The sequence below is a fragment of the Limanda limanda genome, chromosome 16 (genome assembly GCF_963576545.1).
Source record: "Limanda limanda chromosome 16, fLimLim1.1, whole genome shotgun sequence".
Taxonomy (NCBI): Eukaryota; Metazoa; Chordata; class Actinopteri; order Pleuronectiformes; family Pleuronectidae; genus Limanda; species Limanda limanda.
In genome coordinates this window covers 23,072,134-23,144,222 of record NC_083651.1, presented here as the reverse complement: position 1 = coordinate 23,144,222, position 72,089 = coordinate 23,072,134, and the positions used below count along the sequence as shown (strand labels likewise).

Here is a 72,089-nt window from a genome sequence, read left to right as displayed (position 1 = left end):
ATCGTATCCCAATGTTATTACAATCATTTACAGAAATTGCTAAGAACCAAAAAACATAATTTCTTATTTTCACTTTCCCTTGATGCCATAGTACCGAAGAGATATCTCAATTTAAAAGCTGCCCTTTTGGCTCACTTACTTGTATTTCATTTATTTTCTAAAGTAGCTGAGATAAAGTGGACTCTACCTACATCTCAAACCTCTAGCTGCTTCTCTGCAGCAACATTTTCATCTATTCAAACTGAATTTAGCTTAATGGCCATTATCAAGCAGACCTATATAAAGGAGCATGTGTCTGTCGTCCATCCCACCTGCAGTTTCAGTTTAAGGGTGGAATTCCCCCTCAGGTGAGTCCCATCAGTCATATGCCGGTCAGGTATCCCCCCCATCCCCCCCACCCCCCCCACTTGATCCTGTGTTGTGGTTCCTCTGGGTGAGATGAAGGCTATCGCTGTGACTCCGGGAGGCAGGCGCACTCTTAAATGTGCCCCCCCTTTGTGTCTGATCCACCTGATCTCTTTGTTCCCTACTGTGGCACACGCATACAGTACATGAATGGAAACACGCAAACACCAATGAGGGAACACAGGTACCTGTGAGCGCATATGCTGACCCACAAATACACACACACACACATAGTTTCTTAATGCCTGTTAGAGTATACGCTTTATGTCATAGCTCCAATTAAAGCGCAGCCATCCAGATGTCTGATGTGTGTGTGTCATTGTGTTGGGGCAGATCACGTAAGATGAATGCTAACTGGCTACATCAGAGGGTGATTCTGAATTCCCTCTCACACGTCATCCAACCAGAAGGTGTGATCCTGTCAGCGGTGGAGCGGGGGGGTGAGACACCAGCAGGAATGCTGTTCAAAAGACATCTGGCGCAGTTAGGGATGCAGCCTGGTCAAATATGATGTCATCGTGTTCAGGTGCTGGCGATGACAAGTGGGGGGGGGGAGTGTTTCATGCACCTCGTTCTACACTCGGCACAACACTGACATAAAGGGCCTCCCCCGCTTTGACACGTTGCACATGCACACGATAAAGCACATGTGTAATTTTACTCACAACATGATTTCAGAAACATATTTTCATAAAAATAACAGTTAATTTATTATGGTGACTGCAAGAACATAGTAAAAATAACAATTCCTGCGATTACACATCTTGAGCTTGATGTTGGAAGTTAGTGATGATAAAATGTTGTTTATTGTCATGATTTAAAAACATTTTGTTTACAGGCAAAGATGTGCAAAGGGTAAAGGTTATTACTACACTGTAAAATAACTACTTAGTGTACTGTATATACGTGTTAGTGTCACCTAAAACTTGATTGTATTGTTATTTTATTTTGTCATCTCAAACTTCATGCTTTACAACAGCAACAGTGATGAAAGACCTGAAATATCACTGGAACGTACCAAGTAACATCTATAATGTCTCAGAACACACTTTCACATGTCTACAACACTCGTAGCATCCTCGTGGCTCTGCACTCAACACGCTAGGACACCAACTTTCAATGGTCCTGTGCTGCTCTGCTGCACATGTGCACCACTGACCTCTCATTTACTGCAGGAATAAAAGGCAAGTGTACCCAAGTGAATGTAGCTATATACTCAAATTACCCAAGTTGAATCAATTGAATTCAGTAGCATCATTTTCATCTCTCTTGAATATGATTTCTGTAGCTGTAATGACATTTAAGGTGACTAATCACAACTGAAGGCCACAGAAAGCAGGTTTCTTAGAAGCAGATAAAAAGCATTGCCACATTAGCCCCCTTTTATGTTGACATTAATGACCATCATTAATCAGCTTCATTATTAACATAAGAGCTTAATAGAAAAATTGTATGAGGGTGTACATGCACATATATACAGTATATTTACATATATATGTGTGCAACCACACTCACAGGCACATACACACACACGCCCTTAGCATGGGCAGGTCTGAACACTGTGGCAGCAGTGAAGCCTTGGCACTCCCCTCCTGACATGTTCCAATCTGTCCTCATCACTGATTCTCCTCTTAATCTGCACCGGATCACGTCTGTCACATCACGAGGTGAAGGGAGGGTGGCAGCAGAACAAATGGTGCATTCTGGGTGTTCCTCTGTAATTTATGTAGTTTTTTACTAATATGTGGTCAAAAATAAAGCACCTCTGGGTTTAAGTGGAAGAGCCGAGAGCAGCATCTTCATCCAGAAGTGGTGATGGGGCAGTTGGGTGGCAGAATGGGGGGGGGATGGGCTGTGACATGAAACAGGAGCTATGAGCTCCAGTCACACCTGTATGAAGCAGAAGGTGAAAGTGTTGGGCTGCATTCCTCACACTCTTCCCTTTACTTAAAGTTATGGTAAGAAGACCAGTGAAAAAGTGAGTTTATTTGAACCTCAATCACTTGTGACGGACACAGATAATCAGACATCAGTGATTTACTGTATTTCTCTGTCATACAGGTTTGGAAATAAGTCAAGCTGCTGTGTGTGGGTGTGTAAGCGTGACAGAAATACATAATGAGTATGAGTACACAACAAGTGAAATAAGGCCAGGTGATCCAGCCTGTTCCGGGCATATCTGCCCACGTTGTGCCACATTCTGCAGACAGCATTGCCCTGCGGGATCATGGGAGAGAGAAAGGAGGGATGGACAGGACGGAAGAATGCCAGGAATGAAGGGTGAGCTCAGCCCGACAGGTCTGTGCAGCGACAGCATACGCAGTGAACTCTAAGAAAGGTATTAGAAATGGCCCGGGGACACATCTTTCCCTTTGCCTCCACACAAAGAACTTGCTACTGATAAAACTACATCTAATCAACTCACACGCCCCTTCCTCCGCACTGTCTCCACACCCACCGCCCTGGTGTTAACTGAGAGTAGGACAAGTACAACTCAGTACAACTGGATCAAGTAGTTAGTTAGACTTACTAGTGTTTTTCCTCCTACACTACATGTTGCTGACCTTCATTCAAATGTATCAGATGGTGCAGGTTTGCGGTTGTTTCTCACAAAATCAAAATCCCTCCTGTACAATTTATCATTATTCTGTCAAACTTTTGTTGTGAAATAGAATTATTTCAGTTTTGCGTTTCATCAAACACCCTCACATTGAAGCGGACTTACTATCATTGTATTCTTTGGAACCACAAACACAGACCAAATGATTGGGATTAGGAGTCAAGAAAACCTTGTGACTACGTCTGATTTCTCAAAGACTTTAGTGCTGGTTTTAGAGGAGACCAAAAACTTTTAGTTCAGACTCACATGCCTATTTATTCTTTCCCCTGGATTTTTACCGTCAGGACATGGAAGGAAATTCATTAGTTTCTTCCAAGTTCTCATCAAGGCGACAGCTGAGAACAGTTTTGATAATGACCATGATTGAGATCAAGGCCATGAAGTCGGTCAAGATTTGAACCGTCATTGCGACGGGAAACTGGAATTCCTCTACACTGTTGAATCTGAAGCAAACCTCCATGACAGTATACAGACTATATGTTTTTAAATGGTCATTTGATTTGTCAGTGACCAGTGAAGTAAGTTAATAAAACTTTATGATTTTAGAATGTTATAATCACCAAGCCAAAACCCCAACATGCAGCCTATTTTCTATTTGCATTGTCATTAATGAAGTAATGAAGGTTCTTAGTCTTAATTTTATTCTTTTGATTTGTAACAGAGAATACCAACAAGACTAAAAATAAGAATTTACTCACAAATAAGGTATTGTGGCTCACCACTGGTTTTCAGATGTGTCTGTAGAACCATACACACCCTCTCTCTGATGCTAGTCTGGTTCAAGGCCGTGGGTTGCAATCTATCATGGGTCACTTCAAGAAAAGAAGAAGGTAGGAGGTGGAGAGGAGAAGAGACATAAAACAACCCTCTGAAAAGCCGAAGATTAAAGGGAACACTGCTTGTCCCTCGTTGTGCTATTAATGCCCAAATTACTAATTATGCTGTCTCAGATGTTTTTAAGTCTTGGTTGATGTTGTAGCAATTTAACTTGTTTGGGGCAGATAACTGATCAAAGCAGAACACCCGCCTAGGTCGTAAAAGGGGGAAGGTTGAAGTCCATGCAACTATGAGCGGAGAAAAACCAAGAGAGAGAGAGAGAGAGAAATGCTTTAACATGGAACCTATGACGAGTGTGAGACAGTGTCACGCAAAGAAAAGTTCAGTTTCAGTCAAGTCCCATTGATTCTAAAAGTGTTATACATGAAGCAATTTCGATTTTTACAAGTAACCCCAAATTCAGATCACGCACTGTGCACAGTGGTGGGTTTAATGGGAATTATCCATCATGTTCAAACCTGGAAAACAATTGGAGCCATTCGGATTAATGTCGAACGTGGTAATTAGTGAAAATATGTGAAATGCATCCATACCAAAACAGCCTCAGGGCCTTTCTAGTACTTTCCAAATAAACGTATTACACAACTAATTGCAAAAATTAGAAGGTCAACTTTGGTCGCTAACTACAAAGGAAGGAATACTAAGCTAGCTAACTATTCAAAGGCGGATTCTTTCATACTATGACTCTGTCTCAAGATGTCAACTTTACAAGAATGTCCTATAAAATCTCCCAGGTTTGGTATAAATTGGCCTCTATCTTTGGAGCAAGGATTTCCGTGACGTGAGAACAGGAACATCATCAGATTCCTGAGGTACGTCGTATTGGCACATTTCTACGTCTGCCTTTCTGCCTTTGCCTCCATTTGTTATCTTTCACGTCCATTTGGTTCAACAGTTAGTATTAAATGGATGAACGATGATTAGGCCTTTAATCAATACTGTATTTCCTGCACTGTACGTGAAGGCTGGTGCTTTGGATGAGAAAGAGTTTCCAGCAAACCCGGAGAATGCGTGACAGACGAGGAAAGAAAAGAATGCAAAGATAAACCCGACATAAATGGCGCATTAAGTACATTCCTTTGATTGGGGGCAATAATCAAGATATCACGCATTATCAGTCTTTGCCCAAGTCATTTCCTACGAAGTTCACCTTTAGCCAAGTGCTGTACAAACAGCTTCAAACACTTCGCTGTCTTCCAGTTTCCACTCTTTGAATCAGTGGAGCCTCTTCGTGAGGAAAACTGCTGGTCCGGTGGGGGTAAGACCTCTTCCATATATAGCTGTTCTTATGAGGACATGTTTGACCCTTGCTGATCAATATTTTAGGAAATTGCTCCTTGTGTCAGTCCCCATCTCCCAAGATGACAAGGACGCAAACATGCTATGCGTGTGTGTGTGGGTGTGTAAGGCTTGAGTTAAAGTGAATCCGTCAGCGGGCCCATAGCATTTCTCTCCAGCATCTCCTTCCCTGTCAGGCCTCAAGAAAGTGGAACTCAAATCCAGTGAAGCAAGTGTCAACTTAGGTCGAGTGGAACATGTTGCAAATGGTGTTAAAAGCATGTACTTGTTGGCCTCCGCTCTCAATAATTTATGTGTGGAGGCCCACAAAAAAATGATCCCTGTTTCCTCTTTGATCCTTCCCTGGTGGAGGAGAGCATGAATTAGTAACACAGATCAAACTGCTGTGTTAGCGCAGATCAAGTATTTGTAAAGAAGCTGAAAGGACTTTATACAAGAGAGGCCCTATGAGATAATGTGGATTTGCCTCGCATGTTCCCTGTTCCTGTCACATTAAATTTTCATTTGGAATAGAGCAGCTCTACAAGGTATATGAATGATGAATTAGTTATCTAAAGGCGAGACCTATCTTTAGGTCAGAAATGTTAGAGTTTTAAAAAGCTGTCCTTTTAAAGTTTTAGGTGACATATCTGCAACTACATAAAAATACAGAGCACGTACTGTAATCCTCAATCTTCTGCAGAATGTTCTTCAACTTAATTTGAGAGCAGTGAACGAATCAGTCAACAATGAATCATTTCAAACAGATTTAACCTTAGAGGGTTGGTATGCTTCAGCTAATTGGATTAAAGTATCCACTTGTGTGGTCGTCTCTGATCTACACTCAACCAGGGCATCTATGCTGATGTAGAACATCTAAAACTGCACTTCTAGTTGGAGCGGCTGGTCATGAGATATCTCGTATGAGTATGAGTGAGTCACGCAATAGATAAAAATCTGCTAGCTAACGCCCTCATAACTTGGCTAGTTATCGAGTCATGTTAACATTACTGCTCCTGGAAAGTGAAGCCTAAGCCTGTTGATCGCCACCTGGTGGCTGGCTGAAGTTTGAGTCATAAACCCCTCCTTCTCCGTGTTAGTGGACGGGACATTGGTCCAACTGAAAATTCCAAGTTCAAATTGTTCCATGAGGATAATTTCTCTCATTTCAGGTAGTTCTTTTCACACTGACATTTGTTTAAGTGTGTTTCCGGTAGGTTTGGTTTTAATAAGTTATTCAATGCTATAAAAGTCTGGTGGTCGATTACATGTATCAGCTGGACCTCCCTACTGCAGCTCCATCACTTCTGCACAGACTCTGACACCAAATGTGGCTGATGGGAGAGATCGTATCCGGGATATTTTGGTTAATTTCTGGAGAGTGGCAGGGGAGGTGTTTCGGTTCAGTAGTTTTTGAGAAATGCTGCTGATAGACAGATAGACAGACAGATGAAAGAAGATATTGATATGAACAAATTACAAATCACCCATTTGAAAAGGAATCCTGATGCTCTTTCTCTTGTTGATTGCCAACGAGACTGATTTTGTTTCTTCTATGTCCCTCACGGTTTGGTTTTGTCAGCCTGTACCTCTTCTCTCTCTGTGTATTACAACCATGTGCAATGTAGGCCATACTCCTGACAATACTTCTCAGCCTAGTTCAATCCCACCAAAACCTGTTGAAAGAAATTCCCCCCTATATACTGATTGTTTGTTTCCTTTTCTCTTTCTGCAACATTTCGAAAGTTAGGCTCAAATGCACATGTGGCATGCACACTCAGCAAATGTGGATTACTGTGATGATAAACTGTTTAATATTATCCTCTTGAGTTTACTTGTAGGGACTGGTCCACACAAATGTTCTTTTCAACCCACCCTTGAGGGAAGAGGCAAGGAGAACATTTATTTCTCATCAAGCTTGTAGCAGCTGGCAGCCGGTCTGTCTCATTATCTTTCCTTCCATCCGTGATATTGCACTGTTTTTCTCACTCATCTGTAAACTTTTCTTGGCCGTGTTTTCTGTCTCTGCACCTTATTCCTTTACAAGAAAGAGCGAGCGTTTGTTTAATCCCCTGCAGCGATGCACCTAGTTAGTCTTTTTGTTTGGTTCCTTGTGTTGTGTTTAAACAAACTTACCTCAGGTAACTGCTGACACAGCTCAGGGCCGACAAGTACATGGTATACTCAAAGTTTAGAGATATACTCTGTACTGCTTTTACAAATACACATTCACAGAAAGTTAAAATGGCCGGAAACATCAATTCTCACAATGCTAAAGGAAGTGAAAAGATATAAAAATAAAGTCTTGATCTTCTGGACCAATATTTTTTGTGTTTTCCAAAACCAAGTCTTTCCACCAAGTTTCAAAGTAAGATGTCCAGTAGTTTTTGTGTTATGCTGCTAATTAACAGACAAACAAACCTCCTTAGAGGTAATAATTGTATCCCACATTGGGTTTCTGCTATAACTATATACGCATGTAGCTTCCACTTTTTCTGCAATAAGAACTTTTTATAAATGAATACATTTTTGCACATAACCGACCTGGATCATTGTATCAGTCCAACCCTGTTCTGAGCAGGGATTCAATGTTGCTTGCCTCTAGGAATATGCAACAGTGATGCCTCTAATTGTTTTTTAATTGGAGCTATTAAATTGTTCGTTATCAGACATCTCACAGTGGCTCAGGTTGAGATTAATGTATTGTTGACAATTTGGTATGCAGCGTCAAAAACCAAACTTGTCAGGGTCCCAACTATATTTCAGCAGACAGTCGATTTGCGTGGTACTGCGGTGGTTCTACAAGTCAGAACACTTGTGAACGAGCGTTATTCGCGTGCACAGCGAGGGTCCACGGAGGCGTCACTGCTAAACAGCCTGACCTCCATGAAATCATTACAGAATGTTTAACAAGACCAGCTAGTTCCTGCAAAAAGGACAACACAATATATCTCAAACAGCAGCACAGTGTTGCTTCAGGTCATATCTGGAGTCACTGCGAACCTGCTCTCCATCAGAATAACAGCCACTGTTAAACCAAACACACAAGTCCAGGCCTGACCTTCTCTTAGGCAGGAGCTCCTCACGGGAAGATTAATGCTTTTTTTGTTTTCTTTTGAGTAATATAATATTTTACGAGTATTTATCAAGGATCACAATATCTGTTGAGGGGCTGAGGAGTTATGTGATAACTTCGCATTTCCTTTTTTTCCATGTGAGGAGAAATCATTAAAGAAGGAGAGAGAGAGAGAGAGAGAGAGAGAGAGAGAGAGAGGGACAGCAGAGCGTTCTCATTAATTTATGTCCGTACTTCTTTACTTCTCAGCCAAACTTTGATTTGGCTGCCGACGAGGAGCCCAGCAGGGACCTCGGAGCAGAAGTTGCTCGACCCCGACTTGGGTCCATTGTCAATACATAATGTGAGAATACATAAGCTCACCCTGTCACTTAAATGTGTGCTCGCCCACAAGGAGAAACACACATGCTCTCATAAACAAACGCACACATGTCGTTTCACACATGGTGTGTTGCTGCCGTAAGTACGCGTCCGCACATTAAGTATTTATACCTGTAGAGAGGGAGATGAAGAGAGTGTGTTCACTTACATCAGCGCACTGAAAGATGCACGGTGCATGCTGAACTCAACGTACAGATGGTTCCAGTAGAGAGAGGCGGGGTCGGGGGGGGAGAAACCTCTTTTTTTTTGTACCCACACCCCCCCCTGAATGTTCGCAGTATGTTCGGATAAGAATAGAACAGCATAACTCTGAAATAGCAGCTTCTTTTTTTTCTTTTTTTTTTACTGCACATCTGTTTACTTTGAAAGTGTATCTCTTGCATTCTTACACTTGACTTGGTGACTTCATAACTTCCCCCCGGGCACAGAATATATGAGTGAGTCAGGACACTCAGCCGGGTTTCTCTCTGCACGCAAGCAGCAACTGGTGACAGAGGGATGTGAGGGCCGCTGGTCTGTGCTCAGCTCGCTCACAGAAAGTTAATACTATAATAACTTCAAGTATTTCAACGATGGTTCTATTTTCGAAGGGTTTTTCAATCACATACAATCTTGAATACATCCTTCACAGGATATATATATATATATTCTTTTCATTTATTAGCTGAGGTTTTAAAGACATTTATACATTTTAAGTGTTTGCAGCAATTGACATGTGTGACACAGTATTTACCTGTATCATATTATATATTACTTTTACATAGTTTAGATAACCACATACAAATGGAAAAACAAGTTCATTTCAAATTTGCAAAGCATTGGAGTTTTGGAGTTCATGCACATATACAGCAGCCTATGAAATGTTTATAATATACTATACACGCTTTATGTGTATAAAGTAACGTAAGTAATGTCATTTATCTCTTGGTCTGGGCTTGGAGGAAACTAATTTGGAACAGAAAACATCCATAAATCAGAGTTTATTAGTCAGCGAAGGCCGAAATGAACTGTGGTGTTTCATCGTCTCAGAGATTTTCAAACTGTGAGGTGTGCCATCCCAGTGGGTTATTGGGAAGGCAAGGAGGGAGACTGGTGAGGCACAGATGAGGTGTGAGGCCATTTGCGCAACTTGCTTTGGACTCACCGACTTTGTCTCAGTCACAACTTACTCATGACACAAGCATTTTTATAGACACTGGATTTAATTTTCTCTGGAAACTATCACGAATCAACGTGTAAAAACTCGATTTAAAAGTCAAAGACATAACGGCATCGTTCTGACTAAACAAATTACCCGAGAATCAGCACATTGTTAAGTCATTGTTCCTCAGTATCATATTAATCCGGTGATATTTGTCACTGTGAGTAAACGCCAAAGCTGAACTGTACAAAGTTAATTCAGGATAATTTTAGTCATCCAGTCGCCCCAGAGCAATATGGAGAAATCAGTTCAGGTTCATAAATCCATCATCATCCCTCTGCTGATGGAAGCCGATTAAACACAAAACAAACACAAAGCGGTTCTCTTACCAAATCCACTGGTTTCATGTCTTTTATTATTCATCACATTAAAGCCCCTTTTTCAATATTGTGGTCTTTCTTTAATTGTCTTACAAATATTAAGTTATCCACAAAAATAAAATAACTTAGATAATAACCATATTAAAACATAAAAAAATACGAACATACATTACATTTGAGACGTGAAAAAAGAAAAATGCATATAATAGATATTTTTCCCAGAGTTTTTCCTGGACACAGTTCTGTATGTGCAAAACTACTTATCAGAATCAAAATAATCTGTTGCACTGGAAGCATCATCATCCCTCCCCCCCTTTCCTTTTAACACTTAAAACACATCTGCTTGAAATAAATTACACCGTCTGATAAGGAGCCTCTCTCCACAATAAAAATATGATCTTCAACATGTGCACAGGCAGAAATCCTTATCAACCTAATCTTAATTATACACCTTTTAAAGTTGATGACAGAACATCTGCGTCGTGCACGTTGAAAAGAAATGTGAAGGATGTGAGTGTGGATATAACACAGGGAGCTTTCAGTGTCGCACACACACACACACAACACAATGCATCACAACACGTCGGATGTTAACAGTGCGAGTCACGTGCACTCAGTGGCCCGAGGCACTTTCAATGTATTGATCATATTTTTGTGCAGCATCAATATGTTTTTTTTATTTACAGTGTCGTTCAGATCGTGCTCAACATGAAAGTTGTATGTGTTGAATTGAATTGTGTTCTGTGCACTCGGTGTACTCTGACAGGCGTCTTACATTAGATAACACACACAGACACACACAGACACACACACTACACATTGTGCGTTTTGGATACATGTCAATGCAGGACTATGTATTTCAAGGAGGTCTGGAAAACAAATGTTTGTGCTTAGGTCACAACAAGTTGATTGTCTCATAGTGTAGATGAATATAGTGCTTGATTTTTACTCTATTGAAAGTGAATTGATCCAAACATCAGTTTTTCATCATTGCTCTAATGCTCTTCTTTCCACAGTGGCCATCAATTATTTTTAAAGTCCTGCTCTTTTAATGCAAACTTCTAATGTATGAAAGCTGACATTCCCACTAAACACTCCGGTTTGCCCTGGGACTTTAATTTCTCATTTCTGCCTTTTTTTTCCTACCAAACTGCATGGATGTATTTATTGTGTGATGCCATTACACTTAGCAGGGTGAGATTTATGACTGATACACCTGAGCCATACAAACCCCCTGATGTCATCTATATAACATGATATCTGCTATAAAACACTGAACAAGTAACTGCCCCTTGAACAAGGCACTAAATCCTTAAGTGCTCCAAGTGTGTTGTGCTGTGTCTAATCCCGTGCATTGTGACTCCTTGTGTGTGTGTGAAGCTCTATGTTTTTACCTGTGTGTTGTAGATGGAGACAGCAAATGCTAAATGTTAATGCTGTGAGTTATTATATAGAGAATGGAGGGACTACTGTTTGAGTTGTGATGTGGTTGAAAACCCTTTTTGATGCCCTCCCCCCATTTTTTTTAACTTTCACGGGCTGCAGACATCAGCCGCTCCACCTTAAATATCTCTGGCGCTATGAAGCAATATTATTTTCTTTCATTCTGCAATCTGCCGCTCACGCTCGACTTCCTCTCTGCCCACCTGAATCGCACGCAGCTGAAATGTCAGTCAACATTAAGAGTTTGTTGTTTTTCAGAGCTCAGATCTCATGTCCGGACTTTTCCAGATCCTGATCTGATATAATTGTGTCCCTTTTGTCTCAGGAGGAAGGCAGTAAACGTCCAAGCTCTCTGAGATGTGGCAGCTTGACACAAACCCTGCATGTGCACCCCCCACACGCACGTCTATCTCTCTGCCGGCTCAACCGCTTCACATGCACTGTCCTCGCTCTTCTGGAAAACAGCAGTCCACCGCAAAAAAACAGAACAGGGGTACAAATATTACAGTCATATTCCCCTTTCAAATGAAAAGTCTCGGGTTTAAAATGTCTTTTTGTCCTTGGTTTTCTTGAGTTAGTCTTTTCCGACGTGTGTTTCTTCATTTGCAGACACTGACCCACTCTGTTATCCTGCACTCCTCGCAGACCACGTAGCAGCACCAGTGGAACTTGCAGTTGCAGCGTTCGCTCCGCGTCTGCTGCAGGATGTTGTGTCCCCTGCCGCAGCACAGGCTCTCGCAGTTGTCCATGCCGGGACTGGTCTTGTTGCAGATCCGTCCCTGCGTGCCGGTCGAGTCCGAGCCCAGGTCCCGCTCGCAGAAGTCCGGCGACTTCTCAAAGTAGACCAGCTCGTTGACGCTGGGCCGCCGCCGGTGTGTGTGGTGGTGGTGGTTGTGGTGGTTGTTCTGATGATGGTGGTGGTTGTGGTGGTTGTGGTGGCTGTGATGGTTGTTGTGGCTGTGGTGGTTGTTGTGGTGGGAGTGGTCGAGCTGCCCCGTGTTCCGGTTGTGCGCTTTGATAAGTGTGGCGACGTGGAAGCGCTCTTTGAGGATTGAGCCCACCACACGGAACTCCGGGGTGACTTGCCAGCAGGTCTTTAGCTGGCAGCTGCCCGACGTGCCGTGGCACTTGCATTTCCGTCTCATGTGGTCAAGCACCACCTGCGAAATCAGAGACGGATACAGACAAAAAAGAAAGAGTGGGATGAAGCGAGGGAAGGAGCAGAGGCGAGGGATTCAAAGGAGGAAGGGAGGGGGAGAAAAAGGAGAAGGATTAATAACTTTCTTGATCACTGGTTGCATTTGAAGTTTAATATATACAAGTACTGCATGTTGCAGGGACGCGTCTCATGTTTCATACAGTGAATACCGGCTTGACTTTTCTTTTTTTTTTTTTTTTTTTACATTTGCTTGTTCTTCTAAGCAAGCGACTGCTCCACTGTGAACTGAGAGACACACAATGCCCTGAAGGAATCGGTCCCACATTTCAAAAGCCAGGTGGTCCGACTCCGAGTCAGTTTCTCAAACACGCTGATATCAAATAACCCAGATGGATGCAGGTATTACCCAAACAGAAGTGATTGTCATTATTCATATTTTGGCAGCAGGGAGCGACCCCGAGCTTGACCCACATGTAACGGCACATTAGGCACCGTATTGCAGTAGCATTGCAGTATTTACATATTTTAAATATTATGGTTTGACGCTGGATAGAACGATATGGAAATCCACATTGCTATGTTTCAGTTTATATTTAAGGACATGATAGAATAAATAAAAGCCATTTCTACACACAAGTTGGGTTTGTTGATCTAAATGTTCACTGTCGGAGCTGATGAAGGAAAAACTACACTATACAAATTCTTATAGAGGACATTTGAAAAGTTTTTCTTTTACAGTACATTTGGATGCATAAACAAGCACAGACACAAAGTATCCTGCTAGAGCACGACCAACACTGCAGGACGTCCCCACCCTCCGTCTGTGGCACACACACACACACACACACACACACAGACACACACACACAGACACACACACACACACACACACACACACACACATAAACACTGGTACATCCCACATCGCATAAATCCTGTCCTGTAATGTTCCTCAAGGCTCTGCATGTGTGTACACATGTACATGTGTTTGTGCCTGTTTATCAGTCATCACCCGTTCTAAACTTTAGGATTCAATTACCTACAGGAACCTAAGGCCACCCAGATCACTGACAGATGCTGATGCCGCTGCTGCAGCCCCTATCAACACGTACACACACACAGACTCTCTGACATACAGGCACACACAAATACAGCACTCATACAAAGTTAAACACATTCCACGTATGTGACAATGATGCTTATATCTGTGAACACACAGAAAATATGACCCACGCACTTATTCTAACTCAAAACTAGTTCAGTTTCCCTTCTAAACCTGCCTGTTCAGAATGGGCTGTTAGCTTGGCCTGTGGTCAGGCTGCAGCTTCCTCTCTGAAACTGTAAAAGTGACCTGAAGTAATAAAGCCGTGACTAATAAAGACCGACAGTAGGACTCAGTCCTCAGATCTGTAAAGCTGCACCACCGCTGCTGCACAAAGAGCTGTTCACCTGTTTATTCAGAGTTTATCAGTATTGAATGTATCCCGTGTCCAGATTGCACCAAATTTGTCACGGCTCTTCCTTGGGCACTAAACAATACACATGCCAAGAGAGGAGCTGATAAGATGAGCAGCTCTTGAGATATGCCAGCTACATACAGACAGGCAGGGATTACTAGAATTGTTAGGTAGATGAGACAGAGGCACACACGTTTGACCAATTTAAGAATTTGTTGAGGAGAGTTTGTTTTGTGGTATGTGGCTGTATAGATTTGTAAAGATGAAAAACAAACATAGACTAAATAGATCTGTCATGAAACTGCAGCACTTTGGATTAATGTCAAAAATCGTATTCCTCACTTGTATCCTTGTACCGACTCCACCTGTCACAGAGGGGAACTGTATCTTTTCCTTTAACTAGTGAAATGAAACGAGCGTAAAAGGTGGATGAGTCAACGAAGGTGTGATAAATTGACTCATCTGTTTGGAATGAACGAGTGAAGAGCAAAGCCAAAGAAGAAGTAAAACCCTCCTGTTAGCCAGGGAGCCAAAGATAACAAGGATCGTGGATAGTTTACAAGAAATAAAACATTAAAGTTTAATAAAAAATCCAGTTACTGTTGCATCCATCTAGAGCTGTAACAATAAATACTGTGTAGTGCTTGTGTAAATACTGTTCTCTGACATATTTAGACACGTATTTGTACGTATGTACATTTATGTTTGGACATATGTTCATGTGCACTTATGACAATTAAATGTTAGAAACTTTTTTTTAGATTTAAATAAACATTTTTTCAGTAATCACTTCATGTTTTGTTCATAATCTGTGTACAGGGAACAGAAAGTGAAAAAAAACTATGCATTTTGTAAAGAAACCAACATGGTTCCTGTGTAATTGCGAGTTGAAAAAGAAAGTTTAAAGAATCTGTGATCGGTGCTGAGGAGATAGCTACTACTGAGGCAGTAAGACTTTATAGTAAACAACACGATAATAGCTCAAACAGAAACTCGCACTGGGCTCAGATTGCAGCGTTCGGCTGAGTTTTACATAAAGGCCGAGGCAACCCCAGAATCACAAACGCACTGGCCTTAAACACACAGCCGAGTCTGTAATCATAAAATGCTCTAACCTAAACCTTAAGGAGACAAACTGACCTAAGAGTCATAATTGCATCCACATTGCTACTGTGTGACGGGACTTTCACAACAGGATCAAGGTTTCAAAGCGGACTAAAAAACAACAGAAAACAGCTAGAAAGCCGTGTTTCTAATGACAGATGCATCATTGTAGGCTACGAATAATTAAAATGAAGAAAGAGAGGCAGCGTGTCTCAAACTGTTTTAACAATGTTCGTTGCAAACTCCCACAAAACGATTGCTTTCCAGTTGTGCAGCACATCTGGCTTCCATACCTAATGTTCAGAAAGCACCATAATTTAATCCAACATTTTCTAGATCCCTCCTCAAAACATCAGTTGTCCAGTCTCAGTTTGGCAACCACAGATAGGCATAGATTTGGATTTCTCCATCAACGTGCCAGCAATGTGTAGAGGGCTGGAGAGCCATCAAACCTCGACCTTTAAAGAGTTTGGGGGGATGGAGTCTTAGTTTTTGCATAAAGAAAACTACAAAACAAGTAAAAAATCTGTTTAATCTTACATTAGTTTACGTAGCTATGACGTTGCAATGATTTCAGGAAAGTAGAATTAATAAATGCTGGAGAGAAATGAAAATACAGCCATTGTTTCTATGAGTATTGACTGTTGACATGTAAGAATATGTGTCACTTTATGTGTGAAGTGCAAACTAGCTGTACTAGTCCAGGGTGCTTTAGGGGGCTCGGCTAAAGGAAACCTTCGCCACAAGTTTATGTGTCGCTATAAAATGAAAATGCTGCATCCTAGACGTTTGATTTCTTCTGTCAGACCCAGACAATTGGGTTTTACAGCTTGTTGCTGCTCAACATTAGTCAAACTGGTTAACCACTGACAAGGCACAGCAGTTAACATCAGAATGAACGTTTGACACATCTGCCAAAATTCACCATCACGGAAATAACATCACTGTGTTCTTTTCTTTTAGGGGTGAAATGATCGTTCAGACACACGAGGCCCGATGCTCACCGGCTGACTGGGCAGCGCTCAGTTCAGACCCGGTTCTACAACTTCAACTAAAGTACTCAACTCCGAGTGTAGTGTAGTTCTCGTGTGTGTGTGTCAAAATCAAACAGGTATAATCCAGACCCTTAACTGGTAATAGGAAATAGGGGAAGCTGTCTGCTCTTGCTATATTAGAAGTGGTCTGTCAGTGTGATATGTGAAGGGCTGATCCACCTGACAAAGGAGCCACGTAAGAACATTTTGTGCATGTTCGAGCCTGACGGATATGGACTTTTGGGGCTGATGCCGATATGAGGTAGTTGAAAAAAAAAATTCCATTCCACCAAATATCTGATTGATTTGCAGCTCAGTGACTCCCTCGGTCCGGGGCCACGTGCCGGAGATGCAGCTCCTCGTTTTAGCTCCTTCTGCTCAGCCGTTCACACTCGAGGCCACAGTGTAATAATGATCTGTCCAACTTGCCACTGGCAGCACTGTAGCTCTGAGTTGGTTCATCACATATCAGTGCAGCAGATCCTTCTCTGCTACGCCTGAACGCTCCTCTTCCTCCCGTGCTCCTCTGTTTTGTGGGGTCCCACAGACATAATACTGATTTCAATCGTTATGTGAACAAAACCCGACTGTATGTACGGTAACAATACCCTCGCACCACTGACTCGTTATCTATCATGTCTATTATGTCTTGCCTTAATTAAACGTGCTCTCCAGTTATTCCCTGCAGTTGAAATAATTCAAATCAGAAACAGCTCTGATAACAGCACTGACTCATTTAGTCTGGATGTCATCCGTTACTTTTATCCGTCTCTGTTTTCCTTTCTTTTGACAATTACTTTTAACTGTTATTTCAGGTATTATTTTATTTGTTTGTCTTTGAATTTTCTTTATTCGTCTCTGAGGAGACGAGACTTCCAGACGACCTTTCAACGGTATTTTCCCAAACTCAGGCTGGATAAATAATCAGATGAAAGGATGTGATTTTCCGCTTTCTTCCTGCTCCTTCACATCAGTACCTCAGGCTATGGGGTGTGTAATAAAGACAAGAGAGAGAGAGAGAAAAGACAGAAAAATACCGTGTGTCTGTCTCTTAGTCTTTTACGATATCTGACTTGACGACCGTGGAGAAAAGGAAGCAAAGTGACGCATTGTGATTTATTGCTGCCCTCTTGTAGATGTGGAGATTTAGCCTCAAGGATGTGGGGGGGCTGGTGGAAGCAGGGCAGGGCGGTGCAGCTGATGGGTGGGTAAAAATGATGGGGGGTGTGGAGGCGGGGGAGAGGAATGGAAAGGAAAGGAGAGAGGAAACACGGATGACAGGTGGACGAGATGATCTTTGGATTATCTCCGTGCGGCCTCTCCACCACTTGATACTAAAAAAGATGTGTGTGTGTGTGTGTGTTATCACAAATCAAATGTTTGTCTAGCTTGTTCTCCTTCAGTCATCATGTCCTGCTGCTCTGAATCGAGAAGTGATCGCAATTAGCATGTAACCTGCCATCGTGACAATGTAATACACAGACGGGTCCTGGTCTTACACAACATTTGCCACCAGCTATAAAAAAGCTTGCATGAAAAGAACACCTTGTGCAACACACTGTCTTTGAGCTGTGCTGTTATTATGTAGAGAATCAATTGGGGCCGGGAGTCCCCCCTTTGAGAAGAGTAAAATACTGTGATAAACAGAAAGTGTTTGTTTTAAAAACATGGGTTACTGGATATAAAGATGGAAACCTGCTAATATTGGCAATTCCGTTGACTTATGACACCATGGTGCACGGCCGCATGTACACAACAGTGATCTAAATGCTTCAAAGTCAACCGTGGACCACAGCTAGGGACCAACATCTGGCGAGTTTTAATGAGTGAGACAGAGGCGTCCATAAAACAACCCCAGACAGAGATCAAATAGGACATGTTGGTGGCAGATCAGGTCTGCAGGCTACATAATACAGTAGACTGGGGGTGGTGGGGGGGGGATACAACATGTTGAGTGGAGCAGAGCAGACTACCGTGCAATGGAGAGGAGGTTTGAAGTAAACTGAAGATCAGAGCCTGGATCTGAGTGGATTACTTAGATAAAGGTTCTAGAGTTGTCATATTGTTTTTTTCTTTTCTTTTAATGAAGAGAAGACAGAATAAAAATAAAAGAAACCGAGATGGGAGCTACTGAAGGTGATGGTCCACCAGCCGGTAGAACCAGAAAATGTGAAGTTGTGTTTTATTTGACAACATGAACAATTACACACAAACTACTGGATTGATTACCAGAACACTTGGTGGAAGGAGGCAGCACAGGTCAGGAAAGAACCCATTAACGCTGGTGCCGATTCAAATCAGGGGGAGATCAAGACATTTTCAATTTTCAATTTTATAGATATAGGTAGAATCTCTTTCATCATTTTTGTAGATTTCTCAGGAGAATAATTCATGGCAGTTGCAGTTGGTGCAGGTCCCAATACAAATCTGGATCTAGCGAATTTGAATGTGGTTTCATAAGCAGAATGTTTGGTCCTCAATGGAGGTTGTTGTTTGTCTTTTGTACATCTCATTATGAAGCCACTGCTTGACAGGTTTTTATTTGTGTGATTAAAAAACAAAAGTTTCTAGTTTAATCCGTTTAGCAATACTCGGTTACTACAGTGATTTGTTCTACAACATACAATCTCAACGAGGTGTTTATTTCATTTGTTGCATGCAAGTGGTCGGTTCAGCTCCGTCATAATGAAGACTGTGACGCAGGACTCCAGTTAACAGTTAGACCTCATCCTGAGCAAATATTGAAATCTGGCTGAGTCACTTGTGAGTCTGTGGTAGTGAAGGAGTCGATGATGACTTACAGCATTTTCTTTTTTCGGAGAGGGAAAGTCCTGTGGCACGACATAAACAACGGGGAGAGGAAGCAGCCAGTGAGGGACTGATGTGCCTGCGAGACAGTTTATGAGGAATCCAACAGCACATAAAAAGAGGGTATTTCATTGTTCTCCCTGCTGTGAAATGTATGATCCCACCCTCGGTTGATCACATGCAAGACGAGGAGGCTGTAATAGTTTGTTAGTTGATGAAAAATACTTTCCTCTTGGTCTCAGTGTAATCCACATGAATGTTTTGCAGTATGGGCCATAAGAAAAGTTTACACGCTCTCCAGAAGAACAGGAGGTGAGCAATTTGACTTCCAGCCTCGTGCCGTAATGTCGGATTTGTTTGGTTAATTGAATTTAATCGCGGCCCAATCGCTGTGTCATCACCTCTGTTGGGAAAATCCTAATCTGGTGTCTGTGTGTCCCGCAGTCGACCCGTTCCCGCTCGACTGCGTGCTGCCTCGTGTTCGCCAGTTCAAAGACAGTCTGCCAAAGGGCCTTTAAAGCCGAGCAGAAAGCCAGGGCGATATCAAAGCACACAAACAAATCCCACAGCCGCACATTAAGCCCAGACATCACTTTAAACAAATCAAACGCCTCGCTTCAAAAGAACAATTACGCGTACACAGACAAATACACACGCGCACATGCAAACACAATGACATGTAATTACTGGAGTAAACGCATAACTGGGGTATACAGGCAGACGCATTAGAATGTGAGTGTGCATGTGTGCAGTATTTACTCACTGTTCATGTCCACAGCTCTCATTTAGAGACTGTAATAAAATGTTATTACCAGCATAAGCACTTCCACCTGCTGCTTTTACTGTGAAAGGTTTGCCTCCGTGTACGTTTGGGAGAGTGTGTGCGAGTGAAAGAGAAAGAGAGTTGTAGTGATAGAGAGTGTGTGTGTGTGTGTGTGTGTGTGTGTGTGCACATGTCGGTGCGCGTGCTGTGTGTGGTGGGTCACATCAAATGCTCGGCCTCTGTACTGTCAGAACTCAGGAATGCCGCGCACACCACTGATGATATAAACCGGCCTCTGAGGAACGCTGCACTAACCCTGCACTAATATGCTGCTATTTTTTGATCAAACACACTTTGCTTTTTTTCGTGTGGGTTCTGAGTCAATGAACGAACGTGAATGGGATCTCCAGAGCAGTTTATCACCGCTTAAGGGTTAAATTAGACATAAAAGGATCTGCAGGGGTCCCACTATTGCCAGTTTGGATCAAGCTTAGAGGGGGGGTGGCACTCAAATCCAGTATGGTTCGAGTAAAAACTTCTAAAGTATGCTCAGTGGTCTGGTGGAGCCAGATTGTGCCTTAAATCGCAGAGTTTCCTCAACTGTCTGAAAACATCAGGTGGGAGAGTCAGAGGTGCTTTATCAGCTGCTGCAGTGGAGAGGCTTATACATCAGACACAAGTGAAGTATTTTCAGATCAATCTAAAGAGAATATGTGCCATCTTAAGTTAAATAGACTCTGATAGGTCAACACATTCAGTTTGTAGTTGTCTTAGTGAAACAGAGGAACCTGCTCCAAATGTGTGTAGGTGCTTCAAGGTCCCCCTTACTTAACTAGACCCCAGGCCCCAGTTTGACAAGATCTTTGGTTTTAGATGTTTTATTCCAGGAAGTGTATGAGATTAAGTGCCAGAATAATCATACATTTATGATTCCCCTTTTTTTTTTGCCGAGACCCCTCAAGGACCCTCAGGGGTCTGCGGGTCCCACTTTGAGCTCACCTGCCATTTGATTTGACCACTTTCACATATATGATTAGGAACAACTAGCTACCATCATATTAAACCACACTGGATCATTAGCTCATTGTTGTAGCAGGAGCAGTTAGAGGTTTGTTCCTGGATGTCAGTCGACGAAAGCAGTATTTCCATTTCCAAGTTGTGTTGTTGCAATATAATTTTCTTTTTTCTTGATCCTCCACCTGATTCAACAATGCAGATGAATGAAGTGGGACCCACTGTCCACTGCAGCCCAGAATACTGCAGCACCTTCACGAAATCTATTCCCATATGTGTGGTAATCCAATCATATCTGAAGGATTCACTTTGAGTCCATTTTCCATTGCACACATAATGTTTTGAATGACAGACGCTGTCATTGTGGTTTCACCTTGTCTTTGAAGTGTCGGATCACCTCACATTTCCTGCTGTACAGCTTCCCCATTGTGATGATAATCAAGAGTCGAGTGCCATCATGAACAAAACCCTTGAAAGTGATTTGGATGGACTGGAGGCAAACGTCTCCAATGTGCAGATGATTACCCGTACGTCTATTAAACAGTCGAGTTGAACCGTGTAGTTTCCTTCCTGATGCGTGCCACGCCGTCTCCTTTTACTCCCCTGAAGTTAGACCCTGATGCTAAATTGAAATTACGCTTGCCAGCCAGCACTGTCGCCACTTGCCTAATAAACAGACAGGACTGAACAGAACCTCAGCGTGGCTTGCATGGCTCGGAGCTGTGCAACAAGAACACAAGCAGCCGTGCCAAAGCGTTTGCTTTGAGGTGTGCTCTCTAAACGATTGAGAAAAACGCTCAGAAGAAAGAATAAGAAAAAAAAAACTTGGCTGAGAAGTTTACTGCCTCGGTGGACTGTCTCCATGTGATGAGCTCGACACTTTAAACATGAAGTCAAGCCTTTAAAACTCTGCTTTATTAACTGCTGCACAGTAGTGCGTTTGGGTTCACTGCCACAACACGTCTGAAACCGGCATTTTGCATCCTCTCGGAAAAACGATATTGGGTTACTTGATTTATGGACATCATCAAGTCATATCAAAATAAACGTATTTTTCCTGTTCACTCAAATTAATCTTATTTTGTGTGTAAACAAGCAGCCCGAGCTTTACGAACGCTGATGATGCCGCTGACACCATGTGTAAATAAACCTCCCTCTCGTCATAAAGGTCTCGTGGCTCCTCAGAATACAGTATTATTTCTGTAATCAGCCCGGCCGGAGAGAGGAGTCGGTGGAGGCCTGAGCAGGCGGGGGGGAGCGAGGGAAGGAAGGGCGAATCTCTTTCTACTTTCCGCCGCGGCGTTTGAAGTCTAAAATCTTTTGCAGGGTTTTAAACATCTGTTTCCAAACTGCCAGCAGCCACTAATTAGGGCTAAAAACAAGACGGGACGTCGTGAGAACCCTGGGGTGGGCATGAGGCGACATGCACGCCCCGCGAAAGAAGAAAAAAAAAAGCCCCACCAAATTCCTCTAGCCTAAAGACTACTTCGCTGAAAAAAGAAGGGGGGTGGGGGGGTAGGGGGCTGGAGGGGAGGGGCAGGAGTGGTGGGAGGGGAGGGGGGAGAAGAGACACGGGAAGGGCCGGCATCATTTTCGAGGCCGCCACCTGTCAGTGTATTTTCTGTTTGATTGTGTGGGCCGTGTGTGTGTGTGTGTGTGTGTTTGTATGTGTGTGTGTGTGTGTGTGTGTGTGTGTGTGTGTTGCGTGTGTGTGTGTGTGTGTCATGCGTGGTCTTAAAGGAGCTTTGTTGTGGCTGTCTCTACTATTTGAAGTCCTCAAGGTGCCTGGTATTTTACAGCAACTCCACAATGACTCAAAGTGAGTTTGCTTTCCTCCTTCTTCTCTGTCCCTCTTTGCCACTCTCTCTCTTCTCTTCCTCTTTCCAGCTCTCTATCTCGTCTCTATCGCTCTGGACACTGCACTCGTTGGAGCTGATGATCTCCAGGCTGTTGTGAGATGTTACAAGTCCCTAAGACCCCAAACTCTCTCACAGCCCATGGCCTTAAACTCCATGAAACATGTTATCATGTTGTCATTTATAAATAGCACAGGGGGTTGGACCTTTCTCACCAGTACAGCTGAGTGTTTGAAGAGCCCCCCCCCCCCCCCCCCCACACCCCACACCCCTGTGTAACAGAGACATAGAACCAGATGTATCCGATAAGCAAGAGGGTCAAACACTGTAGCTTTGAACCCTACCGGGGTCACCAGGGGTCGCCAGGCTTGTGTCAGAGTGCGAGAGGTAAAGGATCACCGGGTGTCGTTTAGCCTCTGCTGGTGAGAGCCAGCAACTCTACAAAGAACAAGGTATCGGCTCTTTGATGTCGATGACTCGGAGTCAGAGTTTCTTTCTGTTTGTTTGATGGATGCCTCTGCACGCTTGGCTGGAAACAGGCCGTCTGGCACAGTGAAGGCAAAATTTATTGTGAGGAACCTGAGAGCCAATATTTAGCCTTTCTAAATATCATTCTGCAAAAGATCAAACTGTAAATTAAAATGAAGCTGAGTGGTGCCAGTTATAGTTTGTTTTCTTAGAGCGACTGCTGTACTTCTTAAAGTCTGAAAGGCGTGATTACATGTTCGGGTTCTTGAACGATTTTTCTCTGGGGCACTTCACCTGCCAAAAGACTGTAGCTGGCTTGGTTTCACAAGCTTGTTTATAATATATAAACTTAATTAATGTCAATATTAATTAATCAGATTCGTGTCTGTTTCTGAAAGAGTAACTCCTCTAGCTGTCTATCAGAAAAATGTTAATCCTATAATCACGTTGCCAACTGGCTTCTGAAACTGTAATTATTGAATAAGATGTCCTGCGCCACATCATGTAATTAAATGACTACTGTATAATAGAAGAGTCACTTCAATGTCTGGCTAAATGACAAATTGGTATCTGGGTTATTGTGCCATTCAACAAACAGTGAATGATAAATGACCATCATTTTAACAGCTATTTATAGTCCCTTCCAATTTCTTTCTATATGAAACCCATGAACTAGTCTCAGACTTTCCAACCAACTCACAGGACGAGCAACTGTGTATACTTCTGCAAATAGTCTCGCTGACAGGGAAAAGAAAAAGCAGGATCACATTTGGGATGTTATGAATGTACGAGTGTATTTGTGATTATTGGGCCTCAGGATTTTGACAGAGTAAAGACAACATACACGAGGCCTCACTGTGATCCTGTACGTGATCCAGTTTCATAATCATACCGACTCCAGCCACACTAAAAGAGACAAATTAGTCCCTTTCCTTGGCTCGTGAACTAATCACTGCTGATGTAATATCGGCCCCGACCCACAGTTTACTCCCCACGTCCACACCAGTGATTGGGATTTATGTGAGCGGCTCGACCAGCGCAGCTCCTGCAGGGAGGCCGGCGGCTCGAGAGCTCATCTGATGCACTCCGCATTTGTGTTGTGTCTGCATAATCAAGGAAACCAGAAGTAAACTGATGGAGAGATACAGGCCCAAATTAGTCCGGAGGAAACAGGGAACAATGAGCAAGTTACAATCACTTCTCCTATGCTCCACCAGGGAACTGGACATCGTTAAAGGTTATCACCGTCATGGACATCGTTCTGTTGCGTTGCTCAAGGAAAAGACGTTTGGAACGATTCAGTGAAAAGAGGTTTAGACTACGCAGAGACCAATATTGAATGTTTATAAAGTATATAGGAGCTTTAAGTATTTTAGCCTGGCATTAATAATATAATGATGTATAATACAGTCCCCTATATGTTTTATTATCATGGGTTTGAGAAGCCCATCACCCTGTTTGACCTCCTGGCTCACCTGACACTGATTGACACAACGCAGCCAGCGAATCTTAACAAAACAATGTTAGTTTAAAGTTACAACTTCCTGTCAGAGGAGTTTCCCTGAAGACACAACAAATCCAGAAATTTATATTTAACCTGCTAAAGAATACAAGACAACATCTACAACATAACTATCGTGCTTAACTTAATTCCTCTAAAATTCATTCTTCATTCTTAGAGCCTATGAGTGGTTTCCCCTGTCATTGTTAATAAAAGACACAGATATTGGGAGTGGAGTTTGAGTTTTTATGGCTTCTGAAAGACGATATACTAGCATCGACTGAATTAATCTGATAGTAATTATTAACATTTGTTGTAGTAGTAATGAACATTGAAGACCCCCCCCCCTTCCCATCCACTGAGCCAAAGCTTCCTTTCAGTTCCCAAAATTAATGTTTTCAAAATATCACTCAAACACTCACCCATAACATTTTCACATCACATTGTGACATATCAACGGAGTGGAAAGTATAAAGTTACTCCAGACACACTGTGTGTATTAAGGTAATCCCTGAGGCAAGACTAACACATGAGAAAAGAATCAGACTGGAAATTCCCCCAGTGGCCGCCTTCACCGATACACTATCTGTACAGTAACCTCAACTCCCTCTGTGTGTGCGTGTGTGTTTGTGTGTGTGTGTGTGTGTGTTATTATTCATAGTCTCTCTCCCATTTGCTTCCTCTCAACGGAACCGGTCAAGGCCTCTATGAGTCCAGCTCTTTTAGTGGCAGTGTCTGTGGCTACATCCATACGACAAAGTTTTTGTTCCAGAGTTTTAGAGCTTCTAAATTAGAGAAGAGTGGAAACGCTGCTGACTCCATGTTTTTTATAAAACTGCGAAGCTGCGTTTAAGTCTGAACGTTCAGTAACAAAGTGATTAACACTCACAACTGCTTGCTGATTGGGTCTTCTCGGTCACAACATAGCCATAGCTGATTCATCAGGCTTGTATCACATGACCCCCTTCTAGAGGAAAACAACCAGTAACAGCCTCGACTACCAATGTAGAACACAACATGGATAATCAACTACAAGTGTTGCTGACCCTGATACAACTGTTTACATGTGTAGAAGTGATCTGTTATCCGAGCAGTCTGCGACAATTCCCATGTCCACCGGCACACGCATGACCAGAGTGCATGAGGTTTCAGGCGTGTTTGTCTTGACATTCTGTTTCTGATGAATGAAAAACTGAAAATTTTTCAGTCTTTTTGATAGTTTTCACTTTAAAAAAAGTCAAAACTGAAGCAACAGAAACCTGGAGCCCGAACACCAGCTGTTCAGAAGTTAAAACACAACCCTTCCTTGGTGTCACAGGATTTTGCTAATGGTTCTCAGAGTGGTTTGACTGTCTCACTCACTGGTTATGCCAATAAATGACCAAATATGTCATAATCAGGATCCAGCCATCTCACTATAAACTGCACTACTTTCTCTGAAACACGTCATCTCCACCCAAGCACCCTGTTTTTTGCATGACATGAGGTTACATCGTTTGAGTAAAATGCACTGGATGTGTAATATTAAGTATAATATTAAATATTAACCAATAATGTATCCGCGCAGCTGTTAGATAACCTACATTCCAGTATAGAAACTGGTTCCTGAGGTAGAGAAATCCCAGGGAAAGCATTACAATGCAGGATCTCAACATGTAGAAACAGTCCTACTAACAATCAGACTCACCTGTCTCCCAACTCTATTATTGTGCAGCCTCATCCGGGCATGGATGTCCTTGTTGGTCTCACGAGCATCCAGGAAGTCACGCGAGAACTTCTCCCCGAATTCCACGTCGGGGCTGCAGCCCCCCCACTCCCAGGAGTCCTGGGGTCCCGGCAGCTCGGCGGGGAAGTGCTCCATGACGCCGTGCACCATCCCCTTCCCTCGGTGGATGGCCTCCAGCTGCAAGCGGTGCAGTTTGATGCGAAAAGCTTCTTCGTCCCCGCGGCGCTTCTCATCGCAGCCGCATGCCTTCAGCTTGCCCATGGAGCAGGCGTTTGCCACGGCGTGCACCACACCTGCTGCTGCGATGGCGTACGCGAAGGCGCTCTCTCTGAAGCCTGTAGGTGAGGGCAGAGACGATAGTTGTGTTAATATAGAGCAGAACACTGAGGTTGAGGTTCCACAATCAGGACGGTTACACAACAAACTGTCATAACACTTTTTTTCATCTTCCACGACTTTGCTGACTGAAGTTAATGTCTCTGAACTGACACAGGGCTTCTCAGCGATGTCCAAAGTGACATATGAGGACTGAGTGATTGGCTTGAGGACTCGAGGAATGTGGTCGCTTTTAAGAAGCCGCTGTGGCAGCGTCCAGAGAGCTATGAGATGGAGCTTATGCCAAATGTTAAAAAACATTTTCGATCACCTGCAGGCAGAACATACCAATGCATGTGTGTCATAAACCTGTCAGGTGAAATGAGAAGATTACCAGGGAAGAGGATGATGGAGGGAGACGTCTGCTGAGGACTCGGACTGTGTAGGGCTGTTTGCATGTTTTTCAGCTGTGGTCGATTCTTCTATTTTAAACCCAAATAGAATCCGAAGGGCAACAGAACTATTTAAATTTCCTCGTTAAAGTTGAGTTGTAAAATGTGCCGAATAACTTTAAGATGTGAAATGACTTTCCCATCCATAAAAGTTGGTTTAACAGCAGCTAAGCGTCCGAGATGAAGGAATCTCTTCATTTTTCTGTTTGCAACTTTGCATGTTTTAGTCGATACATGCTGAGTAAAGCTGTCGTAAAAGAGTTAAGGATGCACACAGGCATTTATTTGCACACCCTAAGTCCCCGAATAATTGTGTCAGTCTAATCAGAGTTGACTGTTTTTATTTGGCAATTAGTTCATTCTTTTAAACAATGCTTTATTAAACTGCCAGACTTTTGAACGTGGAGATGGTCAGGGTTACAGGGACATTCACGGAACAAGCACCACGTTAGCCCTGGAAGCTAACGTGTGCTAACAAAGTCCGATGTTATATGCCATATCATAATAGTTGCTGTGAGCCGCAGAAGGCAGAAGGTAATGCATCGTCGTAAAATCCTTAATGCACGATGGTCCTGCGATGTAAAAGTAAAAAAAGTACACACATGTTAATGGCTAATAACATGCCAATGCCCAGAAGTTCCGTGCACATTCTAATGTTGCGAAGGAAAAGCTGCAGCGTCATGTGTCTAGACTGCCAACATGACAAAGGAGAAATTAGCGCGTGCCAGGTATCAGGTTTCCATCCCTGCCGATCGGAGCCAGAACCGATTAAAACTTGTGTCAACTACAGAGTAATTTGGGAGGGAGTTAAAAAATGATTGTATCCAGACATTGCAAACAAAAGCTTGATGTCCGTGGTTGTTTAGAGGGATTTTTGACCAGTGGACAAGGTGCTTCAGACTCATCCTGAATCTAGGTCCACAGACGGAAGCCCTGATATCCATAGTGCATATGTCCAATCTCATAAAACCAAGTGAAACATCTGAGAGAGTGTGAGAGACTGAGACTGAATCTGTGGAGCATCGGAAAAAGAACGAGTCCTTGTCTCTCATCATAGGACGCACTTTCTCTTACACAACTCAACCCGGTCTCCTTCTGTCTGTGCCACTGCTTCTATACAAGACCTTTAGGTGTGAAACTCCTGAACCCCACTGACTGCAGCTCAGGCTTTGTACGCCTCCGTATACAAAGCCTGTCAAACTCCACTAATCCATGGGTGGATTCCAGGATCCCTGGCAGAGACTTGAGATCAAATGAATGAGTTTTGTTTGTTTTTGTCATATCAATATCTTGCAATGAGCCGTGGACCTGTACTTTACTGTATTTCAGATGCACGTGTTTACCTCAGACAGACCGAATTACGCCGCACCGAAGCGTTTTCCTTCTAATCACTTGAGACCGGCTTGGGCTGCAGGAGGTGGTTAAATGACTGTGTGCGTGTAATAACTCTATATGATGTGGGACATCTGTTGCCTTTACAGAGAAACACATCTTTTCCTTGCTTGAGAAAGTCTTACTTACATGCGGCACATGTAATGAGCAACTCCACCACAACCCGTCTGTAATTCAGGAGACCAATGTTGCAGATCTCCTCTCTAACACACACATGTAATATAAAAACTGACACATGGACCCTATCCACATTTTCCTATGATAAAAAAAATCGATGAATCTGAATATTAAAGGATGAACACCAGGATTTGATCTCGTAGCCTCTTCGGTGTTTGTTGTTGGAGATATTTACTGCAAGGCACCCTCAGGTTTTATAAAAGAAGCCCCACTCGCCTGTCACTTACTGCTGTAGAAAACAGTGAAGATTATACTGGAAACTTGTAAAGACGACATGAAAAGAAACCACTTACGGGTTTATAGCACAGGGCTTGAAGGGGAAATGATTCAGGCTGGCTGCTGGAGTCAAATAAAAAGCCAATAACTGGAACTGCCCCTTTTTTTTTTTTTTAGCAATGTTTGATGTCACTTCATTATTTATGTATGCAAGTAAACGTGATGCTAGTTTGTTTCTTTGTGAGATATGATGTAACATTTCACACATTTGCATTCGTGTGGAATTTTTCTGCTTTTGTGACAATGGAAAAACTTTCAGAGGCTGAAGAATCACAATGTGAAACAGACAATTATCCACAGACCAACTTTCTGCAGTTCCCCAGAGCAACTCATAATCATCAGAAGTTGTACGTGTCTATTTGACTATGAAGAAGTATGATGGTCAGAAAACAAAGTTTACCAAAACATTTTCTAACTTTCTCAAAAAAAAGCTGCATTCCTGGCGCAAAACTTTTGCCCTTTGAAGCAAAACTAGAGCAAGTCCTCATTCAAACTGACTTTTGTCCTGGAGTAAAAGGGAAACTTATAGGAGGAAGGAATCTGTCTTCGAATGACTTTCTTGTCTTAAGTTGAACATGTATAATCTGTGCAGAATGAAAAAGTAAAAAGTAAGCAGATCAGATGAAGGCTGACATTATACTGTGAGTCACGTTTTAACAACCTGTCCTCAAAAAGACAATAATCATTGACATGCTTTCAACGTTTAAGGCACCAGTGTGCAGAATTTTTAGTGGCCCCTAGTGGTGAGGCTGCAGATTGCAATCAACCCAGTCCTCTCACCCCTCCCTTCAAAGTGTGTGGGAGATTCTGCAGCAAACACAACTTTTAGGTTTGTCCATTCGGGGCTACTGTAGAAAGATGGGAGAGGACATGCTGCTAATGTAAACTAAAAGGACTTAGTTTGAGATAGCAAAAAAACATGTCAGCTATTAATTTAAGTTGATTATATGCCAATAAAAGTATAATTTAAATATTACATTAAATTTCGACCAATACATCCCTTAAATCTATGAATTGAAGATTGACTCCTGTTTCTACCAACCTGTCAAATATTAAATCATCAAAGTAGCTTCATGCTGCATTTGAAAACCAACGAGACAGCGAGGCTACCTTAAAATACCGGAGTGGAGGTAAACTGCAAAGTCCTGAGATAAATCTGCTAACTCTATAACACAGAAGTAACGATTTGATACGGTGTCATTATATAAAGAAGAGTTATTATTGCAGCTCGAATGTTCAACATCTGATTATATGTTTTGGTTTGATACGAGAAATAAAATTGCACATACACAATCTCTGAGATTCCACCGACTACATATATAATTTGACTCACTCACGCCCACTCTGCCCCCCCCCCCGACCAACTTGACTTACACAAGGAGGGGGAAGAGAGAGGGATGGCACTTAGGCACATCCTCATACTTAGAAAGCCTGTTTTAGCTCCAGCCCGCTCCGAGCCGGGCCCCCCCCCGACTCAGGCCCCCGGAAGACTGGGAACAAATCAATCTAACAAATAATTCACCGGCTGCGCCACGCCCGGCTGAACTGATGGCAGAGGAAGTGGCAAAAAGAATTAAAGATTCAAAGGAAACTGTCACTTTGTGTTACAGAAACCGACTAAACAGGTTTTCTGCTTTTGCCTCGAGAGTTGGGAAAGTGCTGAGAGCAAATTCACAAGCACTTGCACTGGCAAGGGAAGTAAAAGCATTAGGAGCAGCCCGGCGAGGGAGGAAACAGACACAGACACAGAAGGAGAGGGAGATTCTCCTATTTCTGTCGATCCATGTCTTGCCTGACGTCCTCTTTAGCCCAGTTTTTTATGCAAGCTAAACGCGAAGGAACAGAGGCCCATCAATTTTATTACAGACCATCAGCTGAGAGATCCGTGGCAGCGGCAGCAAGGATCAGAGCAGCTTCTGATGTCGAAACATCTGACACCAAAACAAACACTGGAACGTGAAGCACTTCATAGCTCCCTCAGTTTCCCAAGAGTTATTCAGGTGCAGACTCGGCTCCGCTGGCTTTTTAAAAAAACGCAGATACATTTTCTGATAGCAAGTGATCCGTCAAGCAGAAACAGAAGCTTTGCTATTCATACTCCGTGTGAGACGGGATCGTTTATTTTCTCTATGGGCAGTTGCACCAGAAAACTTGCACTGATCACCACAATTCCGCCTAATCCACAACTGTAAATAAGTCTCAATTAAAGCGCTGCCAGTAGCTGCACGCCGTAATGGCTGCAGCATGTTTACTCGCATCCATTTTTCAGCTTCTGTGGAGCGGAATGCATCAACATGCAACAGATGAATCATCCGATTTAAAGAGCTTGTTTATGTCAGTGGTTTGGAGTTTCTGCACCCGGGGCAAACCAGGGATGCCAGACAACCAGCAACTGCCTCTGCTAATAATGACAAACAGCCTCTCAATGAGTCAGTGAGGAGTGAAAGTAACCGAGGTGTGTAAGCTCATTGCGTTGTTAAGAGTTTTTTCTGTCGTTGTTTGATAACCTTCTGTGGTGGGAACAGCATTGAGGGAGATAACACTAGAGTTTAATGATTACACCGCACGCAGATTAAGGAGAAGATACAGATATGGAAACACGCCTCCAGGACAAAGCTAATGAAATTAATGAGTTAGTATTTTTAAGGATTGAGGGATCTAGAACCATTTCATCAAAAGTTTAACTTTTTGAAAGTTGTCAGGACACTTTTATTGATACTTATATAACAGATATTGAAAACTTGTATTGACAGTTTGCTATTATAAATTACCAAAGCAATGGCCAAGCAAAGCTAAATGAAGTTGAGTGATAATCTCAATAATTTCTCAGAAATTTTTTTAAAGTTTTGCTTTAGAAGTCTTATAATATAAAGTGTTAAATATTTTCTGCCTCCTCATTGTGCAACTCAACTCAAGATCCAAACTTTAACCTCCACAGTTCATCTGCCCAGCTGCTCAGGCCACTGAGAAATTGATGCCCTCTTCCAGTCAATAACCCAGGACGAGTCCGTTCGAAAGGCTTCCCATCTTTAAAGATCCTCTTTCATCCTTTGTGGGCTGCCTTGCAAAGCTCCGATCACTACAAAGCCTCAGAGGAAACCGATCTGTGGGAGGGTTTGGTAATCTGTAGGTGACTAACTGCTTTTGAAGTTACCTGCTCCTTTGTACGGGTTTGTTGAGGAGACACAGCGTGGTGCACACCGGCCTGCTGGTCACCACAGATAACCTGACCACGTGGAGGAGCTTATTGTTGTGAGACAGCATTGAAGAGTTGTCAGTTTGGGGTAAAACGATCTCTTCTTTAAGCCGTGTTTAAAAAATAACGGTATAATATCAATATCCTTTGTTTAGGGACGTGTATCTTTGTGGTGGCTTATCTTTCTAAGCCTTTCCTTTCAGGGTGTTCTATTAAAGTATGTTTGAGAATAAAGAACCAAAGCCTATTTGAAGACCAAACTTTTGATCTTAATAGTTTTTTTCAGCAGGAAGCCTGTGGTGACAGCTCACTTCAAGACCTCTAAGACAAATCCACATTTTCTGCGATTATTTATTTGTAACTTTTAGAACTTGGAAAGGTTCGTAACAGCAACTTTTCACGACCGGGATGTAAAATGCCCACAAAACAAAATATAACACGGAACTGAAATGACACATGAGTGTGTTCGGTGCTGTGTTTTGTACGGTGACCATGTAGCTGACCTCTTTTAAAGACGATGCTGTCGTAGGGTATTTTGTTCCGAGTTTCCAGACTGGAGCAGTTCCAGCGGTGCCCTCGGAACTGGTGCTGGCACTCGTGGATGGCGATCTGGATTCCCTGGATCGCTGAGGCCGTCACGTCTGGGTTGCGCATGCACACGTCCAGCTGGCGCCGCGTCAGACCCGGCAGCGTCAGACACACCGTGTTGGCGTTCAGGATCGGGTCAATGTTGGGGAGCTTCAGGCCCAGGATTTCATTGGAGTCTACCCTGCATGGAGCACACAGGTCGGGTTATTGACAAGACAAAGACACAACTTTCCTTTATCACTGCTCAGTCCCTTTTTGCTGCAAACACAAGTCTAGTTCGAACTGGGAAAATTTCCATGGGCGTCCCAGCGACACTCAGTTCCCACAGCACCAGACTGGCGCCCGGACTTGATGATCCCCAGTGCCGTTGATTGCTGTAAAAACCTCAATAATACACGTGATGTGAGTTAACACTTGTAAAACCATCTCCAGATGCTGACGGAAGGGGAAATGCACTATTTGTTGTTTTTTGCCTTTTAGACGGATTCACTTTTTACGATCGTGTAAAACTGTTGCCAAAATAACAGTGGATAAAAAACAAAACAATGGCTCTTGCATCCCGAGGCTGAGTTTACAGGATAGATGTCTTATTCGAGGGTTTCTGAAGTTATAAAGGCACAATTAAATGTGCATTTAAACATAGAAGATGAACCATGAATGTTTGTTTCTAGTGCTAACTCCAGGGCCAATAACAGTCATAGTGTACAAGTGTTCAAATCTTTTTCTAGGGTTTATATTACAGACCGTTCCCTATTTTTTATTTTTATATTGTTATATGTATGCTTAGGCACAAACAGCTAATTCCTTGTAAGTGTAAAACCTACTTGGCAATAAATAAAAGCAATTCTGATTTTGATTCCAATTCACTTTTGTCTCCTGGCCATGACTTTGATATTAGATCGACTGAGTTCCAAAGCAGAATAAGAGAGTTGTGATTTGATTTTTGATCTAAAGTTACTCTAAGTTCTTGTAACAGTTTTACCTGCAGCAAATTATCCGCCTCACAAAATCTTCTGAGTAACTTTTACAGCTGTTAGATGTGTGTGTGTGTGTGTGTGTGTGTGTGTGTGTGTGTGTGTGTGTGTGTGTGTGTCTTTCCTCAGCTGTCTCCTGCCCCTGCTGCAGATCAATCATGTGAAACACAGTAATTCAGCAAAGCCCCTTTTCGTCTTCACAGAGAAACAGTAAGAGCAGTAACAAGGAAAACACAGGCTGCTCTGATGAAGGCTTGAGAGCCGAGAGGTGCACAGCTTTTCTTTTTCATTGTCATTACACAAGTAAAACACAGGTTGCGTGTCCCAGTGTTTGTGTGACTGGGAAACACACAGACTCACATGCAGGCTTGGCGCGTGCATGCACACGGCTGTGGGCAAACACGCATCTGTATGCACACCCTGCACACCCACACGCAAATACCCAGGTGTGAGGAGGCGTGTACGGTAACACAAACACAAAATACACACACACAGCTGCAGCACATTTGCATGACAACTTCTACCCAGTTTTGTCAAAGTGTATACATTTTCTGCACATTCCTATTCTGCAAGTGTCCACATCAGAGAAGCCGACTCAAACTCTCACTAATCACCTCCTGCAGAAAGCACCCAGCCTTGGAAGTGAGTCAGAAAATTAAAGATACAACTTGCTGTGGCATCAAATGCTCAGTTGCACGGTTGTTGCCCTACGTGTCAGCAACAGCGTTTTGAAGCGTGTGATTCCAGTTCGGCTTCTGTCACTACCTGTTGTGTTTCCTGATTTGAGATGAGACCTGTTTCAACAACTCACTCCAAATATAGATTATTAACTGGCAACTTTGTTCGGGGAATGAAAGAGCAGATGACTGGGAATGAATAATAAAACTTAGATAAAGGCTGATGATTCATTTGTTTTTAATTACTTTTTAAATGTTTTCTTCATGTGCAAAGGTTAATATCACGTGAGGAATAAGTTTGGCTCATCTGACATTTACTTACATAAAAGAAAATTGACTTTGATGAAGTTTAAGTTGTTTATCCAAATTGTTAAATCGAAATCAAAAGAATAGAAGAACATAGAGTGAGAAAACGTTACATATATTCTCATATACATGAGTTACATTTATTCTTCAAGTGTATCATAGATTTTAAGCTTTGATTCAAACACATCCCTCATTTATTCCAACTCACCTTGTATCCAGGAGACAGACAAGCAGCAGGACGCACGTTAATCTGAGGACTGGCTGTTCCATTTTGTTCCTTTTCAATTATTAAAAAAACAAACAGGAACAACAAAAAAGTTTAAAAAATAAAAAAAAGCAAAATAAAAGTAATAGCTTAAAGTCCAATATTCCGCTTCGGAGTTTAGAAGAGGACACAGGAGATGAGGTGGGGTGGGCTCGGGTCTGTTCCGGGTTAAAGTTGGCGCAGGACCTGACAGCTCCGGGTGCCGTGCGTCCAGATGTGCCAGCCAGAGGCGGGATACTCATTCAAGAAAAAAGTTTCATGAGTGGAGGAGGCTGCTGTGAAGTGTTGGGGGGGGAGTAAGTGCAGCCTCGTCTTTCTCACACACACACACATCCCGGGATCTCCGCTACACGAGGACTTTGCATTGGTTTTTACATCCGAGGGAAAGAGAGAGAGAGAGAGAGAGAGAGAGAGAGAGAGAGAGAGAGAGGCAGAGAGAGAGCCGGCGGATCCAGGATGAAGTCTGCCTGACTGGTGAGAGTTGGTCTCTCCTCCAAACTGCTGCACTTAGCGCTGCGCCAGCCCACTTCTTCTTCTCTCTCCTCTTCTTTGCGTCACTCCGGGAGAAGGAGGGAGGTCAAGTGGCTCGTTAGCGCAGGATAGAGATCCTCCTCGGATAAGAAACACTTTGCGTGCAGCCCTTCTGTGAGGGAAGGAAGTTTTATATCCACTGCAGGAGCGATGCTGAGGAGGAGGAGGAGGAGGAGGAGGGTGGTGGTTGATGAGCAAGAGGAGGAGGAGGAGGAGGAAAGGGTTTGAACTGAGGATTGTGGATTTGGTGGAAGTTCAGATGACGATGATGAAGAGGACATGATGATGCATGCCAAAGAAGGTGAATTATGATGATGAGATGGATTGCACACAACCGTTTGAAGGTTCAACCATGATCCTCTTAACTTCGGTCTTTAATGAATTAAACGTCACCCTTATAAGTTTTACAAGTATAGAAAACTTTTAACATATCAAGGCTTATTTCACCCACTGCTTTGTCTTGAAAAGGCAACTCCACTAACTTCAGGTAAGTCAAAAAAAGAGACATTTATTTATAGATTCATGTTCTTTAATCTCCAGATGGACGCAGAAACGAAACGAAATTGTCATCATGATGTGTTTGTAACATCTAATAAATCACCTGAACAAACATCAGAATGGTAAGAACAACCTAAAGTGACAGAAACCATCTTTTGAGAAAAAAATTGTTTGACGTGTCCTCTAGATTTTTTTTGTTTTGTCCATGACCCATCCACCAACATGGAGGAGGCTGCACTTATGGTCTTTACCAGCAAGTTACGAAGAAGACACTAGATCCTCACTTTTGGGGAGAAAGTTTATTTCTTCAGACCCAACAAACCTCTTCCAGTGGCTTTAGACACTCTTTACAGATTTGTTTTATTATCTATATTACAACAGAATGTGTATTGGATGTGGATTTGCAGGGCTTTCTGTCAACAAGGAGACCTCATTGTCCTCTGTAAGAAAAAGGTTGTAAAGAAATCGGCGCTGGTTAAAATTGTCTAACCTTCCCTGTGTGTCACAGCCTTTAATCTTACAAAGTCAAACAAAAAAGCTCCATTGTTGATGGAGACCACATGATATCACTCATCTCAGTGCTTTATGAGTAGCTTAGAATAAAGATTTCAGAAACCACAAATAAAAAGGTTTCTTCCCCCCCGCCACCAGTGGAGGGACGAGAGCATTCTGCCAGCATGGAGTCACCGGAGTATTAAAACACGACACGGGTTCAGCATTCAGACGCAATTAAGTTGCCGTACACAAATTTAGAAGATCAGAGAAACAATACCACATCAAGTTCTCCTCTGGGGGTTTATCACACAGCAGCCTGATCTGGAAGGTTTGGCTGGGACGACAAGTTTGTGCTTAATTATTTCAAGGCCTGTGAGGAAAGCGGGCTTGTTAGAAGATTTATTGGCTTTTGTGACTTTGTGTTGAGTTCTGCAGTCAGGACGCGTTGCACTCTGTCATTCCCGTCTTTATGCGTCTCTCGCTGTCATCACGACTAATAAAAACATGGCCGACTGAATCAAGGTTCCTCGGAAACGTGACTCATGTGTCGCTCCCCTCTCTCCACTCGGAAGATCACACGCAGAAGAGATCACGTGTGACCCTGTGAAGTGATCCTGCAAACCGCACTATGAAAATATCATAAAAGTGGGTTTCGAAATGAAATGTTGAAAGCAGAAAATGTTAATGGTAAGTCCATGAACATAATTATTGCGTATGAATACAAATAAATGAATCTTTTGAAAACTTTGAAATCCTGTCCCTTGCCCACAGGCTCTGCAGATTCCCATGCAGAATAGAGAGTTGAATCCATATGTAATCACACGCCTTGCTCTGTTGAGCTTTTTACTGACACGTTTATTGACTTGATTCTTTTGTGCTATATGTGAGCGACCTGTTTGTGTGAAGCTGGTTTACGCAACTTTTAATAAACAGCTGCCACTGCGCCCACACGTGGCAATTAAAATATGATTGTAATACAGGAGAGTTAAATGTATGAATGTGCAGAGTGTGTACTTTATTCTAACCGTTAATTAATTTTTTGGCATTTTGAAATGGCAAGGGAAATTTTTAAATGTGACTTTATCTTTGTCATTATTAACTCGATGATTAACCTGTTTTTGAGTCACAGTGGCTAAAGCAAATATCTCAGGCAGTTTTCAATGGAGCGTTGGAACTTGCAAAACATATCAAGGATAACGACCTGTGGGCCGCCGTCTTTTTTGTTATTTTAATTTGAATGACAAATGTAAGGCCCCAGCAGGCGACATGTACTACATTACATATTCATGCTGTAGACCTATTGCACATTATTCATAGTGAAAAAGGATATCTTGCACAAACGTGTGCACAGGCTGACACACAACACACACACACAACTTCCATTGGGTCTGCAGGCCTCTGCCAAAGAGTTGGGTCTGCTCTCTTTGTGCTTCTCCCCTTCTCTCTCTATCTCTCCCCTCTCCCTCACACACACACAAACACACACACACACACACACACACACACACACACACACACACACACACACACACACACACACACACACACACACACACACACACACACACAAACACACACATGACCCTTTAATTGTTTTTCATTCTTCACCGGCGAGTGTGTTCCTGTTCAGTTACATTCGTTAAATGTGATGTGGGAAACATTCCCCTGCTGGTCTCAGATCAACTCGACTCCCGTGTCTGGAGACGTTAGGACTTTATTTTCGTTAAACTCTCGTGCCAGGTTTGTTTCATAGTCCCCTATTTTGAGCCTAAAGCTTTTTGTTATAACACAGTTTTTCCTGCAGCCCTTGAAGCCTTTATTATTTTTATCTCGCAACGCTCACACCCACTCGCTCTGCAACACGAAATATGAACCTGCTGAACGTTTAATTCAATAATAAACTAAAACATGAAGTTTTCCCAATAGTGCCGGTGTTTTTGTGGAGTTGCACTGTCTGGTTCAATTGGAACTTTATTGTCCTGCAGGGAGAGACACGGCCGAACAAAGTTTTCACAGTCGTGGCAAGTAACATGTAAACACATTATGTCATTCTGTATTTAAATATAGTCTATGGTCTTGTGCCGTCACACCATTAACTTTTAGTGTGGAATCATAGAACAGCAGTGATTTACCACTACAGTGAAATACATAAATATATATGACTTTTTTTCTGTGGTCTTTTCTGTTTGTCTTCTGTCAGCTCCAATTTTTTTTACAGGTTTTTAAGCTCACATGAGGCTTAAGGCCTTAACACAGTAAGCGTTAAAACTGGATTTGTCATGTAGCCTTTGCCTGAGGCTCAACATAAAGTCTCCTACACCAAAACCCACAGTCAGACATGCACTGAACTCCAGACAGTTTCCTGAAGTCTTCCAGAGGGGCTGGATGTGAGTATGCAAATGTCCCAGTGAGTTTCCCCGGTCCCAAAAAATGTCTGAATGAGCCCATGTGAGAATACTATCTAGAAAATTAACAGAGTTAGGGAAATAGGCTAAAAGAATACGAATATATCTGGATATAAAGATACTTGGTCGACCTGAAAGACATTAGTTTCAAGAGCTTTTATTGATAAGGGCAGATGACATTGTTAATGTGTTGTAAACAAAAACACCACAGCAGAATTTATACAATACGAATTACCGGACATTTTTTTGATGCCGTGAGAATCTGACCAGGACAAAGGGCCCAAAATGTCCGAGTCCACCTTTAATTTATCATGTTACCTTCCTCTGTAATAAATACTAAATGTTTTCCCATCCCTCTTGTACCATGCAAACGAAAGAGCGATAAAATCTTCTATATTTATTGAAGTGACACTAAAAAATATTGAGATGCAGTTATAGGCTTAATACTCACTGTATATATATATATATATATATATATATATATATATATATATATATATATATATGACCAAATATTAAAATTGAGTGCACCGTTTTGGGAAACACACCAATTTGCTTTCATACCGAGAGTTAGCCTGAATGAGAAGATTAACACCGTTCTCGAGTCTGCATGCTCAATAAGATGCAGGATGAAACAGGCTAGGTTCCAACACTTAGTCAAGGCCTCTTGGATCTATTTAACCGGCAGATTATTTCCTTCCTGTTAACTCCGAAGTTCAGCTGCATTGCCGCTTTCATGCTTGGGCGACAACCATGGTAACCCTTTGGTCTGATTACGTCGGTCCTACACTTGTAAAGTTAAAATGGGAGAAGTTTGTCCATTACTGTCCTTAACACTGCAGAGGGCTCCCATTGTGCCATGACCTTGTGCCTCTTTATACAGTGCATGCGCTTCCATTAGTTTCGGTCCGACCTCCCTTTATTGCCGTGGACTTCTGAAGATTGACCTCACTGTAGCAGAAATAGCAGAGCGGGTGTCATGGTTACGTTCGCCATCAGGGACCATCGTGAACCCAAAACCACTGTTGCTCTCGACCTGGGATCTCATACGTCCCAAATTAAGTAGAAGGTACGGTGATAGGATTTACGATAGGAGGTCAGAAATAATTACAGCGTGCAGTCATTTAAAGATAGCTTGTGGCCATTTTGCAGAAATCCCTCATCTTCTCTCTCTCTCTCACTCTCTGTGTTTCCGACCTCCCCCCCTTACCTTGGCCTTTCTTTACCTCGCTCTCTCTCTCTCAGCACACGGGCCGACAACATGGGACACTACACTGTGCCGTATATATTAACTGACAGGAGTTATGCTTGTCACACCCTCTCTCCCTGCGTCTCCCGGTGAAGGGAGTTCACGCGAAGTTCACGTTTCTTGGAGAGTTTTGGCCGAGGCCGACGAAAATAAGCAAAGCGGAGGAGAGCGCGGCGGAGCAGAGGTTAGTCAATTACAAGGCTCGACACTAGTAACTAACTTCTAACAAGCAAATTCTTGGCTCGTCTGTGTGTGTGTGTTTGTGCGTGCGGGACGGGGAAAGGAGAAAAGTGGTGCGGGTGCACACGGCCTGTCAATGGAGAACGGGTGTTTGTGTGTTTTTGCATGCAGGGACACATGTTTTTTCGTGAGGGATCGTGTGTGAAATGTGGGGAGCAGGACAAACAGTGCAAAAGGAAGGGACAGATGTGCAATTACACCACAGGGAGCCGGGGACAAATGACAGGGCCGCCCGTTAAACAATCAGCATGGAAGATCGATGGCCTCAGTGATGGAAGTGCTGGTCTGGAGAAGAGAAAGTTAAGAATTTTTCCCCCTGAAACTTGGTTTTCTTCCCTCTGTCCTCTGACTCGTTTTGACTGAAGCAACAATACGACACTGTGTGGCTCCAAATCTTACAGCACAAGTGGGACATCGATCACCATGACTACCACTTTGTTATTCTCTCACGCACTGTATCACCTCATCTCATCTTATCTTAGAAATCTGAAAAACACACACACACCCAAACATGCTTCGCTGTGCCACGGATCAAATGCTCACGTACCTGCCCATGCCAGGAACACATGGATGTTATTAGAACTGTCACAAAGTTGCTTCTCGGTGTAATGTGCTGTCTCTTGTTTTGCAATCCCTATGTCGAGACTGCGGCGTGGTTCTAATCTATTAACCCATCTTTGCAGGAGACTTGAAACATCCCGGGGCTGTGAGAACTGGCTATATTTTGGATGATCCCTGATGATGCACAGAGGACACACGCCAGAGAAGGGGAAACTTCACCCAGGATCCGTTTAACAAAACAGTGGGGATGCAAAACTTCCTTGTGTTTTTTTGTCCTCTGGCGATTGGAAAGGAAAATAGTTCCCAGGTTGTGTTTTTTGGGAAAGGGACAAGGTGAAAGACGTTTTTTATGAGCTCAGTTCAACTAAAGTTTGAAAATGTCAAAATCAGCTCACATTGGGATTTTAAAGAAGGGCACGATAACGGATTTCTTAGAATTTGGCTGTATTTCCTCATTCTGCTCATTTTGTTCTTTAATTTAAATTAAATGCATACATTTTTTTTTGTTACTGTACCACTGTTTAAACAATGTGATTTTTGCATGTAGCCACTTATGCAGTCAGGTGTTTATTTCACCAATGGAAGTTTGGGGCTCGGTGTTCTGCCCAAAAACACTTTTATGAGGAGTCCTAACGTGCACACCATGTGGTGATGTGTGGTATGACGTCTTGGATTTGAACCCAGTCCGTGACCTTTGCCGAACCTCGTCCCTCACACGGTTTAAACTGACCACTGTCTCTCCAGCTAAAAGGAAAACATTCAACTTGCTTTCAACTTTCAACTCCACCTGCCGCCTCTTGATATTGTATCAGAAATCTAAATCATATGAAATCAGAAATGTTAAAACGTGAGGAATGTGTCTTGGGGCGACTCTGGGAAAAGAAGGAGCATAGGGGCGGAAATCAAGCTGCTCTTACAAATACCATATGGAATGCATATATGTATGAATTTACAAACACACACACACACACACAAACACACACACACACACACACACACACAGTTACACACACTCACCAAGTCTGCTTGTTTACAGGGATTGAAAGTGCTTGTTTTCCTCATCGCTGCACTTACCTCTGAGCTTCTCTTATTTGGGATGATTAGGCTACAACAAGTTTGCATGACATTGTTTACTCCAAACGTTTGTAAGTCTAAGTGTGTGTGTGTGTATGTGTGTGTGTGTGTGTGTGTGTGTCTGTGTGTGTGTGTAACTCTATTCTGGAAGTATACAAGGTAGCAGGCCCAGCCAATCCAAGAATGTGTTTACAAAGCCTAATCGCAGACCAGTCGGATAAAACTATATATGTAACTCAGCTCAAAATGTCAATAGAAAATCTCTCCTCCTCTGTGTGACACTTGTGAAAGTGGACATACTCACTGTAACATAAGCAAACATGATGTAAATATTGTACACATGTCTGATTTGGCAGAAGAGTTGAGGGGATTGAAGCCAGTTCTGGGTTTTCTGCCATCTTTCGTTTTAATCCATTATTTCATGATTTCATAAATGCTATGTTTAAATATTTGATTTATTTCTGTAAAATTCAATTATCTTTCTTCAATGTTTAACATACTTATTTTGTTTTGGTCATTGTTATGATTAGTCCTCTCAGTGCAGTGTGCCATGGCTGGTAGTGTTACAGTTTATCAACTTTCTGCTACAAGGGCGCCATCTTGTGTTGACACACAGAAGTGAAAGGCCACTGTCAGTGACACTGAGAATGAATACCACCACTGTGCAATGTGACTCAGTTTTATATACTAACGTGTATTTTTTCCAACATATTCATGTTCATTTGCAATAATAATTGCATGTTATTTACTTTATTACTATTTCATTACTTTTTACTGCCACTTTTACACGTTTAGTATTACGGAAATTATTTGTATTATTTTCATTTCTCATGTTATTTCTAATTTGCAAAGGTTCTGCATTTACTACATATACAGTTTATATTTAAATTTGTATTCATAATACAGTTTATTTTATTTATCTTTATTTTCACATATATATTTTGTAGACTTAATATTCTGGAGCGAGATCTTACAAGAATTTCTTATCTTATCAAATCATATCTTATCTTATCTTTTTTATTCTTATGTTATCTTAAACGAACGTCTGTAGCATAAAGTATTGTCCAATCAGATATACCTTGCAAACCTTAAATGAAAGCAACTTGGTAAATCTTTGTTAGTCCCATTAAATGACGACTTTATCGTAGCACTGTGTCCAAACACTGCAGCAGCAACTTGCATCTGAAGTTAGCACCTGTTCGCTCAGCCTCCTCTGAGAGAAGCAGGCAAACAGCAGAGATGCTTCACAAACTGCAGCACCAGTGGCCGGTGCACATGTGCATGCACTTGAGCGAGCACGTCGTCTGCTTCCCATCAAGGCGTCCCACGACTCTTGTTGCACAAACAGCCCCTGTTTATTGTCTCTGTCCCAAAGAGAAAGAAACCTGCCCCGTCTTCACACAGGAACAGATACGGAGCCAAAGCAGCCACAGTAGACAGCAGGCCCCCCCCCCCCACCCCTCCGACTCCCACCAACACCTCTCGCAGCCATGTTTTCACAACCAGAGATAACAAAGAAGAAGAGGATGGTTGGGGGTGCAGGGACAAACGGTTACGGTCTGGAGTTTGATGAATTACAAAATCGCTATATGTGTGTGTGTGTGTGTGTGCGTGTGCGTGTGCGTGTGCGTGTGCGTGTGTGTGTGTGTGTGTGTGGGGTCAGCTTGACGTTTATCCACCCGTTTCTTCCGATTGATGCAAAGATGAGCAAAAGAAAGTTTTTCGAATACATTATTTTTATCAAGTGAGTGGGATAACTTTGCCAAAAATACATTTCATGATGGATCTTCTCTCACTGGGACCTTTATCTGCACGGCTATTTATCAGGCTCAGCCCTCGGCCCGTGTTCAGGGCGACTCCAGTAAACTCCTGATGTGTTTTGTCGTACTCTACATGAAGGGGTCCCGAGGCAACGCCGCACCTAAAAGCCACGAGATGCATTGATGTGCACAAAATGGACCATTAAATCGCTGAGCACCAGCAGCACCTAGTTGGGTGGGCTGTGGAAGTAAGGCAGCAGCTGAGCCATCACCTCCAGGGCCTGCATTAACTCATAAAGATCCCTGTCTTTCCCAAACACCCTGAGCCCGGGCCCAGGTTGGAGGCCCACTGATGCGAGAGTGAGCGTGGCTCTTGGAAGCCTGATGGATTATACTTTCAGTGCATTATTCATCCCTGTAAAAAGAAGTGAGATTGCTTCATTTCACGGTTTGTATTAAACAAGTTTCTCTCTGTCTGTCTCCCCCGCTTCTGTAATTACAGTCACTGGTATCAGATGAAACCCCACACAGAGCCGATCTCTGGATGTGCCCCTTGTGTAAGCAACATCTCACTGCGAGATGGATGGAGGACCGGAGGAGAGTTCACACAAATGGAAAGGCATTATAGTGTCGGGTTACATCTGAGTTTTCTCTCTCTGTCCCCTCAGCCTCAGCCTCCTTTCCTTTTTCTCTATTTGTTCGTTTACCTCCCTTTTCCCTTAAAAAAGAACGGGCCCTCTAATTTCTCCTGTTTTGCATCTGCTGTTGTTTTTACTGTAAAAGCACAGCCCATAGGAGCAGAGGACCACCAACACTCCACTGCAGGAGATAAGACATGGAGGCACTCTATTTATCTGACTGATCTACGGAAATGACTGTCTGCAGCGTAACACTGTCAAACCTTTTACAGTGGCAACCCTTCATTAATGCTTTGTGTGAGGCTGTGTGTGTGTGTGTGAGTGTGTGTGTGTGTGTGTGTGTGTGTGTGTGTGTGTGTGTGTGTGTGTGTGTGTGTGTGTGTGTGTGGTTGTGTGTGAGAATGCAACAGTTAGCGTAGGTGGAGACACAACTCATCTCTGGTGGGGACGACGCTGCATTCCTCAGGCACTATTTCTCTCTCGGAGGGACACATGGAAAAACACACCCGTTCTAACCTGGCCGTGCACTCTAACAGACACACACACACACACACACACACACACACACACACACACACACACACACACACACACACACACACACACACACACACACACACACACACACACAGACACATGCACTGACTGACAAAGACTGACACATGCTGCCACATGCACACAGATGTCGACAGGCAGATCTATTTATACCGGTGCTACAGTAAATCTATCTGCTCACTTGTCTATTTTCTCTGGCTTTGCCCATGTAGCACTGAATACCTGCTCAGCTTAAAGAGGAGTAGGAGAGGAGAGGAGAGGAGAGGAGAGGAGAGGAGAGGAGAGGAGAGGAGAGGAGAGGAGAGGAGAGGAGAGGAGAGGAGAGGAGAGGAGAGGAGAGGAGAGGAGAGGAGAGGAGAGGAGAGGAGAGGAGAGGAGAGGAGGGTTCCGAGGCCTTTCCCTCGTCCTCCTTGGCCTTTACCTCTCTCCATGTCTTCAACACAACTGCCCGGAGACTGCTGAGCACCACTGTGCAACAAATTCCAGGAAAATAAGAACTTGTGTCAACTTGTGCAGCTCAAACTAATACAGGCCACCCCCCCCCCCCTTCCACAGCATAAATACCTCAAAACAACACTACTCTTTTTTTTTTAAAGCGACAAAAGGAATTGAAAGAATCTAATCAAGGCGTAGGTGCACAAAGAATCCAGTCTGGTGAAAATTATCCCTGAGGTGAAAACCTAACACTTCAGATAGTGTGAACTTCTGGAGGAAATCCAGAAAAGAAAAGTGATATATACGATGTGATTAAAATTAATCTGTAAAAGCTCCAATTTAAATGTTGTAATTCGTTTTAACAGGTTGAAAACTTGTATTTCGATTTAGATTGAATAATAGGTTTTGTCAGGATTGGGCAACATTTAAAGTACAAAGTAAAATATCCACTCACTCAACACTAACAGAAAAACACGTATGAAAGGGTAAATATGTACATATGTCTATGTCTTGTGTGAGGATCTTTATTGTAAAAATCTATATTTTTTAGCTCCTGAAATATAAAAATGTTTCAAACAGTGAATTTGTTCAAATGTACTGGCTTCAACGTGCAGTGTCTCATCACCACGGGTCAGATACTGCAAACAGAAACATGAAGTTGAACAAAAACCTGAATGAATACAAAGAGAACAAGGAAATCTATAGCATGAAATGACAAACTCAATGGATGAATTCTGTGACATTTGTTCCGCAAAACGTGTTGAATTATGTCTCTGTCACTGATTTGTGTCCTTATTACCACATTTGTTATAGGGATGGATTTAAGACCGTCTCTCATTGGCTACATTCTGTGTCTTTTTCCCCTAAATCTTGTCAATCTGACACAAGCATCACTTCACAGATCAGAACAATAAGCACTTGAGTGTAATTTTATTCAAGGAGACGGACAAAGGTCACAGCAACACAACTGCATGAGATCATGAACTGTCAGGTCACCTGAGGCCACGTCATTAGGATAAAAGCTGCAGGGACGATAATAAACTGAAACCCAAGTCATCAAGATTGGAAAAAGATTTATTGTTCTGCCAGAATAAAAAAAAAAAATGATATTGCTCAATCCACATCACTTATGATAAAATGTACATTACTCATCTGTGTGTTACTGGTATATTTTCTTTATAGTACTTCTGTGCTGTCTAACTGCAAAATATGAAAATTGGGGCATTTTCATACAAACGTTCAGTTCTGCTGAAAAGTGGGTGAAGATAAAATCACAATAGTCTATAAATGAGCAGAACCTTAAGAGGACAAAGTGACTGCTGACACAAACAGTGGACATATCAGAATAATGGTCCAGGATAAAGTTTGGGATTTCATTTCGGAAACTGTGGGAAGATCAGGTAAATCTGCAACGTGACACATAAACCAACGAGATGATTCTGAATCCTCAAGGGTCAAATATGATCCTGTCCCTGAACGCCCCCCCCCCCCCCCCCGGAACACAAACAGCAAGATGAATGCAAGCAATGCAGTATTATAGTTCAGTATATGTCGCTGTACATCGTCTGGTAATAAAACTCTTGTGTAAATGAGATGAGATGATAGGTTTATGGACAGATAAAAAAGATCTTGTCTGCCTCGCCCAGAGACAGAGAGTCACGGAGCTGTGTGCTTTTAATAACCGACACAATGCAGTTTAACGTCAGACAGCAACTTACAGATATATATATATATATATATGAAGGGAACTGTCCACTGAAGGGGAAGATGATAACTGGCCGACCTGCACAGACGCATGGTCAATGGACTGCATTTGTATAGCACTTCTCTAGACTGTGGACCACTCAAAGTGCTTTACAACGTGCGTCTCACTCACCCGTTCACACACACACTCATTCAACACACTCACCACAATCAAACCAGGAACCTTCCGATTGCTATAGACGACCACACGCGGACACACAACACACACACACACACACACGTATCGAATGAGAGCCAACATCCAAAGTGCATTATTACATCAGCCCTGTACGTCATAACAGATAAACAAAAAACACATCATATACATTTTTCTCGATAACCGAACATCTTGTCAAACACAGGTTTTTTTGTCCTTTGGTGAACAAGGAACAGCCGACTCTCCAAAAAAAAAAAAAAAAGGTTTTATTGCCAAACAATTACTGAGGAAGTCCATGGCAGCCGTCACATGCAAAGTGCTTCTGAGGGAGATGGAGGTGAGTAGTCTTGTCATCATATCTATATATAAATAACAGTCTCTGCTGACAGTCCGAGTCCACACCTGCAAAAACCAAAAGTGTAGACACTGTTCTTCAAATTGGATAATGTGAAACCGTTTCCCTTTTTTGGTGCATTTCTTTTATTTTTGAATGCAGTAGCAGAAAGAAAGTCAAGACCAGCACCTTTCCCTTTTTTATGTTTGGTGTTGCTATAGTTACATTGACTGTAACTGAGACACTGCTTCTGTACTATCAACAGTTTGCAAGATTTTTTGGAATGATAAAATATGGAGTTGCAGCTACACTGGTGGTGAACAGGCAGAAATCAATGATCCATTACTTTTCTGGGATGCTGCAGCTTAGGCAGATAGATACCAGTACGTGCACGACTTTTTAAAACCATGAGACTAACTGTTTTCATCGGGAAATGCACAATTAAATGAGGCGGATCCATGACACGCTGGTTGAACTTGTGGAAGGAGGAGAAGGTAGCTGGTCATGTCTGGTTCCTCCTGGCATCGACCTTCCCCTTTCATTTAGATGGAAAACACACAGTTTCACATTCTTTGGTCCTTTTTCATAAACAAGAAAAATAAAAAAATAGGTAGTTCTTAAAAGAAACATTTCTTTATTTGTCTTCTTTTTGTCCATCTCTCCGTTGGTTGCCGTGTGGTTGTGTTGACCTCCTGCACCTTCCATTATCTCCTGCTTTCTGGAAGTCAAACACCATCTGGAAGTTAATTTTGGGGGCATTTTCTGATTGAAACTGGTGCAAAAAAACCCAAATCCTTCTTTCACACTGTGGCCAAACTAAAGCACGCGCCTCCAAAAGCAACAGAAGTCATTATAATGAACTACGTCTGACAACTCTCAGAACCTCAGTTCATCAGTGGCAGAGGCTGAGCTCTTTGCGGACCAGGCACTTCTTGCACTGGACCACGCAGCACCAGTGGAACCGACACAGGCAGTTCTCCTCAAACACCACCGTCTCCTCCCGGTAGCCGCGCTCGCAGCACAGCAGGTCGCAGCCGCTGATGTCCATGGCCGTGCTGTTGCACATGCGGCCTCGAGTCCCCAGCGAGCCGGTTTTCCGATTCGCCAGGCAGAAGTCGGGCGACTCGTCCGAGTAGATCAGGTCCTGCTTGTCCGGCGGCTTGATGTTCTGGCCCACGGGAATCAGGGTCTTGCCGTCGTTGCCGCCCATCACCTTGGAGGCGCCGTTGAAGCGCTCCAGCAGACGGTCGCCCACTTCGCGGAAGTGAGGCATCTTCTTCCAGCACGTGCGCAAGGTGCAGGAGCCCGACAGGCCGTGGCACTTGCACTCGGTCCGCATGTAGAGCTTCACCGCCTGGGAGGGGGAGAGGGTGGAGGGGGAGCAAACAGGTGGAGAGAAAGAATGGAGAGAGAGAGAGAGAGAGAGGGTTGATCAAACTGAAAGAAAAGGGGCAAAGAGACTTTTAACCTTGTACCCTCCAGTGAAGAACGGCTTTTGACAAATGGGTCTAAAGAAGTAATTTATTAGTATGTTTTTATGATACATCACAGACAAAGCCACCGGATCACGCACACACACACACACACACACACACACACACACACACACACACACACACACACACACACACACACACACACACACGTGCGCACACTCAGACACACACACACACACACACACAAACACGTGCGCACACTCAGACACACACACACACACACACATGCACACACACACACACACACACACACACACACACACACACACACACACACACACACACACACGTGCACACACTCAGACACACACTGATAGATAGGTAAGATAAAAGCAGACGCTATTCAGAAGGAATTTAGCTCCACAGCCCCCCCCCCCTCCCTCCACGTTGCCTCCGGCCTTCCTACATCTAACAAGCCTTGACAACAGATCATTCACTTATACTGCACATAATTAACCCATCACACACGCTCACACGCACATGCACAGACTCACACACACACACACACACCTGCCCATGCACCCACACACAGACACACAAACACACATATTTGCAAAGTGTGCGTACAAGTAGGCGTGCATGCATGGACGATCTCCCAAATCCTCTCTCTCTCTCTCTCTCTCTCTCTTTCTCTCTACCTGCCTTTGACCCCGACCCAAGTGAACTTTATAATTCGGTGTTTCACTCGTACGTGTGTCAACATTTCCGCAGGTGGCTGCAGCTGAACCTGACATCAACAAAACACTCACAGCCAAAACCAAATGTGATCTCGGAGCAAAACTATAAATTGTCTGAGCAAACACGATAATTAACTTAATCTGAGTTGATACTTTATCCCCCCCCCTGTTCTTTTGGTAGCTTGTCGGGTCTATAACTCATCCAGGGTTCGAACGAGCTACAAAGAGGAACTTTAAACGTGAACAGAGGGGTTTGGAAACGTTAGGAGCTACCTGCCTCGGAGGCTCGAAAACAAAATGTGTGGCACGCTCTTGTTTTTGTGTTTCAGAAACCTGATTCTTGTCAGAATATCGGCTTACGGCGTGCTACACGGATCTGGCCGGGAGCGATGTCTTTCTCTCCTGCGTGTTCGTGGAATGAAAAGTATTCCAGAGGGCGAGTAGCAGCTCTGGTGCTAATTTGAAGGGAAACATCAGCCCTGGGTTGAGCCCAGTTGTGGTAGAATGAATAGTTTGAATGATGTTACATTAATGTGTATGATAAATGTATTGTTAACTCGACTAATTCAGAATATTAATGCAACAAAAATAAAATAAACACAGGCACACTCTGGAATTCCTTCTGAAACTTACCAGCCGCCCGGCCTCATTGTTGTGCAGGTCGATGAGCGTCCGGATGTCGCTCTTGCCTCTCCTCCTCTTGGCGTCCATAAACTGTTTCGACTTTTCATAACCGAACTCCACATCGTCTCCGCAGCCCCCCCATTCCCACTTGACTCCATCCCCAGGGGGGGAGGAGGAGGAGGAGGGCGAGGGCAAGAGCGGCCTCGGCGGCGCCCGGTTCCTGGTGGCCTCACAGCCGCACTGCAGGAGGTCGCCCATGCTGCAGGCCTGGGTCACGGCGTGGGTCACCCCGGCCGCCGTGATGGCATAAACAAAGGCTGTCTCCCGGATATCTGCAGAGAGAGAGAGACCAATAAGAGAAAGGTTTAATTATTAAGAAATATAATTATTTAAGTGATAAATCTAAGTTAAAACAGGCCGCCACCAACATTCGAAAACGAAGGATTGGAACCACCTTTCACTTATTTACAAAGTTCATCATTTCATATTATGGACTTCATTCAAATTGCAGGTCAAAAACTTGAAAAGATTCTATATCCTCATTATGAAACAGTGACAGTACATCTCCATGATACATACACACACATTTCACCACATCACACCTGGACATCTGTTGTCTTTTTTCACTGACACATGGGGGGGTGTTTTCTATTTGATCGTCCCGCGTGTCCTCCACAATCAATCGAGGGATAACAACTAGGAAAAAGAGAGAGAGCGGCCCTGAGTGCAAGCAGCTTGTTTCCATCCCTCTCCTCATCCCGGCATGTGTCCCTCCATCCAGCCCGTCAATATCTCAGCTGCATGGAACGGGATAAAAGCACCTTTGTGTCACTCCTGGTTCCATTACTGCAATCTCAAGCGCCACTGGATTTGTAGTGCTGAGAGGATGGCTAATTCTCTCTCTCTCATGCACAAACACACACACACACACAAACACACACACACACACACATGCAGTCTCACACTCGTACACTCATGTACACACCACAGCTGCTGGTTTATTTTGGGCACAGAGCTTAACCCTCCTGGCAAAAGGCGCGTCCTGCCACAACTGCAAATTGATCATCTGTCCTCGCCGGTGGCCTCAGCCCGGTGCTCAGCCTCAGTTCAACACATCTTTGTTCTCAGTTATTGCTGCTGTTGTCATTCGCTCGACAAGGAAAGAGCGAAAGAATCTGAGAGACCTGCTGGGCTGAAACAAGACAACACCCTCCATCATTCTCTTTTTAACAAAGGAGAGGCATTCAAATGAATTCACTTTGCTGTTGTTACTGTTTCTGAAAAATAAAGATGATTTCCCCCTTTGACTCAACACTGTCCTGCTGCCATGAAAGAGCCGGCCTGTTCAACAAGTCGCCTGCAGTCTGGAAACGGCCCTTTTGAAATTTTTTATCCCCCAGAATACTATGGTCCTCAAATCAGGTGGATATGTGTGTAGAATAATAAAACTACATTATCTCTGAGCAGCCTCGTATTATCTGCTCCCGTTCTTTGTTTGCCTAGTTTTCCCCACTGACTGTTACCCATTCCTTTGTGGATGGAAAGCTCTGTCTGAGCTTCTTCAATTCAATGAATACTGTTTTACTCTAATCCTCTTGTTGTATTTATTCAAAATTTCTGGAGGAATGTGACATTTTGCCCATGTGCATCAGTCCTTCATCATTAGCTTTCCTACTATTTGTACAGAATGACGGCTGCTGGAATTGATTATATAAATGCATGTCACTAGTTTATACCATGTAGTGATAAATCTGCTAATATAAGAATTCTTTGTTGACAGTAGTTGACTAATATTCTGTGTGGCACCAGAACCTCCAGTGATTTTCCCATTTGGCCCACTTGCTGTTAAAGCTGTATAACCCTGCACTAGAACATTGAGTGCATGCTGCTGTAAATAGTCCCTAAAAACGCACAATTTTATCCCTGTTTGAGAAACACTTGCTAAAAAGCTGTTCTGGGAAATTACTGAACCTTTTTAAAAGAGGAGACGTGCATTGATTGTGACATGTTTAAAGATTTGTGTCTTAAACACACAAAGACAAAAAAAGACATAAAACAAATGTATTAGGGCGAGTGAAGAGCGAAGAACAGCCACTTGTTCAGCCAGTGTGTGTGTGTGTGTGTGTGTGTGTGTGTGTGTGTGTGTGTGTGTGTGTGTGTGTTTGTGTTTGTGTGTGTGGAGACTGAGCAGAGGACTTTTATTTCTAAAGAGCTGGAAGGCGGTGAGCGTGCAGTCACCACCGTCAACACTGCCAACTCCATATCGCATGATTCAGAGAATGGGATTCATTAGGAATGGTAACACACACGCACGCACACAAACACACACACACAGACACACACAGAGGGGAGATGGCGTGCGACAAAACCTGCACACCCCAGCGCGCCGTGATATCAATACCAGCTGTGCACCCCGACACCCAGAGATGTCTCTACTGCAGGCAAATTTGTGCAAGTTTGTGTGCGTGCATGTGAGTCCGAACGTGCGTTTGAGAAGAACTGGTTTATGTAGATATCAAACATTGATGACATTTCAAAAAATACACTGTTTGTTTAATGTTTTTTATCTTGTGGTTTACGTTTGTTTAGGTTTGGCTCTGACTGATGCCAGGCTAAACTGTGTAAGTGAGTCTCTACAAGCGTGTGTGTGTGTGTGTGTGTGTGTGTGTATGTGTGTGTGTGTGTGTGTCTGTACTTATTCTCATATCACAGTGGGGAGTTTATAGTGACACTAATCATGGTGTTACTTTGGAGACACAATTTGGGTCTCCATGGGTTCTGCTCCTTTAGGGACTTAAGTCAATGATGTGTGCGTGTGTGTGCTTGTGTGTGTGTGTGTGTGTGTGTGTTTGTGCGTGTGTGTGTGTACGTGCATAGCCTCAAAAAGACCACACCTCTCTGGTGCTGCTCAGCAGAAAACGTTTTTCATATGAGCGACACACTAGAAACCGAGATGTCTCTCCTTTAAATTATCCCTGGAGTTATTCAGAGACACGTGTGTAAAACATCAGCACAACAAGTCATTATTAGAACAATGTGGTGATAATAACACGAGCTGTGTCCAAACAAGCTGGGAGCCTCTCCAGATGTCCTCAGATGCCCTGGTGTGCGACATAGCATTTCATAAAGGAAACCTGCATGAGGGAAGTGTCACTTGACATATATTTAATTTTGTCTCAATACTTTATTTGATTTTTTCCCTGCTGACTTTGAGCAAAAATAAGATCCTATGAGAAGTGAACAGAGAAAGACCAACAGTGCAGAGGGTTAATAAATAGAGAGACAGAGAAAACAGAAAGTATTGTTACGTGTAAAAGAAGCGAGATCACAAATCTGATGATTTAAATGCCCTGTTTCATATCTTCCTCCGAGACATGAATTCCAAACCGATCCTCTGCCACGGCCGGTGTCTGGGCCTGTCTCCGTCTGCTTCTAATTCCACAAGGCCCTTCTGCAAGAATTAGCACATACTCTTTTAATGGTTTGACTTTCAGGCCAAGATAGAGGGAGGTCTGGTTCATCTGCCGACACCCGCAGAGAAAACATCTCTGTGTCCATGATCACATCAGGTGCCGTCTAGTCAAATGCCAAAGTATCAGAGTTTGAGGACAGGGTGGAAATCCCAGGTGTAGAAATCCATAAACTTCAATATTAAGAGATTGCTTGTATTGAATATGATCTCTGCATTGGAAACATAAAACTATTTGCATTCACATGTATTAAGTCCCCTGTTCCCTGCATGGGGAATAGGTTGTGTTGATCTGGGATTGGTTCCAGCCCCCCCCCCCCCCGCTCACAAATGGGACTAAAACAAACAGAGTTCTGCAGAAAGTGATGCACAGGTGTTGAAACCAACCCACAGTAGCTCCCTTATCTCACCGATGCCAAAACACAACATCCTGATATTTATTGTTTTGTGTATTTAGACTCGATCAGCACTTTATGTGCAGCACCCCCGGTGTACCTACCAGGTTTGTAACACGGAATCAAACCATAAAGAATGCTTCCATTATCAGGTCAGGGAGACTCACCACTGCACACTGTCAATCACACAGAGGCCTATAGTAGTTCCTCTCCATTTCTTATAATTGCCAGTTACATATAGAACAGGAAAACACAATCTGTGTGAAGCTGTGAACATGTGTATACATGTCTTTATACATGTGTGTGTCTACCTTTGAATGACATTACAGAGAAATATCTGAAATGTATGATTAATAACTGATTTAATTAATGTGCAACCATTGTAAGGCCCAGAGCGAAAGTTCTTGTTAATTCAACAGCAGTGCGGTGTTACACACAAACACACGAGCAGACACACACACACACACACACACACACACACACATTCATACACAATCTCACTTTCAAAAGAAAAGCCGCAGCATCCCTTATGTGATTACCAGCATTGCAGTATGCTGGCTGGCTCACACTGCCAGGCATGACTGCTCCAGGCTCTGTGTGTTATTTAAACAGAGCAGAGATCAAGCAGCAGATGATACTAGCTCCCACTTAATGACAAGAAAGCACAAATTCAACTGTGCTTCGGAGCCAACTGTACCTGAGAGGTTCATGTCCAGAGGAGAGAACATTTTGATTCCGAGGCATAATAAGTTGTCATCCTTGTGTCGACATGTTCATTCATTCACACATGTGAGTTTCAGAATGTTGTGAAATCCTCTAAAACCCCTATTATACCAACACACACGTAGACACACATGCATCTATGCGTGTGTCTGAGTGTGTGTGTGCGTGTGTGTGTTTATTTGCCATGCAGGTGGATAAATATATAGATATATATAAAGAAGAGCAAAGAAAAGCAAATGTATAAACAATGTCTCCATTATCATGTTCGACATCCAAAACAGGAATTACTCGGACACGCAAAATCACAAACACACACTTATACACACACTTATGCACACAGACACAGATATGGTGAGAGTGAAGGCATATGAGGTGAGAAATGTGTGCGTGAGTCTATGTGTGTGTGTGTGTGTGTGTGTGTTTGTGTTTATTTTCCATGCAGCTAGATATAGAATATATCCGTTATCATGTTAATCATCCAAAACAAGGAATGTGGTACATGCACACGCATAAAGACACACACATATGTGCAAACACACACAGTCACATTCACATGATAGACTTCACACACAAAAACACACTCGCATGCACACACACTTACACACACACACACATACACACACACACATCCATGCTTGTTAGCTGTACAGTCATAAAAAGCGGAATCACTTGTACTTATCTTTTTCCTCAACTGACAAGCTACAGTACACAGTCTGTTCCTCAGTCAGACACACACGTTGACACACAGCAGTGCACCCGCGCCACACAGCGAATCCCATCTTCTGGGGGAACCCGCGGCACAACACAAGTGCAGCCAGGTTTATGTTTGAATAATGGCTGAAGATTGCCTGATAGCCTGGAGATATTTCTCCAGAGTGTGGAAACAGAAAGAAGGTGGTGCAGCCCGTGTTGGTTGTTCTCCAGACCCAAACACCCTGTGGCTGTGTTTTCACCGCAGAGTTTGGAGGCGTGTGTCACTGAGTAACCCCGTCATAAGTGCACAATGAAATATCCTGTGTCTGCCCGCCACCCGCATGGACACGGAGAGGGATAATCAGACAGCGGACTGCATCCGCTCTCGTCAGGATTGTCTCATTGTTCAACAAAGAAAAGCTTTTGTCATCAGAATAATTGTGTATAATCACATAAAACTGCAAACTGAGGTCAATGAGGTTAAGTAAAGCACTTAAAGAGAGAGTCCATTAAACACAAAGGCACTTTAATTTGTGACGTTTACTGGTAGTTCATGATAAACAGCCATTAAGAGCAGATCCAGGTAATTGAGGACAAAGACTTCAAAACAGAGAGGCACTTTGGCCTCCCGTGTAGACAGGCTGGAATTTATGATTAATTGCTAGTCTGTCTCCTACTGGTAGATTCTTGCCCTCCTTCCCTCTGTCTCACTCTTACCCTCTTTCTGTCTTCATTCCTTTTTCTCTCCTTTGTTTCTCTGCCAGAGACACTGGCAACACTGGTAGAGTCATAAATTCAGATGAAATAAGAGACAAAAAAACATGCATTTAAAACATGTCAACTTCAGCTGCATGAGTTACCGACAAAGATTGATCTACTGTCGAAATCCAAAAAAGATGCTCAGGTCTCAGGGTTTGATTGCAGGGACCAGATTTTTGCTTTTGTCCAAACGAAAAGCAATAATGGTTCTGTGGTAACAAGGTCCCACCAATACACGTACTGGACAGATTTTGAGTCAGTCTCAGCCTCAAAAATATATTTGACGTATACTTTGACTTTTTAGTTTGGCCTTTGTCCCATCCACCAGAATGGAGGAGGCAGGGTTGATGACCTACACTGCAGCCAGCCACCAGGGGGCCTTTGAGACGGTTTGGCTTCACTAATAAGAGATGTATCCGTTCGGTTTGTTTGAAGCACACACACATCGGCATAGAAACCATACTGCCAACTAGTGTCTAGGCGGGGTAATTGCAGAGCGATCCAATTGTTTAATTGCTCACGATAGTGTAGGCCACTCGCGTAATCTCTAAATACCCAGTTTTAGAACTTAACAGGGTGTGAACAGTGAACTACAAGTTCTACAAGACCCAAGTTCCTGTGTTGTGCAAACTTTGGCTCGAGGGCAGAACACAAAGTCTCCCCTGTGCTTCCTGACTATGGTCCGGCCGATTAGCCAGAGGTAGGTCGACAACAGGGAGATTGGAAAAAACAAGGTTCTGCATTGTCACTGTAGTGTGACACCATCACTTATAAAGTGATATTTAGATATGTATGGTTGTTGCTCTGCTTGTCTGTCTGAGTGTTTTACTTCCATATGGAAACTTGGAATCTTGTTTGCCTGCTCTGAAGTCGAGAATCAATCACAAATCTTAAAAAAAAATTAAAAGTTTCAATACTTTTATTGTGGCCATATTAAGACTTATTGAGTTAAAATATTAGCTGTTGCCTGTTTGTTGACTAAACACACAGATGAAAGTCCTCTGTATTACCATTCCAACAGGACACAGGCAGTTCTCTATGAATCTAATCATATGAGAGAAAAAACCAACACAGTAATTGCAGAAGACCCAGCACTGACCCAGCATCAGTTATATTACAGACTTCAAAGAGCGGGAGGAAGATGTCAGGAGATCTTAGGAGAGATGTTAAGATGTTAGTTGATCATTTCAAGCGTGCCCGATCTGATGAAGACGAGAGTCAGTCAAGTGTGAATACGTCTCGTCTGAAACACAACAGCTGCCCTTGTCTGTTGAGCTGCCATCAGACAGGGATCTGACCTCAGGTTGACGTAAGGCCGCCGGCTGCGGTCATGAGGTCATGAGTTCAGATCCGTCGGCAGGCGCAGTTGGAAAAATGAGGACATGACAATTTGTTTTTTATGCATGGGCTCAAAATCATGTGAAATAGTTTTGGTCGAACTGGTGGAGAGAGTGACGGTGGTTATGGGAAATCATTTCTCTTCCATCAGATCAGATCAGATCGTTTAGATCGGCGGTCAGAAATCTGAGAATCACCAGCTGTGGTTTTCACTTTGTCACCGAATCCAAACAACTGATGTGACTTGTTGAAAGGAATCTTTTGGGATATGCTTATTTTTCCACCTCTATTAATTATAACTCTTTTTAATTTCTTTTTAAATTATTGTTTTTTTAAGCCTATTTTGCACAATTGCCTTGTTGTTGAAATCAATACATACACATATATATTAATATGCTGCAAAACCACAGATCAGCATATTTCTTGAGATATAATATGTAAATTAATGAGTTTTATAGGTGCTATATGTGTTTCTTGTCATACAGAACCACGTGCTGCTTCCACGTTTGCACTCTTTCCTCTAAAAAAGCGAACAAGTTGGATGCTACAGCTTTATACTGAAGGGATGGACGAGCAAGAGCAAAGTGCAGATAGGAAAGGGAAAGACACAAAGATTTCATAGCATCAAGCATTCTTCGTTTACTAACCTTGCTGCAGTATTTTGCCGAAGTATTTGTTGTGGCTGGTGCAGTTCCACCGGCGGTACCTGAACTGGTACTGGCACTCCCGCACGCCGAGCCTGGCGCCCTTGGCCACCTCGCTGACGATCTCCGGCTGAGTCTGGCACAGCTCGGCCTGCTTCCCCGCCAGACGCTTGGCCTTCCTGCAGATGCTGTTTGGGTCCATCACCAGCGGACTGCCCACCGCCCTGCCGAAGCATAAACAATGTAAAACGAAGGGAAGAGAACAATTGCAGAGTGAAACGATAACTCCAGCAACACCTGTTCGAACCCAAATCGCACAGTAAACAATGCGGCCGCGCTCATCAGCCGCCGCAAACCAACATTTTTCAGTTTTTTCCCCCTGTGGCTGCTGTGCCTGCCAACTCCTCCCACCACATCTCAGCGACAATGTGCTCCTGGAACAGAAACATGGGAGACAAGGGAGCAGAGTTTCCCAGAGGCATCTCCTCCTGTCACATGCACAGATGGGAAGAAGTGTGTGGTCCTCCCGGAGTTGGAAGGCCCACAGTTGGAAGCCTCTTAGCAGACAGGCCGTTTACAGTCCATCTTGACGTTAAGTTGATTTTTGGTAAACCAGAGGGCCGACTTTCTAGATTCCACATGATACAGCTTCTCTGGAGATTTTTGCCGAAGTTAAGAACCTCACTGCTGAAACCACACAACCGGGCCTCCTTATGTTCTTCCCAGATTAAACCCATCGCAAAGAAAAGCATACATATTACATTACAGTAAATCAGTATTTAATTGCATACGGGATAAATCAAGCCTGCCTCGTGTACTTCAAATATTTAAAACATTAAAAAAATACATGTACACATATCTTGCATTTGATCAATACAGACTGCGGACCTCCTCAGCAGCTTTGACAGATGAGTGTATATAATAAAGATAAATAGTTTATTCAAACTCTCAGTGTCATAATGTGAGGGGTTTACAATATGCCTTCATTTCCATTCTTTCCATAACAAACAGTCATTTGTCAAGTAAATGATTAGGTAGTTATGCGTGTTCAACTTTCCTCACACCCTTTTTTTTTATTAACTCTGTCACATCTGCTGAGAATCAACAACTTTAAGGCCATAACTGATCCACAACTTTAGTGGAATTGGAGTCTGAAGGGAACTCAGAGCGAGAGAAAGCCAGAGCCTCATAGGTTCTCATTCAGCCTTGTGTGTGTTAATCCCACTCGCTGGTATCTGTCAACTGCTTCGAGAGCTTGTTTTAAGAAGCAGAACAAACACTCCTGTGTGACCCCCCCCCCCCCCTCACATGCACGTTCATCCTCGTACACTCCATCCCGTTGTTTCTGAAGTTCTGAACCAATCTATTTTTATTGTAATTAGCCTATTTATATGGCAGACTAACATGCCGGCACATGAAAGGATGGAAACATATTTCATTGGGAATCTTGCGTCAGGCTCTTTGCCAGTAGCAGCATGGAAAGTATTACCCAGAAGCAAACAAACACTGTTACCCACCAGAGCTTACGTAAATGACAATGGAAGAGAGCGTCGATTACAAGTTATGGTTTCCTTGTAACCCGTTTCGTTAATTCCACTTGTCTGAAGATAAGGAGTGGAGTTTCCTAATTCCACATTATCAGCCTTGATAGCTGGTGTTTAATGTGTATAATCTTCAAATGATCTTAAAAATATTAAACACATAAGGCTCTATCCACACTCCAGGTACACCCACTGTTTCCAGGATCATTGACAGTGTATTGACAACATTGCTATGGAAACAATGTTGTATTTAAATCAATACAGGTGATCTCTCTCTCTCTCTCTCTCTCTCTCTCTCTCTCTCTCTCTCTCTCTCTCTCTCTCTCTCTCTCTCTCTCTCTCTCTCTCTCTCTCTCTCTCTCTCTCTCTCTCTCTCTCTCTCTCTCTCTCTCTCTCTCTCTCTCTCTCTCTCTCTCTCTCTCTCTCTCTCTCTCTCTCTCTCTCTCTCTCTCTCTCTCTCTCTCTCTCTCTCTCTCTCTCTGTGTGTGTATGTGTGTGTGTGTGTGTGTGTGTGTGCGTGTGTGTGTGTGTGTGTGTGTGTGTGTGTGTGGTCCAGGTCTTCCTCATGTTGTGGGGACCTAAATTACTTGCACTAATTACACAGTCATATGGGGACTTGTCTTCAAAAAATATAGGCAGATAGGAGGAAATTAATATAGGTAAGTGTTAAGTATGTAACCATGGAGACATAACTGTATGTGTGGGGTGAGTGTGTCTGTGTGTGTCTGTGTGTGTGTGAAGGGGGGTTAGCCACCCAGATAATTAGATCATACAGACAGTCTGTACCTGTTGATTAGCAGGTACATGCACAATACTTAGCAAAACACACTCCCTCTCAACAACCACTTATTATCTACCCATTTCCATCAGGAAGTGTTTGGGTTTACATACGTGTGTGTGTGCGTAAGTGTGTGGGTGTGTGTGTTAGAAAGAGAGAGAGATTCAGAGAAAGTAAAACTGACGTCAACGCATCCAAGTGTCATTTCTATGTAATCTTCAAATTTTATGGACGTGAGAAAGAGAATCGTCTTGTATGTGCGTGTCTGTATGTGTGTGTGTGTGTGTGTGTGTGTGTGTGTGTGTGTGTGTGTGTGTGTGTGTGTGTGTATGTGTGTGTGTGTGTGTTTATGCGTGTGCATGTGCCAGCGGCATCTCTGGGAAGCCAGCTCTGTCAGCAGCTCACAAAAGCCAGGCTGGCTGTTTTATAATGGGAGGTGTAGAGTTGTAAAACTAGTGATCGTACAGGATGGAGTTTTGTTCTTAGTCCCGTGTCGCCGTCTGAAAGTGAGAGGCGGAGACAAGTATCACAAAGAAAATACTCCTCAGTGGTTTAGAGATGAGGCACAGTGAGGATGGGAATGAAAATGTGGGCGTGAAGCTGAAAGCAAAGTGAACTCGGGTGGAAAAGCATATCGCTGGATATATACCCAAAAATGGGGGGTAATTTATTGGATGATAGGATGAGTGAAGGTGCCGCTGCATTCTTGCCCTTGTTTGGAGAGAGAGACATGTGAGGTACACTAATAGAGCAGAATCATTTGTCATGGACTTAAAACTGTGTGTTGGTGCGTTGGTCATTAGTGTTTCCAATATGCTGCATATTCTCCAACTCAGGACCATCTAAGTATTTTTGTACCATTCTTTAACTTATTTGTTCGGTTTTTTGTTGTTATTGTTGGTGTTTTATTATGTATATTACTATACTGAGAGAAATGTAAAATCAGGTTAAATATTCCTGTAAATAAAGATAATAAAGGTGATTCTAATTTTGATTCTGGAAAACTGCTGCAGGAAAAAGTTGAAACTGTGTTAAACTTCTTCTTCTACTGGAGTCCCAGTGAAAGTGGATCTACTCTAATGTGCACTGACCCTATTGTATCATATACAGATCATTGGACCCTCTTACAGCTCAAATAATTAGATAAAGATGCTTCACGCACACACTATCCTGCATGCACACACTTCTCCGAGCAGGTGCATCAGCTACAGCGCAGATAAAAGCTCACATCCACTTGTGTGAGGAGGAAACTTCAAAGTCAGACTGTAATCAGATCCGTCCCATGTGAGGTGGCACTGTTCCTCAGCCCGTCATGTATGGTGCAGATAACAGATAATGCACCAACGAGGATGTGCAGGCAGTGATTTTATCAGGAGATTTAAGGAAACATTTCTCTCAGGTGAAAAGTTTTTGGTAAAGATACAAGTGCAAACGTAGAGATAGAGGTTCGTGCAGTCAGAGATAAAAGAGGACTGATATCAGGATTATCAGCCGTTATCACCAGCAACAATTTAACAGCTTCTCCAATCGAGAACTACTTCACCTCGTGGTTCCTCTTAATTGCTTAAAAAAAGTAAACACGATCTTATCGGTGTGGTTTCACAATTGTTTAAAGAGGTCGTTCATAATGCACTGGAGCTGCAAAAATTGAGAAAACAAGAGGTCTCAAATTAAGATTTTATAAATAGGCGCCTTATTCTGTGTTTTCTGGGCCCTGAGTTGGGTCAGAAAGAGATTAAACGCTGCTGCGCGACCTCAGGTTTCATAAAGGATGTCACGGCACCATAGATAAAGTGCTGTACTGTACGGGACCCTTCTTTCTTTTCACTCCGCCCACGAACGAGTGAATTTCATCCCTCCTTAATCCCTCAAGTATGCCGGAGATGAAGACAGTCACGACAAGCGCGAGTCTGAGACGCCAGCGTGCGAGAGAGAGAAAAAGAAAAGGAACAAATAGAGACAGCTCGGGGAGAGATGGAGAAGAAAAATGAGTGGGTGGGGGAGGTTTGAATGTGCGATAGGGAGAAATAATGAGATACAAAGAGATAAGCAAGGTGATGATGAAATGGGGAAGAAAATAAAAACATATGTAAAATGCGTCTCCACTGCCAAACTCATTTCGGAGATGGATGGGAACAGACTTAGAATCCTTGCCACGCGGTGTCCCTGTGCGAGGAGCGTGGGGGGGTCAGAGTGTCATCAACAACAGCTCCTCTGTTTCCCTGACCCCACAGCCCGGGACACGTTGATCACTTTCAAACATGTCCTGTTGTGTTTCGTCGTGTAGAACAAGGGGGTTTGGTGCAATGGAATTCTGATGCAATAAAAGATTTCACAACTCATAATTCGCAAGCGCACCCGATTTAAACAGTGGCAATAAAGTGTGACCAGCGGGAAACCGACGCTGAACCAATTTCACATAAGAAAAACCAAATCCAGAGTTTGTTCCGTTGTAATAACAGCGACACACCCAACGGCACTGGCGGCCAAAAGATGAAAACTGTTTTATATCAACAGAGGCGTGCATGTGACACGGAAGGGTTGGGAAGGTGCAAGGATGAGCTCAGCCCTCCATATGTAATGTGGAGAAAACGAGTTGTTATGAAGGCTGGTGTGAGTGAAAACAGTAGCCTGCATCGTGCATGGACCTTGAATAAAATTGTAGATAATGTAAGTATGCAAGTCATTAAAATATATACACTTAGGCATTTTAGACTTGTTTTCATATTTTATCTTTAAGAAAAACTTACAAACACTATTTAAAAGTTTAGAAAGTTGTGATACATAAGCTACTGAAAGAGATTCCTGATTTACACATGGCAGTAAAATAAATATTTGGCGATCATATTGTTATCAGATAAAACCTGCCTTCATAAAAGTATAAATACTCCCAAGACACATAGAGGATGGATTCTGATCTGATCAGCCTCACCACCACCGAAGCAGCAGAAACCAGTAAACACATTCAACACTCCTCTCCAGAGTCAGAGATGCTAGCTACTGCCTTTATGGCTGATGTCTGTCAGTAAGTTTGAAAAGTTGACGTATGATTTGTTTTTCCCTCTTTCTAGATATTGATCTATTTACCTTATTATCAATGGCTTTAAGAGATATAGATTAGATTTGGTTGTCGTGCCAATAACAGGACATTGAAGGGTAATTTTCGCTGTAGATTTTGACGTCATGGTTTGCGTACCATGGACAAAAGAAACCATTTCAGATGGAACTAAATCAAGCAGTAGCTTCTGGAATCAATCATTTATCCTGTTGTTTGATGGGAATATTTGCTGACTCACTGTTGAAGGCCGTATGACAAATGAGAACAGGTAAAACTAAACAGAAAGTTTCTGTATTCTTTTAAATTACATGAGGAATAAGAAAAACAGGAAAAGACTCAAACCTCCAGATAGCAGCAGCAATACTTCACGTAGAAATCATCAAGGACCATGATATTGAAAGTTATCATAAAGCCATGTTACTTTGCCAGTTCCTCTATATGAGATATTTCTTTGATTATTTCTTGCTCTCTGCCCTTTATATATTTTTAGCACTGGAACTATTTGCAGCATCAATGTCTACGAAGTTGCAAGATTGCACACAACACACACATACACACACAAACACATTTAATTTAGATCCCTACCTGGTGCCAAACCCACATCGTTGCCATTTAATCTTTATCTGTGCCCATCTCCCTGAACCTGATTAAACATCTAGCTTTTCAGACTCGGAGCGGACCTGACAAGATAAGATCTGTTACAGCGAAACCCTCCTCTGGTGATGATGGCAGTGAGCGTGTGCGTGTGTTTGTGTGTGTGTGTACATATACGTTTCCCTCAGTGTACGACTGAACATGTGCTTCTTTTTTTTTTAAACATCTCTGAGTGCATGTTGAACAGATTAACCAGCATCCATGGATCAAGATGTATTTGTACTGACATACACATAAATACAAAAAGGAGCGAACGTCAGCACAAAGACACACTGGGTTTGTGTGTGTTTGTGTGTGTGTGTGCACCTGTGGTCCTGTGACACGCTCCAGACAGGCTGTGCGCCAAACTGGGGCTCGGTGACACACATAGACACACACACACACACACAAAGTGCGGTTGGCCCTGCTAAGCACCGCAGTCAAACCCAGTATAAGAGAGCAAAGGCATTCCTCACTCCTCGGAGGCCGTGCTCTCTGCTCTCAGGCCAAATGATTAGAGCGCTCTAATCAGCAGGGGCTCTGAAAGGACAGCTATCTCCCTTCATTTCATCTCTTCCACTTTCTGCCCCTCTCTCTCTCGCTCTTCCTTCAGCGACAACCTATCTGCAGTGATAGGTATTTTCCCTCGAAAGACAAGTAGGACTAAAGACAGGCAGAGATAGAGACGTTCAAGAGGAGCGAGCATGGGACCGAGGAGGAGAGATGTACGCTGGTATGTCCAGCGGCTTTCAACAGAGAGCATCATTGTCCTGGCAGACATGGGAGAGACCCGCAGGTGTGGGTGCTGTTGTGTGTGCGTGAGAGAGCGTGTGTGCGTGGATGTGTGCGCTTGGGTGTCTGGGCGAGCGAGTGGTATAAGCCAGCAAGTGAGTGAGTGAAAGAAGATGAGCACGTATGCCAATGGGGAGAAAAAAGAAAAGTTGAGGATTTCTGATTCTCTTCATCCATCGTAAAAATAAAAGTCCTGTAGAGTGTGCTGCCAAAGCAATAGTGATATTACACAATTGGAATTGTTCGCTCAAACAAGCTCATACACAAATTGAGATCCATAAACTATGACAAATTTAAATTTTCTTTACCCTCTTTTCTGATTGTGCTTATTCTATATGGAAATAAAAATCAAGGTATAGTCCATGAAATGTTTATACAAGTTCAGTGCTTTACATTTATTTCGAACAGTTGTTGTTGAATTCCCTTTTTCCTCATTTGCTTGTAAAGAAATGTTTTAATTGTTCAAAAACCAAACCTGCTATTTTTTTATCTTGAATTATAATTCTAATTGGTTTAAACTCTATCACCACAACACGACAGGGTTTTTACCAGATTTAGTCAAATTGAATGAGTGTTTGACGTCAGGGTAATAAATCAGTAACTCCTCTGGGGAAAGACTTTTTCCCTCTCTCCCTTCACAGCTGGGTGGAAGCACAACTCAGCAGCAGATCATCGCCCTCTGGTTAATTTGATTTAGTTCCTCCGTTTGAAAATTCTTCTTCTTCTCCACGTTGGCTCCTCGTCCACACTGCTCCTAGTGTTTTTCACACCACACACAGAATCCTAGCAAAATAAATGCTCTCCGGTGCGGATACATCTTAAAACAACTGCCTTGCATTTTTTGGGTTGGACAAGAAAAACAAGTTTTGGACAGTGATGACATAACAGACCCAGACAGGCAGTAACGTTAACTGATCAGTTATTTCTGATTTTAAATGTCAATATGCAGAATCTCACAGTACAATCGTTGTCTGGCATCCATGGGGATTTATTCAACGACTTTGCCATAACATTGTGATGTGATCAGTTGCATTTTAAAGCCCAGATCTCACAAAGAGAGAGGATCAACCAGTGGAGACTCAGCAGAGTAACCAGGCCGTGTGTCCCTCTCTCAAACAGATGTGGAGAGACATGGTCTGAAGCTGCCAGTTCATCTCCCAGTCATACAAGGACGCACTGTAGAGTCCACTGTGACACTGCATCCCACATTGACCTTGACTGGGCTGCGAATGAACAGTGGGAGGATTCGCCGGGGGAAAAAAAACAAAGCTTCACATTCAGACGCTGCCACTTTGCAGAAAAACTGTGTGCGCGTGTGTGTGTGCGTGTGCGTGTGTGTGTGTGCGCGTGTGTGTGTGCGTGTGTATTTGTGTGTGTGTGTGTGTGTGTGTGTGTGTTTGTGTGTGTAAGGGAGAGAGAGAGAGAGAGAGAGAGAGAGAGAGAAACACAGAAACACAGACAAACAGACAGACAGAGAGACAGACAGACAGAGACCCACATGTTATCAGCAGATCTGCATGGTCTGTCTGTCTGTCTGCATGGTCTGTCTGTCTGTCTGTCTGTCTGTCTGTCTGTCTGTCTGTCTGTCTGTCTGTCTGTCTGTCTGTCTGTCTGTCTGTCTGTCTGTCTGTCTGTCTGTCTGTCTGTCTGTCTGTCTGTCTGTCTGTCTGTCTGTCTGTCTGTCTGTCTGTCTGTCTGTCTGTCTGTCTGTCTGTCTGTCTGTCTGTCTGTCTGTCTGTCTGTCTGTCTGTCTGTCTGTCTGTCTGTCTGTCTGTCTGTCTGTCTGTCTGTCTGTCTGTCTGTCTGTCTGTCTGTCTGTCTGTCTGTCTGTCACACACACCTTGCGGAGCTGAGTCTATATGGATTGTTTTATGATGACATATCCACTGCGCCTAGAGGGCCACCTGACATTCCTCACTCTGAACCCCCCCACCCCCCACTACACACACACACACACACACACACACACACACACACACACACACACACACACACACACACACACACACACACACACACACACACACACACACACACACACACACACACACACACACACACACACGCACCATCAACACCATCTCCCTCTCCTCTCCGTATTACTGCAGGCGATGAGCAGCAGACACCTCTCCCTCTCTCTCCCTCTCCCTCCCTCTCTCTCCCTCTCTGTTTCTCTGTCTCCTTCTCCTCTGTCCTACTTCAGGCTGTTCTTCCAACACCTTACGCCTCATAATGATGCAGCATAATAATAATCTGCCTCACACTGCAATTACACCCACATTATCCGATCCAACTGTGACCTGTGGGGGAATATTTCAATGGCATCCATGGGACCAGGCCTCTTGCATTTCGTTAAAAATTACGGGTTAATTATAGGTTAAAGGCATATTTACAATTTGTTTAACTATTTAATTCAATATTAGGGGTGAACAATTAATGGTATAAGTGTTATTTGGGTGAAAACCCGGTTCTGTGAATAGAAAACATGATTACGCACCATGTTTACGCGCAGGAATGAAACAAAACTAAGTGGATCTGAGATGATTTAAAAAATCCAAGTTTGACAGGAGAGCCTCCACCCACGTGGAGAACATGCGGAACACTTACCACCACAGTCCGATGATGTTGACCGGACAGAGCAGGATGAAGAACAGTGCCAGCTGGATCCGCGACAGGCGAATAACAGTCATGTTGATGCGCTGCAAATCCTCAATGAGATTCCACAGAAAAGAAAAGTGTTGAAGTGACTCAGCTCAGCCAGCAGAGAGTTGGGTCACATCTGAAACACATAGGAGGCTCTTGTATCTGCGACGGTATACGACTCAGCAAAATGTCACTGGAAGCGCAAACAAGGTTCATCATCCAACTTCTGGTCTGTCCGGCGCATCTCAACGAGGAGGCTGCAGAAGAAGAGACGTCCACTTTCAAAAGGTGTGGTTAACCTCCTCATGGTCGTTGTGCTGGAATCTGTCCTGGTGCTTCACATGTTTCCAGAGGAGGAGAGAGAAGTGCCAAAGCAGGGAAGTTCTTTCAGGACGAAAAAGGCGCACGGATCGACTCTGGCTGGGAGGACACCCGGATCCTGCTTTCTGTTTTTAAACTGTTTTTAAACTATGAAATGACATAAAAGACTAAGAAGAGGAGAAACGATGCTTCCCAAATACATTACAATAAACCGTGGTGTGTGTGTGTGGTGCTGTTGGATTTTGCTCCTTCTCTGCGCACTCCGACGTGACGCATGGATGAACTTCGCTGGAGAGGCGGTGCGCGCCGGCTGCAGGTAGCTGTCTGCAGTGTGCCACCGGTCTGTGGGCCGATGTGTTTTCTTTGGATGATAATGGGAGGGAAAAAATGTGCTCCTCTTCCTCTTCTTCGTCCTCTTTTCTTCCACCTTGGTGTGACGTCGCTCCGGGCGCTGCGAAATCCTCGCTGTCACTCATGAGGGGAGAGAGAGAGAGAGAGAAACCGCAATTAGCTGCAGGAGGACCCGGTGTAGAGCAGAGAGAGGGTAAACACACACACACACACACACACACACACACACACACACACACACACACACACACACACACACACACACACACACACACACACATACAGATAGAGAGAGAGGGCGAGAGAGAGAGAGACGTGCCATTCAGTGTGTTTATGGTGGACCCGAAATAAGAGCTTATGGAATGAGGTGATGTCAGTACAGGTGTGGTAGCAGCCCTCTGATAGTTTGTGCCAAGAGCCAAGAGACTGGCATCTGGATGGGAGGTTTCATCATGTCACATGGTTTTCTAACGCAACGTTTATACGCAATGCTTCAAAGTGAAAACTTTTTGTGTCTTTACGCACACAAAAATAGCCAAAGTTTACCAGCTGCACCCCAGAGAAGTAACTTAAAAAGTGTGTGTGTGTGTGTGTGTGTGTGTGTGTGCTTGTGTTTGTGTGTGTGTGTGTGTGTGTGTGTGTGTGTGAGTGTGTGTGTGTTTGTGTGTGTGCGTGTGGACCATTATCACCTGCCTGGCCAAGGGCAGGAATCCACTGAAATCCAACACCATTGTACTGTCGTGGGCCATAAAAGCCCTGACACCCAACTTTGTTTCCCTGCAGTGATGCAATCAATCACAAGTGTAACACAAGGCGAACTCCCCCAGTCAACGACCACTGTCTTTCACTAAGAACCTAACAGTTCCATTTACTAAACGCACAAATACACGTAATTGCGGATTTAACTGTCACCAGTGACACTGCTTCCCTGGAGCTAATACCGACCGTAAGCCCTGACGTCAGGCTGGCGGAGGAGAGACCTGACTTCTCCAGTTTGACACAAAGCTTTGATGAGAACAAAGTCATATTTTATGTCATAGAAGTGGAACATCTGAAGAGTAAGTTCTGCCCAAAGTATGGCCCCGAGTGGCAGGATTAATTTATTCGTCCAAACTTTTCATCCGATGAAATATTTGTGTCAGTGCCTTATGAAAAGATTGAAAACCACTTCAGGCAAATTCATTGAAAACCACCCAGCGCACATAGCAAAAGAATGTAGGCCCAAATCCAACCTACGGCCCACATACCACAGGGTAAGTAAGTAAACCGAAGCCACGCTGCATATCAACCAAAGGTGGCAAAGGTGGCCTGAATTAGTTTTGTGCTATTTGTTCCATATTCAGCATTTACCTTATGAGCCACTTCAGGTTCAGATCCAGATTACAGCTCGCCGAGAGCACTGCACGTTAGCCAATAATTTGGGCAACTTCAGGCTCACATCCATTTTGTTCCACATCTGTATGCTACCTCAAGTCCATATAACTCATGTGTTTCCTTCTTGACATTGCAGCAGTTTAATGAACACTTATGTCGGTGTTAAATCATCGTGTTTAAGAGCTGATAACCCATTTTCCCCAACTTTCTATCAAACATGATCTCCATTGATTTATCTTCGGCATGAACAACAACTTGTACAGACTGGAAGCTCACTCGAGGTGATCCGTCACATTAGCTTTCATGCTTTTGTTTGGTCAGAGTGTAATGGGGTGGTAATGCGCCTGGAAATGTGTTCTGACACGAGGAGAAGATGCATTCATGAGCTGTTCAAATAAACTGTACACATAATGTCTCCCTGTAAATTACACAGACAATTTCTGTGTCTCTTTATGATGCAAGAAGGGAACATATTTTCTCAGTCTTGTTCTGACATCCATGTTTTTGTCTTGTTTGATTTCCAGACAACCTGGCGTGCCAATGCGACGCTGTTGTTGAGCCAAATGTCAAGTCTCAAGCCCATGAATCAACCTATGCTATTTAAACAGTAGCTGCACTAATTCATGTTTGCGTAGTTTTGGCCTCATACCATCACACACACCCCCCCCCCCCAAAAAAAACTGATGTTTTTAACAGTGAGCAAGGATTGACAGCTTGTCAAGCTTTGAAAACATTGTGTGTCTGCTTAGTATCAATGTCAACTCTCAGAGCTCTTCAGCTACATGAGTTGACACTGACGTTACATCTGTCCCTTCCTGTTGACTTAGATCTGTACGTGTCTGATTCAAGGTGTTTCTTGAAGTCAGGAGCTCTAAAACTTGTGTATTTGAAGAATTAATAAAAAGAAAATCTAAAACATGCTCACTGGAGGAGTCTGGGCTCCCGGAAAACAAGAGGAGGAGATGCTCACAAATTGGAATTTAACAGTTTACAGTTTGTATGTGTGGTTATAGAAGATGCACGTATAAATGTAAACCTTTCACAAACCACTTCATCCCCACTGGTGTGAATGGGACCCACCATGACCAGTTCCTGTCCCTCTATAGTTTTCTAATGATTCCTCTTTGAAACTAGAGAAAGGATAAGACACATGGCTCTACTGCTAATCACATGCACATTGCACAGTAGATACTGAATAATGAGAAATATTAGTTACATATTAATGATGCTGTATCTTGTCCTGCTTGGTATAACTGACCCCTGCTCCTTGTTCCCAGAGTTAGATTCTACAGGCTGTAGTGACCACGGTCCTAAATCAATCTGACCCATATTTGATAGGTTAAGGGTCCTTAATATGTAAAATGTGTTGCTATATATGTTGTGATTTGCACAATACAAATAAAATTTAATTGAACTTAAATCCCCTTATTGCATTTTATACAATATGGGATTCATATTGGAACTGAGAGTTGCTGTGATTAATTACAAAACAAAACATTTACAAGTGAGGCTTTGACCAGGACTGTCGTAATAGTTGAAGTACTTCCTGAATATATAATCCAAAGTAAGAGATATTTAGAGACTATGCAAATTAATCATTACAGGTTCATAAGTATCTGAATTAACACTGACCACTTTCTCTCTGCTTTCTGTGAGTGGCACAAAAAGGTGGAATTAGGTTCAAGAGGAACATTATGCTGAGTATTTAATAAGCAGTGGATTCAATTACTAAAATAAACTGTAGAGCAGGTGTCAGCTTCAATCCTTGGACCACTTGATGTGGGAAGGTTCCAGGTTTGATGGGGTTGCAGACAGTTTGGGAACAAGACGTCTAATCATGACGTGAAAAGATTTTAGCTGTTCGTTTGCCTTTAGTATTTTTGGTTGTGTTTGGCCAATGCACACATTGTGTCAAATCAGTGAGCAGATGCTGTTGTAACCATAACCATATAACCATGTTGGAGTTGTAGGATTCAAAGGATTTCAGCATTAATAAAATGATTATAATTGGATTGACCATGTTTGTACTGTGTAAT

At 43.1% G+C, this 72,089-nt stretch overlaps 2 protein-coding genes across 2 annotated transcripts; both read right to left on the bottom strand.

Moving 5' to 3' along the window:
• Positions 1-12,160: 12,160 nt before the first annotated feature.
• wnt10a (wingless-type MMTV integration site family, member 10a) lies at positions 12,161-35,074 on the bottom strand. Its single transcript, XM_061088488.1, has 4 exons — positions 35,013-35,074; positions 32,763-33,028; positions 26,413-26,786; positions 12,161-12,721 (listed from the first exon to the last, which is right to left on the bottom strand). Exons 1-4 carry the CDS (start codon positions 35,072-35,074, stop codon positions 12,161-12,163), a joined length of 1,263 nt encoding a protein of 420 aa, XP_060944471.1.
• A 13,562-nt stretch (positions 35,075-48,636) lies between these two features.
• On the bottom strand, positions 48,637-68,054 carry wnt6b (wingless-type MMTV integration site family, member 6b). Its single transcript, XM_061088712.1, has 4 exons — positions 67,972-68,054; positions 58,566-58,786; positions 50,551-50,873; positions 48,637-49,098 (listed from the first exon to the last, which is right to left on the bottom strand). The coding sequence occupies exons 1-4, from the start codon at positions 68,052-68,054 to the stop codon at positions 48,637-48,639; spliced, it is 1,089 nt and encodes a 362-aa protein (XP_060944695.1).
• Between the last annotated feature and the right edge of the window lie 4,035 nt (positions 68,055-72,089).

What these genes read in the sequence shown, in the direction of transcription:
- wnt10a (XM_061088488.1), bottom strand. Translation starts at nt 35,074, where the DNA reads ATGGAACAGCCAGTCCTCAGATTAACGTGCGTCCTGCTGCTTGTCTGT. An exon ending in GTCTGTCTCCTGGATACAAG is followed by an intron (nt 33,029 to 35,012) that starts GTGAGTTGGAAT and finishes TGCTCCATGCAG; the next exon opens with GGTAGACTCCAATGAAATCC. An exon ending in ATAATAGAGTTGGGAGACAG is followed by an intron (nt 12,722 to 26,412) that starts GTGAGTCTGATT and finishes CTGATTTCGCAG; the next exon opens with GTGGTGCTTGACCACATGAG.
- wnt6b (XM_061088712.1), bottom strand. Translation starts at nt 68,054, where the DNA reads ATGACTGTTATTCGCCTGTCGCGGATCCAGCTGGCACTGTTCTTCATC. An exon ending in AACATCATCGGACTGTGGTG is followed by an intron (nt 58,787 to 67,971) that starts GTAAGTGTTCCG and finishes ATGCTTCGGCAG; the next exon opens with GGCGGTGGGCAGTCCGCTGG. An exon ending in ACAATGAGGCCGGGCGGCTG is followed by an intron (nt 49,099 to 50,550) that starts GTAAGTTTCAGA and finishes TCCCCCTCCCAG; the next exon opens with GCGGTGAAGCTCTACATGCG.